This window comes from Conger conger, chromosome 6 (genome assembly GCF_963514075.1).
Source record: "Conger conger chromosome 6, fConCon1.1, whole genome shotgun sequence".
NCBI lineage: Eukaryota > Metazoa > Chordata > Actinopteri > Anguilliformes > Congridae > Conger > Conger conger.
This window is the reverse complement of record NC_083765.1, coordinates 28,056,690-28,128,778: the sequence shown is the minus strand read 5'-3', so window position 1 is coordinate 28,128,778 and position 72,089 is coordinate 28,056,690. Positions and strand designations below refer to the sequence as shown.

Genomic DNA, 72,089 nt, shown 5'->3' with positions numbered 1-72,089 from the left:
CAGAAAGCACAAGACACTCAGCTTGTTTGTGTCCTGTTCTTGGTAAAACTGGGCCTCTGACATACACAGCTGTATGCGGAGGGGGGAGCCACACCCAGACTTCTGAAACTCAGGCCCACACCTAATGACAATCTCAGGTGACACCCCTACACCGGGGGTCAGAGGTCAGGGTGGATTTCAATGGCAGGAAAAACGTATGATAGTAAGTCATGCGTACGCTGATGTAATATACTGCGTGCCTGCTTTTAACGGTGTGATATATTGCCTTGTAATCTGGGATTCTGGCACGTGATGCTGCTCCCTTCCTTTCCCGCAGGATATTGGCCATCTTGGAAGGAGCCGTCAGGGGCAGGTAGTTACTGTTGTTGAAGTCAAACAGTATCCAGGAGACTATGAATTATTTCCAAGAGACACCTCCCTTCATTGGCCTGCTGGAGAGATGTCGCACAAAGTTACTTATAAGATGTACCTCATTTGCTTATGTTTTAAAGTTTGTTTTTTTAAGTTTTGCTGGATGTTGTTGCTGGGAAACTGTAACAGAAGATTTTAAAGAATTAAGCTGACAGTTTGATCAAAGGTTTTATAATAACTTAAAAATGTAACTTGCTGATGTTACATTTTGCACAAATAAATAAATCAATACATTAATAAATCAACCACATTTTTTGGCAAGCCAATTGAGGTATTTTACATTTATGCCAATGGAACCTTCACCTTTTTTTTGTTGCATTTTTTATTGCCTTGGGTTAAACCTTTAGGTCTGCTAAGGGTACTATAAGTCCTATAAGGACTAATATGTTACTGTGATTCAGAGAAAGTCTGACTCATCTCCTCTTGGCTGAATGCAGTTAGCTAAAACCAAAGAGTGAACATAATCTGTGTTGTACACCTGTCAAATATCTTTACAGCACACCCAATATCAGAGCATTTATTTTACTGTGCTTCCCTATAATGGCTGTTTATTTATGTAATGTAAAAGATGAGAAACAGCTAGCACTTAGCCCAGTCATACAGTTTGTTTTGTGATTTAAACAGAGACTTGCAATGATTTACGATGGAGTTGCTCTCTAATCTGCCGATTTAAATATTTCTATTTATGGCACTGAAGCAATCAGGTGTAATGATTTACACCTGTTTTTAAATGTACAGTTTAAGCTTTCATGACAAACATTTGTCTCTGCCTAGCACCCTGGTACTTAGCAGTTGCCTTCCTTAAAATAACATGTACAGTGTTAATGTGAGTCCGTTTGCCACAATAAATACAGGTTATGCGCCATTTATGTTAACTGTCACTGTGGGACCTGGCTACTGTACCCTTGTGCAAAGTAGTGAGCTCAAGTAAACATCCAGCTGTATAAATATAATGTATAACATTACAAGACAATGCTAACATCTGGTGTTATCAGACAGTCGATCATGTAGGTAGGTATGTGAATGGAAAGAGGGGGTGTGACATTCTGAAATATGTCAAAGGATATTTTTCTTATCCTTTTTCTAGACTAAAGAAAACTTCAGATGCACATGTAATCCAGTCCATGTGAGGAGGCATCTGTCTGTATGTTTACACATATCATTTGGGATTTGGGTAGTTAAAGCATTTCATTTTTATAGATTCTATGAAGGAATTGTGCACTTCAAGAAATGTCTGACTTAGGAAGCATTTTTAGAGACATAAGCTCTCTATTTTTCTCTGCAGTAGAAAATATTAGCTTGCTTTAACTATTTGCTTGTCATGTGGGATGTTCTTCTTCCATTCACACATCTTGAAATGAGTCACAATTGTCTCATTGGCTATATGTTTGTGTTATTTAGCAAAAAAACAACAGCCGTGTTTTTTGCAGTGTAATTGAAACTTTGAGCACATCAAACAAAAAAGGCTCTCAATTTTTGGAATCGTGAATAGCACATCTTCCAAAACACTTATGTATAAGAGAAAGAATTCTCTGTCTTATAAAATATCTCTTCATACTGTGGGTAGAAATACAATAATGTATCTGGGCCAAGATATGTGTTCACTTGTAAAGCTCTCAAAATGAGATGTGACTACCATCAGCATTGTTTATACTGCGAGTCTGCGGTGCTTAATGGGGATGCATGAGTCTTGTATACCCAAGCACACGGGCACATTTTTCACAATCTCCAAAACCAACAATGCGCTGCTGCAGTAAAATGAGTCTCGTATGTGCAGAGATAAATCGTCGGACGCTGGAAAGGTGCTTCCTTAAAGCTGTGTTCTGTTTTTACGGCCTACTCCTCTCAGTTGTAAATGGGGAGCGTGCCAGTAATTCTTTCTGTATTTCTGTCCAAGAAAAATCCTTTATGGGGTCCAGAGTGGGCTAAAAATTGTCGTAATTTCTAGACAGATGGAAGTTATCAGACAGCATTGGAAATGGAGGGTCATAGCTCAGCCGTAACGATGCACAATACACCAAAACAGAAGATGCTGTAATGTTCTAGCATGGAGAGGTTGGCGGGGGGAGGGGCGGTCTTAGCATCGGAACATAGTATTCTCCTTATATGAACACAGTCCAGGTCCTGGAGGGTCTTTTCTGTGCAGGGGAAATGTTGGGAAATGGAATAAGTGATGATGCATAGGTCATGTGACCCAGACCCACTATTAGTGCAACGGAGCTGGACTTCAGGGGAGTGGGAGGTCAAGTGTAGGTGGTGCTCACATGCCAGGCCACAGCGTGTCATGTCTCTGACCTCCTCTTTACAGATGAAAAACAGCGGACAGCAGGTTTCAATTTTGCTCGGTGTATCAACTAGTGGGGGGGAGGTGGGGGAGCAAGATTTGTAGATCCTTCCTTTGCTGAGTCTTCAACCCATACCGGTGGTCTGCACCACAAGGAAGCATACTCAACTAGAGACAAAAGTTCATAAACCTTCAATGAGGTCAAAGTTCATGTTGGAAGGTTCATTTTCAGTGACACCAGCTGAGATTGGTGTCATGGGTGAGTTCAATGAGCAGGTGCCACACTTGGCCCTACTATGGACTTAACTTACAAAAGGTTTTGGTGCTTTTATATGTGGTTACTTCTGTAAAACTTCAACTCCAAAATCGACTGGATCAATCCGGTAATGACATTTAATGACATATAAGTCAGTTCCAAGTTTTGGATGAGAAAGTGAAGAAAACAATAGAAACCACAATATGGTCATAAAATAAAGAACTGCTCTTTTCAAAATATCTGTGTTCACTTGCGGATAAAAACCTGGCACTGTTATTAAAAAAGAAAACAAGCAAAACCCAAAGAGAAAATTCAATTTCCCACTAATTCCATGTGCATTCTACTCAGAAGGTTGGTGTTCCACAGACAAGTATGTCTTGGCCCTCAAGACCCAGAACACCTTAGGCTATGATATAAATAAACTGCTACACTCAACCTCTTGATCTGTTGGGTGGTAACATTGTGAAATTATTTTTTCAAGACCATAATAGCAGATTATATTCTCATTGTTTGCAACCGCTGTTGGTTTATTCTCCTTAAATGGTACCAGCTTCTTTGCAACAGAGTTTGAACCGCCTTCACTCACGGAGTTGTGGCTGTTGTTGTATTCCACTGCTTAGTATTTATATATGATTTTTATACTAACAGCAGACTGTTGAAAATAAAATGAAAAAACCATGCAATTACAGAGAGGGCTCTTCTTTTTAGTAAAAGATAATTTGTATTGATTTTAACATGCTTGGCAATTTGTAAGAAGAAACACTGCAGCATTGAAATTCATAGAAAGCTTTAGTGTCTGAAATTGTTGTTCAGACAAGCATCATAATGCCTTGCTATTGTGAGTCACCTTGTGTACGTAAATCCATCCCTTTATGTAGAATATATATATATATATATATATATATATATATATATATATGTGTGTGTGTGTGTGTGTACACTCAGTGTGCACTTTATTAGGTATTTAGTAGACTTTTTGGATGTCTATTGCTGTAGCTGTAGCTGGGCGACATGTCTCAGGCAGTAAGAGCAGTCGTCTGGCAGTTGGAGGGTTGCCGGTTCGATCCCCCACCCAAGCTGTGTCGAAGTGTCCTTGAGCAAGACACCTAACCCCCAAATGCTCCTGACGAGCTGGTCGGCGCCTTGCATGGCAGCCAATCGCCGTCGGTGTGTGAGTGTACGTATGAATGGGTGAATGGGAAGCATCAATTGTACAGCGCTTTGGATAAAGGCACTATATAAATGCCAACCATTTACCATTTGTAGCCTTTCCACTTAGTGTTATGATGTCTTGTGTGTTCAGAGATGCTTTCCTGCACACCACTGTTGTAATGTGTGGTTATTTGCGTTACTGTCACCTTCCTGTCAGCTTTGACCAGTCTGGCCCTTCTCCTCTGATGTCTCTCATTAACAAGGCGTTTCTGTCTGCAGAACTGCTGCTCACTGGTATTTTTTACTCCATTCTTTGCAAAATCTAGAGACTAGTATGTGTGAAAATCCCAGGAGATCAGCAGTTTCTGTCTGCCACCAACAATCATTCCACAGTCAAAGTCACTTGCATCACATTTTTCCCCATTCTGATGGTTGATGTGAACATTAGGTGAAGCTCCTGACCCATATCTACATGATTGTATGATGCAATGCACTGCTGCCCCAGGGATTGGCTGATTAAAATAAAATCAATCTGTACAATGTGACCATACTGTACTGTATGAAAAAGGCATGAAAAATGAACTTCACTTGGATTTAATTCAGTCATGGTATTACCAAGATCTTACTTACAAGAAAAATGTTCATATTAACAATTAATATCAACAAAAGAGTGTTGTTGCTCAACAAAAATTAAGATGAAAGCAAACTATTACAGCCAAACAAAACAAGGAAACTCAATATAAAATATGAATGAGTTGGAGTCAAACAAACAAAGGGCAGAACAATTCATCTTGCATGTGCTTTGCTGGACAGAAACTGTTAATTAGATTTGTAGATAACCTACAGGTCTCACAGTGACCAGTCTTTTGTTTTCACTGCAACCTGATTTGCAGCTTACGTATAAAACAATTTTTGTTTTTGGACCACCAACATTGACTCTGTTATCTTCCCATGTGAGGCCCTCATCTTTAGAGGTCTCCCTGCTATTGTGACCTGAAATGGCAAATATACAGATTACGTCAATCAAGCTATCATACTGCACCGTGTCTAAAGAGGCGCTACTCTACATTCTGGATCAAAGACTGAGAAGCAATTTAATACACAGTTTACATCTGGCATGTTATGACATTATTTATTCAGCTATTTTAGAATGATAAACAGTAAAATAATATGGATATGACTTGAAAGCACTCATAGATAGTGTAGCAGCATCATTCTAATATGGCTTAGGTACTCACAGTAGTGTTGAGTGCTCTGGACATTCAAACTTTAAAAGAGTAACCTGGCCTGATATGTTGAATCCACTCCAAACTGGTGAGCAACATGAATTGACCTGATTAAGAGAGGAAATGGAGTCACTCTGCGGTTTCCTTAACTCAGATATGACGGCAACAAACATTTTATGTTATTAGAAACCACCCTTGGACACATACAATGGCCACCAAAACACCTTAGCAACAGACACACTGCGTAGGGGTGAAAACACACACTAATTAGTGTAAGGACATGCCTTTTGTAATTATTTATTTGTTTTCATTACAGGTGGATGTACAAAAGCGTTTTTGGTGTATAAAGACAAATAGTTGCCCACTTGCCAATGTCCACATCCTGCTTTTCTTTGCTTTCGATTAATTTTTCATTAGCACTTAATGGTTTCCTTTCCCACAGCCTAAACAAATACCACCAGCAGAAAGGCCCACGCGTACTCCTCCAAAGATAAGTTCAGTCTTTTCAAGGCCCTAACCTGGGCCTAACTATTATTTTTTAAATTATTTTGAATGCATTATTTTTTACCTTGACAGAGTGCCTTTGTTTGAATATGTTTCAATGCCTAATGCTAGCTGCGTGGCACTGTGATGTTGTTGATGTTAGGCATTGTGTTGTCTCTTGTGACTGAGAGCTTAGGGGAAAAAGGGGCCAATCGATTCAGACCCAGGCTGCCCCAGTGCATCACTCGTCCATCCCTAAAGAGTGTACGGTAGCGGAGGTATGGAGTCAAGGATACGGTTTTATTGGTTTTGTTTATTGTGGTCCGAGTCTGAAGGAAAAGGGCTCGGAGAGGAAAAGGGTGAGGTCGGGCCTGCGGGTGGAGGGGGGAGCTGGCCCGGCTTGCCTTCCTGTGGCCTGGTAAAGATAACTCCCCTGCTGGGCGGGAGTGTAAAGGAAACCCCTTTCCTCTCTGCGAGGGAGAGATTGAGATTCCGTCTGCTCCCTCTCCCTAGCCTGAGAACAAGGCCGGGCTGGTGCAGAGGGAAACAGTTCAAACGTTCATGTTCTCCTACTGATAAGACCTGTGCGTGTGTGTGTGTGTGTGTGTGTGTGTGTGTGTATGCAAAAGCACGCAGGCATGCCCATTCATATGAGCATACAAACCCATGGGCACAAACATGGACGAACACGTGCTTACACACACATACTCAGTTTACATACATATATACATACATACAGTGGTACTCTTAAACAAGCTGTACATGCATGGATGTGTGTAGAGACAGACACATTTGCACAAATGTTCGCATTCATTTGTGTTTACTCACATTTAACATGCACAGAGGAATGGAAGATTGTGTATCTTAAGATCATAGTAATGTTTCGGGTCGCAGCCTACTTCAGGAAGCTTTTAAAATAAGTGAATGCCTCACTTACTTACTGTACTTTCGTTAATTAATGAAAGCTTCTTAATTAATTAAATGCTGCACCCTGTATGAAACTCCATTTCTTTTCATTGTAAACCATTTGGACAAACTAAACCGAATGCTGCCTAGAGGATCATACTACTCCCACTTCACCTAAAATTCAGCTTTCATCGGTATGACATATGGTAACCCCCCCCTCACAAAAAAATACTTACAGACCAGTAAGACCACCACAGATCTAAGATTAAGCTTGGCTGAAGAACATGGAGACGACTGCTGGAATGACTATACCAGACACTGCAGCTGGGCCTGTAAAGACAAGCTCTCCTACACATAAAGGAGATCATTGATCATGGCAGTGATTGATAGCAAGTGTGAGGAGAGAATCATGGCAAAGCCATCGTAGGCATTCGGTCAAACAGGTGCTCCAGGGACACAGATACTGGCGTAGTAACATCGTCCAATCAGCATCACTACTGGAACGATGTGGATAGGATGTTCAGTCTGTCTTCAGAGCGCTTACTCGTTTAATTCCCTGAGATTGAACGAGAGGGAGGAGAAGCAGATGCACAGATCGGCTGTGAAAATAAGCAAAGCTCTGTAGATGTTTATATGAACGCAGAGACAATGCGAGTTCCCAGACTAAATCAAACCCCGACACGTAAAGAGTAACGTGAAACCTGCAAAGCACTGCCAAGATGTATACATCCACATCATGCGGCCACTAATTGCCTCAAAGGAATTCACACTATCTGCAAAAATGTTCCTTCTTGGTGCTAGATATCAAGATATCACACATCAAATACATACACTCCTGAGACCCAGCCAAAAATAGGTTTACGTTTTTCATTTTCTGTTTTTGGCATAATACAAATTATAAAAGTGTCTTGGTTGACAAAAAAAATATTGCATTGAAAATAATTCCTTTGATTTAATTTTTATTGAAAGTCCCTTGAGCATAGGATAATGCTATATTATATTCTCTATAATATATTATATATTTATACCATTATATTCACCACAGGAGAATATAATGGTTATCGAGATTAAGACCAGAGACCTACGTCCCCTAGAGGACACAAAAATGAGTGGCCAAAAACCTTTTGGTCTCATCTGACCATAGTCCTCTCTTCCAGTCATAATTCCAATGAGTTTTGACAAACTCAAGATACTTGGTTTTGTTTATTGTGCTCAGTAAAGGCTGTCTTCTGAATTGACAGATCTTTGGCTACTCCCATGCTTATGGTTGACAGAGGGATTTTGCAGGCTTGTTCCCTCCTTTCTATACTCTAGTGAAACAGTAAGTGATGGAATGACACAATATGGTCATTTTAGACTGAGATTAACTAAATTAAAGTAAAATTCTGTTTCATAATATTTTGATATTCAGTTTGATTTTATTCAGAATAATTGTTAGGGGTGCCAATAATGGCACCTGTGGTTTTCAGAAAAGATTTGATTACAAAATAAAAACACTGAAACATGTAAATAGGTAAAGAGCAAATATATTGAAATAAAAGCATGTTTTCCTGTATGTTTGAATATAAAATATAGATCATTATCCATGTTGTTTATTATATGCAGCCTTTTTTTCAAAAGTTTTATTAAGGGTGCCAATAATTCTGGAGCCCCTGTATAAAGAGCCTTTTGGTGCAGACCCACCAACTGAATGAACTTGAGTACAAGTTCTAGAGCTAGTTCCAATCACAGAGAGCTGCTGATGTATTTATATGAACCCTTGTCGTTCCAGCCCCTTGTCTGGCTCACAGTTCTGTGTCAGAGTAACATTGATGACATGCTCTAGAGAGTATCTGATCATTTTGAGATCGTACTAACATGCTGAGTTGTTAATTGCACGTGGCTGTCGCCACACAGTCGTGGCAGCCAGTGAAAAATACCTGAATATTTTTGAAGTGTTTTTCCTGTCCTTAGCTTTGTTTGGATAGCATTAAGAGAAGGCTTGCTGGCTGCCAGCACTTTGAGTGTAATGTCGAACATATAGTAAACAGCTTTGTAAGCTAGTTTATGGGAGCGGTTCCACCTATTCTTTCACTCAATTAGCAATGAAAGTGTGGAGAGGTCTACTTTGCCCTGAATAATGGACATTGTTTATGTATGTGAGAGCACTTCAACAGTACATCACAGAAATATGTAGTTCATAAATTAAGGGCTTCTTTACTTAGCTTGGCATCACTTCTTACCGATATAAGATTTCTGAAGCAGTTAATAACCAACTACAAATTGGACTAAATTTGTAATTGGAAAGACAATTTTAGCACTACATTTCATTTAAATTTAAGTAACTGAAAATGTTATAAACTGAAATTTAATTTAAAACACTATGATTCCAGATCCCTAAATAATGACATGAATAAGTAAATAATGACCTAAACTGAAAGTTTTATTACCCGGTTACTCTGAAAGAAATAGGGGAAAGAGGGGAAATATGTTTATGAATCCACTGCTTACACTAGTGTATATGGCTGTAGTGTGTCAGTGTCTTATTATTATTATTATTATTATTATTATTATTATTCGCAGAAGCAGCAAAAACTATTTTTTCTGCATTTGTTTTCAATACCAGACCCACAGCAAATCAGTAATGTACACAATAAGGTCTTGCAAGCCCAGCCTTTTGCTTGGTTTATTCAGAATGGGTGAGTACATTTTATTTCCAGTCAGTTCTAAACACTGGCATGACATCATGCTATCCGCTAGCCAACAGAATTCCCACACTGTCTGGCTTCCAAATCTAGCACTTCACCAACCTACATTGCTTAACCTCCTGCTATGTGCCAACACCTTTAACTTATTTTAGACATCTATAGATTAACATTCGAGCAGCTGAGAGCTGAGTCACCCTTTGTAATTGGGTGGGGTGATTGGTGATTCACCAGATAAAAAAAATGTCTGACACAAGTTAAGCGTAAAACAATTGCATGCCAGACATTTTCAGCTCTAAAATACAATGGTGACTCTGGGCCCACATTGACCACCCATAATTTCAGATATCTCCATTTCAATCTCCAGAACATTGTTAGTTATTTTTATCTATCTTGGGTTCAGACTATAATCAAATTTTTTTGTCATTCTGTATTTTCTTAGGAGACTTTGCTTTGCTTCACCTAAAACTAATTTTGGTTTGGTCTGAGTAGACATACCCTCAGATTTGGAACTAAAGTAAGAAAACAAGAACAAAGACCCTGATTTATTCAGACATTTCAATTCTGTCTTATTTTTTATTCCACAGTTCCCTGAAAAATATAGATGGCAAATAAACCAAACCAAGCACAATTTTGATATGCCGCTAAAAAGTGTGCAAAGCTAGACATGGTTTTATTTCTCCCCTTGTGCTATTTCTGGTCCTAATACCCATTATTTGTGGGTGTCTTTCCTGGGCATCTGATGGATGAGTCACGAGACTCTGTCCATCTGTTGCCTTGCTCCACGTGTGCGTCCTGGTGGAGGAAACGGATTTGGAGCGTGTACGCTTCATCTGAAATGAACTGTCCCAAACAGGCAGAATAACTTGCTCCAGATGCCTCACAATGTGACCCAGCCAGTGGCACAGAGGGCTCTGTAGGTTAGGAGGTACAATGCATTAACCACCTCCTTTCCCTTACCAAGGCAGTGACCTTACTGCTTGAATCGTAGCCCAAACCAATGGCAATGCAACTTCTGCACTGAACCATGTTCACGTTCCTACATTGACACTAAGTGCTAAATGCCACATAAACACACACTTATTCCAATCGCTTATTGTTCTCCACTTTTTTCCTTTCCTTGCTCCTGACCCGGAAATCGATTGAGGTCCGCTATATAAGGACAGTCCAACCCTTAAATGTTCCTTCTTGGAGCTAGAAGTAGAAGTTAGAACAAGGAAACATCAGCGCATCCTTTGGTGTGGAAATAATTTCCTCATAACGGACCCATTAATAGGGTATTATCCCTTACTTATTGCCTATCCCAGACACTAAAACGAATGCAAATTGGACTAATAATTATAGAGAAAACAGCAAATGGCTACACAACTTCCCTGTATTTGGAAGGTGGTGCTAGTTCACAATGTTCCAAATGCATATTCACAATGTTCAGAATCTTAACATTAATTAAAAACTGATGCCGTCTATATAAAATGATAGTGTATGTGCATGAACAATTTTACAAGGAACACTTTTTGCTGAGCTGTATAACCCTACCTGGTTCATAGTCTCTCATTAGCAGCAGCTTCCCCACCACACTGTCACAGGGGAGCACCATTGCTATGTCCCTATATGCTGAACCACATCACATATGTGACTCGTACCAAAGTTTCTATGAAAATGGAAGGAATTTGACTTTATACACAAAAACCAAAGTTGATTTGGAATCAATTCCTTACTTATTCATCATAAAATTTGCACTGTCCGGAACATTGTGAGCTAACTTTGTGTTCAGAACATGGTGAGTCTACATTACATTAGTTACAGTATCAGAAGGCATTGTGTGTTCAGTAGCACGTTTTGCCAGAAAGTAGTAGTTAGTTAGCTAGCTAGTGAGTTTGCTAAGCTGGTTAAAATGACTGTCTGCATATAACTTGCTTAAAAATAAATAAATGTATTTTGCTTGCAGTGAAAACATTCTGTGTGTCGACTGAGTCAGGCAAGCGAAGCTTTGGCTGTGAATTGAAGTGATGAGGTGAGAGTTGTGCAAGTAGCTGAGCTGTGCACACTTGCAAGTAATAAACTCCCGTTCAGACCAGTCTGCTCTCACTTACCCCTCTCCCCCCGATACCAGTAGCTAGATACCAATGCATACAAAAAGGAGGGCCAAAGCTTCTAAGCAGGGGAAAAAATAAGTCCACAGCAACGCTCTTACAGTTTCTTGGTTTGTAGCTGCTCCAATTTTCGTTCAGGTCACACTGCACTGAAGTGCTGCAGGCATACCGTACGTACTGCTCTTTTAGGAGCTAATTCAGTTAGGTTCTCTGTCACAGAGATTGATGGATCTGATAGGAGCTTAGGAGGTAAGAGAATGGGACACTTGCCATTTCCCTATATACATTTTCTGTCATTTGTTCCGAGTTTTTTGCCACAGAAACTTGACCCATCCTAACAAACTTGGGCCACTGGCTTTTGGTCATGTTTAAGATAGGGTTACAGTGTCAGAGGCATAGGCGATTAGCCTGTATATCACTGAGAGTTCACCCGGAGTACAGTGCTGAGTGGACTATTCTCTCTCGCAACTAAACAGAATGGCTTGACATGTGATGCACTCCTAGAGTTACAATGTTTTTGGACCTAGCTACATTTTTTAAATCTTTTTGCAAATATTGGCTTTTAAGCATTGGACAAAAAAGTTTTATATCTGTGTTACAGAATGTCATAAATGTATTTACCAGTTAACAAATTGCCAGCTAATGGGTGGTTTGGCAACACCCATTGGAATTCTATTCAATTCTATTATTTTCTCTAATATTGTCTTTGGACTAATACACTCAATGTTTGTCATGACCCATGATATAATTTGAGTAATGTTTATTTTTGGAACAATGTCACAACCAGGACTTGATGACCTGATATGAAACAATCTGTAAGCAGGACCATTTGGACAACTTCTACAAAAAAACTAAATGAACGCTATGTTCTCTTTGAGTGGAAACAAACTATCAGCCATTTTGCATCACATGAACATGAACTCAATCATACAAGTCAATGTGCTTTCAGTTACCTTGATATTCCTCTACACAGAAGGTTGAGAAGTTCCAACAGGTATCCTCTCCACAGGAAATTATGCGACATTGCATTTGATACTGCAGTAAGCATAACTTGCTGGAAATCTTTTCCAAAATGTGTCTGTAATTTAGATATTGTAACAAAAATACTTTTTTCATAATAACAACAACCTCAAAATCAGGGAGTTCGGACCAGTATGTCTCACACATTTTTTTCAGGGAATGGGCATGTGCAAAATGTGAGTCAAATCACTCCATTCAGTTCCAGTGATTCTCCAACTCCTTAAGGGCTTGCTGGGATCTGACTTCATGCCTGGCCCAGTTAGGCCTCCATAGCAGCTGCAGGATCCTCCTCTCCTGTCCTCCACACTCCCCCATCCTGTCCCCACACACTTCCACCCCTTCACTTTAACTGCTATTTCAGAGTTTCTCCACTGGGAATATCACTGTACTCTTCTCTGCCTCATCTTTAGTTCTCTCTCTTTCTTGTTTCACCTTATTGTTTGGCGTGCCGTGCCTCTGGCTTCTTGCTATATGTGAGCCTTGGCTGAGTCTCAGGGGGCCCTTAATCATCACTCACTGACTGTCACATGTTCAGATCACAGCCCACTCCATCCAATCCCAGCCTGTGAGAGTAATTGTATTTTGCTGCATGGGAAATGTAGTGCTAGTACAAACATGCTGGCCAGTACCATGACTAAGCGCAACATTTCCATTTACTAGATGAATTTGATGATTGAGTCCAATATGAATATGCATTAGTTACATGCTGAACTACAAACATTTTATTAACCCCTATATTTACCTCCATATTCCGGTTTAGAAAGTCGAGTCGAGAAATATAATCTCTGTGAATTCAAGAGTACATAGAGCCTTCCATTAAAGCAGGCATTTTGTAAAACAAATCATGTTTTCCATTTTGGGTTACTGTGAAATATTGTCTGCCTGTACAAGAAGAGGGCAGATGTGTGTTCACATCTCTAATCCCATTCTGGACTACAAATAAGTTAGCAGTATATAATACAACTTTATATTTTATTTTAAAGGTACTTCACATGATACAAAAATATTGATCACAGTGTATTTTCTTGAAAAGATTGAAATTGCTATGAACAAGAATGTTGCAAACATTTAGTGGCAATAAATTATATAATCATTATCTGACAAATAAGAATAACAAAATAAAAAAAACATTAAAATTAAAAGGTTTGTGCCTTTTCATCTCTCCCCAATATTTAGGTCTTCAGAAAGTTTGTGGCGTGATGCCAGGGTCCATCTTAATATTTGCAATGGCTCCCAGAACTTGCCATGATAACGCACATATTCTGTGTCCATTGGGCTGTTCCCAACCTTGATGCTGGTCCATCATTTCACTGTCTTTGACCAGTTCACACTCCGTCCAGACCTTCAGTCCTGCCTTCGCCAGTACGTTGGTATGCAACGACACACTTCCTCGCTGAAGTAAAATCCAGCTTCGCACCTTCGCCTCCGTACTTCGCATGGTGGTCTGTAGCAACTGAAAAGAACAATAAGAGGGAGACCTTTAGCTTTTATATCCATATTCACAGGACTGTCACTTAAGATTTTAGATGGTGATCCTTTGGAATGGGTTGCTGCCTTGATTTTGCTTTTATTAGTACATTACTACATAAATTTAATGCGCTACCACCACATTATATTATTGGAATACCGTTCAGAGGAACTAGCATTAAAAAGTAATTGCGATACAGGTACAAATTTGCATGTAACGCAATAACTTTGTAATAGAAAAAGGGCTAGTGACTCACACATTGAAACTGTGATATGCTGAAGAGCACTGAACACGCATGGTGAACATGTTAGTGGGGCTACAACAGCAGAAGTAGAAAAAATATATATATATATACACTGATAAAGTGGTCACTGTGTGTATAGTATCTTACATGTTCTTTATAGAAATAAAATAGTTTTACCTGCAGGTGGCCTGGCGAAACCTCCTCCCTTTGAGGAAGCACTTGTTGGGCGACTCGGTGCACTCACAGATGCACTTGTTGGGGTTGAGCGGTTGGTGCCTGGGGCACACCTTGGCGCAGGTGCACTGGCAGGCATCCCTGTTGAACTCCTGATTGGGCCCGCAGGGGACGGGCGGCTCCTTGCACACGCACTGGCAGGAGTGTTTGTCCATCTCCTGGTTGGGTCCGCAGCTCGATGCCCGTAGCTGTCTTCTGCACACACACTGGCACGTCTCCTCATCCAGCTCTTTGTTTGGGCCGCAGATATCATCCTGCAGGGATTCTGGATACAAGCCAAACATGTCTTATTATTAAATGGCTAAATGGAGGCATAGAAGCATAGATATAGTACTCAAAAATCTGTAATTTGGGCTGATTCCGCTGCTGTTTGGTTTAAGATAGCCATTAACCAATACAGCAAAGGACAAACATGATAATACAAAAGCTTTACATTTTCTACATCCGCAAGTACCCAAGGTAGTCATGAAAATAGTTGTCAGAGGTAGTTGGCAACAAAAAGAAGAAGCCTTAATTGATATACAGCGATGAGCCAAAACATAATGACCACTCACAGATGAAGCAAATAATATTGATTATCATGTAACAATGGCGCATGTCAAGTTTTCAGATATATAAATGGAAGGCTTGTGGTGTCAAACTAATGTCTAAACATAGTTCTTTGCTAATTAGCCTACATTTGCTTATATAGGCTACATAAATTTTTATACGGTTTATGGTCGGAACCGACTCGTGAGCCTCATCAAAGAAATCGGCTCGGTCTTTGAAGATGCACTATTTCTGAAGTCCCTCACGCCATGTGATCTTCTAATAAAGCAATAAATGTAAATGTAATGTAAAGAGTGGTCAGACATAGAAATGAAGGTCTAAGCTAAGCACTTGTATGCCCTATTCATAGCAAACTTTGTTTACATGTTTTATGGAATTTATGTTCAACTCCACTTAAGCATTAATGAATCAGGCCTACCTGATTAATACGAACAGCTGAGAACACTTGTGAAGTGCGTTTGGATCTCACAAAAAAACGGACATCCGAAAACTTTGATGAATCCCACATTATTTGTGTGAATGCATTTCCAAAGGATTTAGGGTCCATTTTGTTCAGCCCATGTTTGATAAATGAGGCTCACTATTCAAGAATGGTTTGAGGAACATGACAGGATCAAGGTGTTGTCCTGGCCTCCAGATTCTTAACCCGATTGAGCATCTGTGGGATGTGCTGGAACATGGCAGCTCCACCTAGCAACGTACAGGACTTAAAATGATCTTCTGCTAATGTCTTGGAGCCAGATATCAAAGGGCACCTTCAGAGCTGTAGATTCCATGCTTTGGTGTCAGAGCTGTTTTGGCAGCACATGGAGGACCGCATATTTGGGAGGTGGTCATAATGATGGTCATAATGTTTTGGCTCATCAGTGTATCTGAAAAAAGGGCTATAAAGCCATAAAGAAGTATTTCTAGCACCTCATTCCTTACAAATCATGGGATTGGTTGAGGAGATGTTAAGTCAACTAATTTAATTTTTTAATTCTTCCATTTATTCACAAGCTATTGTAAAAGTAAATTCACTTATATACCATTTTATAAATTCACAATTATATGGAATGTATTAAACTTTTGGCTTTAAACATGAGGCTCATATAAAATATTTTACACTTATGGAGCATAAGTGTATCTCAATATTACAGATTCTGGTTAGGATTCTTAAATTTCCACTTATTTGTCATAAAATGTATAAAAATGATTTATAGTTAACTAGAAAAAAGATTTATTGTTCTTTCACACAAATTTTTTTCAAAGAAGAGACCTCAAGATGCAGCTCAAATAGATTTTCAACATCTTCCCAAATTATTTAGGATTCATGCATTTGGAGGGAATCTCGTTTTGTACTGAAATAAGATTCCGGAATGGTTGTTTGCAGCACTTTTCATGATGACAAGCATGATGATTGGATTTTAATTTATCAAGGAAAGCCTTATCCTTGGGTTTTGCATGTTTGTTACTGGCAGTTAGCTTTTCTCTGTGTCTTGGGCTCAAGAGCGCTGCTTTTTCAGCACCTGATGGTATGGAATACTTAACGGGCACTTTCAGGCTTCCTCCAAGAGCTTACGTAAGGGACAGCTCTCTTCGCACATCAGCTTGCAGTTGTTTGACTTTATGATAAACTTTTTGAAATAGAACATTCCAGTTCCGAATTCCTCACAATACATTTTCCCCTAGTGGTGCAAACAGATGTTTTTCCTTTCCATCCTGGCAGATAATTTAACTTGATAGCTAATTCTGTTAGTCTTTTCCACAGGCTATAAAACTTCACAGGAATTTGGCAAAAGAGTGGAACACGGATTCCTGCCATTGCAGTGTTTGTATTTTTTAAAAGCAATTTCAGGTTAAGATGGTGAAAAATGTGCACACTGCTGTTGTTTTTCAGAGTATCACCAGCCAAGTGAGACAATCCGCATAAATCACTAATGTTATCTGATTTTGATGAAAACAAACTTTTTTCTTGAATAGACTTTAAAAAAAAATAGAATAAAAAAATAAAATGAAATAAAATGAAACCCCATGTTCATTACTGTACTGAATTGCTGAGGTTTCCCATGACGACTGCTCAATAAACACTCATCACGCTGCATTGGCACACCACGTATATCGACCTTAACCTTTAATTGACTGCAACCATTACGACTATATCCACAAGGCAACAGTATTGCATTGCATAGACATGCCTTTTCCAATAGTGACACTGATACTAATACTGATACTCACAGACTAATGCACACAAGTCTCTCAGGTATTTAATAAAATGGACTGATTGAGTGTATACAGTATCTGTTTGGATTTTACATGTCAACTATGATTTTTCTGAGGTTCATCAACCCTGCTTTCACATGAGTGCCAGTGTCTTCTTTTCATTTGTAAAAACTGGCCCCTATCAGGGCTTTGGATGAAATTGCTATTTCATTCAATCAGGAGGGACACTCCTGCTCCCGCTCTCTTTCAGTTCACAATGACTCCTGCCAACAGAACTGGAATCTGGAAGTTGTGTGTGTGTGCGTGTGGGAGAATGAAATGTAGCCTGGCTCACATCCAGTGCTTTCAGAAGTACGGCCAAGATTGGGATGATACTATAGCTGGCACTGCCAGACTCAGTGCAGTCCCACCACAGTCTTCCTCTCTAGGGAGCATTCATTGGCCCTTAAACAGGCGTCTTTGGGGGTTTCTTTTGAATAACCAGTTTTTAACAAAGAAGAAAAATTCTCACGGTTTGGAATGCCTGATTATATTTCTGCTCTCCTCTACGATATGTTACTTGGGTGTAAACCTTTTTTACTTTTGAATTACTTTTGTTGAATCAAAACAGAATGCAATGTGTGAGTTGCACCAATTGAAATCAATTACGACCTCTCAATCCAGTAACAACAATTTGGAAACTAAGGAAAACAAACTTAAGTATGCTACAAACTTTCACAGCAACCATATTGTTTTGTCAGGTGAAGGTTTAGGTAGCACTTACCTGATCTGGAGTGTTGTGATGGCACTGCAATATCAGGCTGCTGCACACATCTGCATATGTGATTATTCCACACATGATTCTTTGGGCATGTTTTATTTGTCATGTTACATCTGGAAGGGAAATGAAAAATGAGCTTGGAGATGGCAGCAATGGGAACATGTTTTATATCTCTACTTATTTACCTTTTTACATTTTCAAATCTAAACAGATAAACACAACTTCATCATACAGTCAGCTCCAGAATGATTTGTACCCTTGATAAACAACACTGACAATAATCTGTTATGTTAAAATATATAGGGAAACTGTATACATTTATTTCAATACATTCACTCTCTTGTTTCAATGGGTTTTTTAAAATTAAGTAGTCTAATATTTTCTGAAAAACAAAAGTATTGCCACCCCTAAAAATTACTGTAAATAAAATCAAACCAAGTTGAATTGGCAATAAAATTTTACTTAATTTTGTTAGTCTCTGTCTAAAGGAATTATGTTGTGTCATTCCATCACTTCCTGTTTAATTGAGTATAGAAATGAGGTTACACACATGCAAAATTCCTTTGATGTCATCCATGAGCATGGGAAAAGCCAAAGAACTGTCAATTCAAAAGAAACGGATAGTAATTGACCATCACAAGTCTGGTAATGGGTATAAAAACATACAACAGTTAAACCTACCTCTGAGCACTGTAAGGACAATAATGAATGGACTATAAAACATGGAATGGCTGCAAACTTGCCAGAAAGAGGACAGTGCATATTGTTACCACGGATAGTGTGTAAGATGGTGAGGGAGGAAATAAAGAACCCCAAGGATCATGGTTGAACATTTGCAGAGATTGGTTGCATCTTGAGGTCAACAAGTCTTTAAAAGAACTATAAAATGGCACCGCCATACCCTTACTGGGCACAACAAACAACCAAGCATCTGGAGTTTGCCAAATGTCATTGGAATTATGACTGTAAGAGAGCATTATTTAAGTTCAGTAAGAGTTCAACAAAGTACCAGGAAGCTTATCAGAAAATCTGGTTGTCTCTGCTAGGAAGCGGACTTAGTCATAGTCAAATTATCAGCAGGAAAATGACTCCAGACATATGTCAAAATCCACACAAAAATGGTTATGTGAATCAACAACATGTGGTCTGAACTGAAAAGGGCAGTCCATAAGACAAAACCCTGACTCTTCTTCTTTGAGCAGCTACATTGGGGGCCCTCCAATGTGCCAAACAATGCAAAGAAGTCATGCAAAGGAAAAAAATATTTTTGACTGTTCTCCACATCTCAAGGCTGATCTCCTCACTCAGGCTACTTCAGAGTGGGGCTTCTTTATGGTCTGTGAAAGTTATTAAAGGCACAAAAACAAAGGCATTCTGCTGGCTTATCCCTGCTATATCTGTCAGTAAGGACTGCATTTTATGAGAGGTAAGGAGATTGATAATGCACAAAAAAGCTATCTGAAAGACTCTTTCTGTTCCTCCAGAAGCAATCATAACTGAAAAAAGACCCTTTCCAACCAAGCGCTTTTGGAGAACTTTGTGGCAAGCTACACCTGAACTTGAAAACAATTGCATTTGATAGTTGGGATATCCCAAACTATCTAACACAGGGCTGGCTGCCCAATGCTGTTCCTGGAGATCTCCCCTTCTGTAGGTCTTCGGTCCAACCCTAACAAAGCACACCTCATTCAGCACCTAAAGATCTCATTGAGCTGCTACTTGGCAGAACAAGGTGTTTCAAATTAGGGTGGAAATGATGTGATATTGAAAGTAGTCAAGATCACCTGTTTGTGTCTGTTAATAATTAGGATGGCAGATTCAGCTGTGGAAGGAGGATAAATGCTGTTCGACAGAGCTCCTCTGGCCCTCACTGGCTGGGAACCTCTGGCTTGGACTTTTGTGATTCTATGTTTATTTGTGATTTGGTTAAAGGCTTAGAGCCTTATTTTTCATCATCTTAGTTGTACTGTAGTTCTCATCGGTGTGGTTGAGCAGATTCTGGATCCAACCTCCTATTGCATGTTACTGATTTGCTGATGACCCTTGCCAAATTGCAACTCTAACTTGATGTTTCAGTGCAGTGGCTGTGGGGGTTCGCTCTATTAAGTTTACAAATTGGATGAATGTTATTGTAATGGTTTGGCTTAATTCTCAACCCAGCAATTGTTGCCAAATAGCATTAAGAAGCTGCCTGAAAAAATAATGAAATTTTATTACATTCAACACCCACAAGCTGGCAAACAGATAATTTAATATACATTTGAAAGCTACTTAAATAATCTCTAAAAACCCCTTAAGTAGTGGCCCTTTTCTTGATGCAAACTTAAAAATGACATACCCAAAATAAAATGGTTACTATTCTTGAACCCCTAGAGTACAGGCATAATCCTGGTTTCATCTGAAAGTTAACCCTTCGTGGATTGTTGTCCAAAAACAAAGCTACAGAAGCTCAAACATAGTGAAAGTGGAAGCTTTTTTTCCACACTTTTCTGTATTAGACTCGATACAGAATATTGTAGCTCTGGCTGGTGCACTTAGAAACACAATGGAGTCAAGTCACAATGGAGTCAAGTCACAACACTTGACAAATCCCCTTTCAAATTTGAGGACAATATCACCAAAAATGGACATTCTGCATAGTTTATTCTAATCTATGTCTAGGCAGTTTTCCAAAAAGGACATTTGGAGACTCCAAAAGGACACATGGAAACTAAATGATATTCTTATGAAGTGTAAAATACTGGAATTTGCATTCTAAACTATACAACACTTTTTAAAAAGTGTTTGCACTTCCCTCCGTCTGTCACCCTCCGCTATCTCTCTGTCCCAAACTCCCTCTTCTTGCAGCTATCCTCTGATAGGTTGAGAAGATCATAAAATCACTGAAAATTCCCTCTGTAGTGTTGTAAATGTTGTTTTCACAATCTTCCTCAGAAATATTCACTCAGACGAGAGATTCATTGGCACTGCTCCAAAGGAAGTGCAATATCTATATGTAGGCATTTTTTGTCAACCTCAAGAACTGTTGAGTTGCACAACAGAATCCGCGTGTGTTGAAAATGCTACAGTTTCGTTACGCAGTCGAAAAAATGCTGTGTAGTTTTATGCAAGTCTAACATTCTTTCTTCGTACGAATGTGGGTAACACATTTTCCCTGTAACTACTTTACAAATACTGGTCAGAAACAGTTGGACTTGGACTTTGTAGAGAGCCGATACAAAATGTTGACAATAGCATTCCTATGTACAAGTACTTTTGTAGAAGTATACAATGACAAAACGGACAACAATGATAATTCCTCCAGAGAAATTCTGAGTAAACAATGGACATTATATCAATGTTTCTCACATTTTTGGAATGAGAAACTATTATGCACTTGGTCCACTGGACACCCTCCACACTTATTTTACCACCCACAAGTTACAAAATAAGGAAAAAAAGTAATGGCATGTTAAAATAGGTTATACAGATACAACCATGAGTTTTAACACTGTCAAAAGGTATATCCTGTTACCATAGTGATTGAAAATTGCGCCCTGAAAAAAAATACTGGGACTTAATTGATGCTAGTACTATAGAATAATATGCACCTTTGGATAAGAGCTTGGATTCAGGTGGTGACAATGTTGAGGAGAAAAGTTTTGAAATTCCTGTGCTTCAATTTTCAGTTGATCTGCATTTACCCTAACCCTGCCACCCCACCTTCCCGCCATCCCCTGAATGTATTTAGCAGGGCCCGTGATCTTGAGGTACCCTGTTGAACCACCTGAAAATGTGTCTCCAGTTAAGACCCCTCTCAGTAAACCTATCCTGAGGAAAAACCTGTCAGAAGTTCACAGTTGTGGAACACTTGAAGAAATGGGAATGGTTTCCTCCAAGAAGTGAAAGAATGGGTCTACCTGTTATGTTTATGATTTATGAAGGCCTCGTTTCCACTGGTGTGATTTAAGTGGCTTATGGCAGCACCAGTGATGACCTCACCCTACCCACTACTACCCGGTGTCAACACCGGTATAATGGGTCCGGATCAAATCTCAAGCAGGCCTTGCTGCAGGGTTGGACAGTATCTGCTATCTCCAGGTGTCAGCGTATGAGGCACACCCGGAGGCATGCAGCGGAATTCATGGGTTAGATTACCCCCATCATCGTTAACAGTCCCCCAGAGTGGGTTGTTGGGGAGTCACATGACCCAGACCAACTTATCAAACCCAGACATCCTGTGGACTTACCTTGCCTACCCTGCTCACCCCCTCCCCCTGTGTTTTTTGGCAGCCTGCTCCGAAGGGTTATGATCCTAAATGTCTTCAAATGTGGAGCTTTGATGATGTACGACACAGTTACTGCATTTGGTTTAGGAAGGCTATTTTACAAAGAGTGAATGCAGAAGGAAAAAGCTGGCCCTAACAATGCTGGGGAGGGTTCCTGGTTCCTTCCAAAAATGAAATCACTCGAGAGATCTGCAAGCTTTCTCAATGCAACGATTGTAACGGAAAGCCAGGAAGAGGAAAAGCCTCGGAGTTTTGATGCTTCAAAAAGGATTTTTTTTTTTTTTTTTTGTGAAACATGCATAAGATAAGGACTAAAGTGTTTTGTACTGGAATAATTTCATAGTTTCTGTTTCAAACGTAGACCCTTCAAATGTGCATTAAAAAATGTAGACGTTCACAGCTTATATTGCCATAATTAACATTATAACCAAAATTGTTCTTGTGTTGTTTGTTTTGAAAATTTCGAAAAATGGAAACAGATTTGACCTATCCTAACTGCAAAAAAAAAAAAAATCAATAATGGCTCAGTGGTAAACTTCAGCTTTGCAGTCAATGTGTTTCCAATTATCATATTCTACACGGCCTAAAAAGACAGCATTCCTGTACCGTTGACATGTCCAGCAATGTGTGTGGAAGACATGTTACCTGATGACTAACATGTGCACTTGCACCTTGCGTAATGAAAAACAGCTGTAGCTGTTTGGACTGGCAAGGTGTCCACATGATAGCACGGTAACCTCATGAGATCTGCTGATTTACAGTTCTGCACACTGTATGTTGAACAAACAATCTGAAAAATATAATGTGTTTCTTGGAATCGGACAGGAATGTGAGTTAAGAATTCCATGCATATGAGGACATTACCAGTGGGGGAATTGTCTCTACTTATATCAAATGGCCCTGCACTTACACAACACATGGATGTGAGTGCTTTTTAAATGTAAATGTGATTATTTTAACATAGCCTTCTTGGTCATTGTATCAGAGATCTACACTCTGCTGCAAGCTGCCAAGTGCAGTCTGGGGAATACAGCATCAGATTTTATTTTATTATTCCGTAAAAATGAATATAAATATTCTCAAAAAGCCAAATTTATACAAACTACTAATACCCCGCCTGTCACCCTCCGCTATCTCTCTGTCCCAAACTCCCTCTTCTTGCAGCTATCCTCTGATAGGTTGAGAAGATCATAAAATCACTGAAAATTCCCTCTGTAGTGTTGTAAATGTTGTTTTCACAATCTTTCTCAGAAATATTCACTCAGACGAGAGATTCATTGGAACTGCTCCAAAGGAAGTGCACTATCTATATGTAGGAATTTTTTGTCAACCTCAAGAACTGTTGAGTTGCGCAACAGAATCCACGTGTGTTGAAAATGCTACAGTTTCGTTACGCAGTCGAAAAAATGCTGTGTAGTTTTATACAAGTCTAACATTCTTTCTTCGTACGAATGTGGGTAACACATTTTCCCTGTAACTACGTTACAAATACTGGTCAGAAACAGTTGTACTTGGTGTTCGAACACATCGTGTTCGAGAGAGCTGATACAAAATGTTGACAATAGCATTCATGTACAAGTACTTTTGTAGAAGTATACAATGACAAAACGGACCACAATGATAATTCCTCCAGAGAAATTCTGAGTAAACAATGGACATTATATCAATGTTTCCCACATTTTTGGAATGAAAAACTATTATGCACTTGGTCCGCTGGACACCCTCCACACTTATTTTACCACCCACAAGTTACAAAATAAGGAAAAAAGTAATGGCATGTTAAAATAGGTTATACAGATACAACCATGAGTTTTAACGCTGTCAAAAGGTATATCCTGTTACCATAGTGATTGAAAATTGTGGCCTGAAAAAAAATACTGGGACTTAATTGATAATGTGTCTCCAGTTAAGACCCCTCTCAGTAAACCTATCCTGAGGAAAAACCTGTCAGAAGTTCACAGTTGTGGAATACTTGAAGAAATGGGAATGTTTCCTCCAAGGAGCGAAAGAATGAGTCTACCTGTTATGTTTATATAAATATTCTTAAAAAGCCAAATTTATACAAACTACGAATATGCTCTGCAAGTCTACCAAACTATCAGTAGCGAACAAAATTGCTCAAATTATGCCTGGACTTACCTGAGAGATAGAAGCTGTGTTGTTATTATTGCGATTATTATTATAATTATTATTTGTTTTTTTAAGAAGTGGTTAGTCTGTGGAGGGGCTATGTAATTGGGAATGAGACTTGACTAGCTTCCATGGGCAAAATACAACCTTCCACAGACATTCAAAGAAAATGTCATCGAGATCCCCAAGATAATCACATGTTCAGGAATAACAATCCAGGAATAACAACCCTCTATTCCACTACGATAGAGATGCATTACCCCAACTCTCTGAGTCAACAAAACCTGCTGCCAGGCTTTCATAATGGACTGAATCATAATAAGACTGAATGATCCAAAATGTGAGTTTGAATGGTTTGCATGCAGCTTTACTGTGTTATTTTAATCAGCTGTGTGTTTAGGTTGAGCAATTCAAACAGTAAGGTATTATCACCACTCTTTGGCTCTGTAACTTTGTGCGGATTTCCTTTCTTTGATTGCTGGCCTCAGACCTGTTCAAGAATTGCCGAGCCATTCACTGCAAGATTGTACACTCAAAACTTTCTGAGTACAAATCAAGATGATGTTAAACCGAGGAGGAAACTAGCCAGGGTTACTCACGGCAGGTTTCCTGCCTGCTGTGGTTACTGCTACCATCTAAAATGCAAATGAATGATGCCGGCTGTTTCGCCAGGCCCTGTTTCTTCACAAAAGCGGGTGTTAATTAAAACAAGCCACGTCTTTGGCAGATCAGGAAAGTGGTGTCATGCTGTATGCTGGAAGCAGTGAGGGCACTGGCTCATGGGGTAGGACCATTATGATATCTTGGCAAAATGCCAGCATCTTATTGGCCACTCCCAAAAAGGCCAAGATGAGGGCTGGCCAAACCATTAGGTGGCTCATACAAGACCAAATGCCCTGGGTAGCTTGGAACAGTCTTTGCAATAGGAAACAAGGGGAAGACATCTACAACAAACCAAGGTTGTTAATCAAGTGACACAGTAGGGTCAGTTGCGATCAAGATCATTCAAGAGAAGGAATTAGGTCAGAGGTTTTCCTTAAAGTCTGGGCTTGTCTAACTTGGATATACGTTCCTACATATTGCAGTATACCGTCCACCTTTGCACTGAATGCAATGCAAGAAATCATTGTGCAAGGCACAAGAAGATATATTATTTTCTAACTGAAATAGAACATCTGCTTTTTCTTACGTGAGGCCTGGCTATGTCCCAACCCAAGAAGCATGCTTCCTCTTATTTCTGTAATTGCAAATCACATTGACATACACTCTTGAAGAACGAAGTACATGATACTAAATTATTAATAATTAGCCTTTCCAGGTAATGCAGCTCCCAATACGCAGCTGAGCCCAAAAGGGCTTGCAGGACAAATCGAGACTAAATTAGCGTGATCCATCTCTGCTTCACATTCTCACATTACCTCAAACAGAGCATAAAACATTGAGGTGAGCAATTCCAAGTGTGATTTTCCTTAACAAGGAGCCTCCAAAGGTTACACGATATGACAGTATATCACCTTATATAGGAAGGAGCCTAAGACAAGCAATACAAAATAGAAAGACACGACAAGACCAAAGCCCTGTAATTGAGAAAAAGGGAAAATATGCTTAGATTTGGAACACAACACAAATATATCTACATGATATAACTGAGCTATACTTCTACATTACTAACCATCACTTGACCAAAGACCTTTCGGTGTTGCATCATGGAATTTTATGGAAAAAACCTCTGCTATGCACAGGCAGCAAACTTGTTTACATGTAGCAAAGCCATTGCTTGTCTGGCTGGACTCATTCTGACCAGAACTGGGACATCATCACCCACATCAAGAGCACAGAGAATGTGGACATTGACAGTGCTACAACTCATGTTTTTCATTGAATGACTCATTTATTTTGCATTTTTAGCATGCTAGCGATCTGTCATGATCTGGTGGGAGAAAGAAAGTCCTAACCATTCCATTTTCAATGTGAAGTAAACATTTCGACTATCCAAGCTAGAATTGAATGCTGGGGGGAAATAGGGGTTTAGGAAGGCTCCAAATGGCATGCAGGCGAGCCCAAATATGCAAAACATCTCACCCCAAAGGGAAACAAGAACCAAAAGCAGAAAAACACTTTAACTTTCGCAAAAGCTAAACCCAAAAACAGCATCTTTTATGGCTCAATCATACTGAAATGGCAAGGGTGTGAAACTTTAAGACGTGGTTTAATTTAATTATCCTATCTGCTGGTGAATTCTAGCCTGCACCACCAATGCAAAAGCCAGAACATAATGAATAACAGCTTGAGCTTACGCAAGTGAAATTGAATAGTGCAGGACAGTAGTAATGTGTCATGAACAGATAACATCGTCCTTGGAACTTGCCCCATATAGCTGTTGATGTAGGGCTCATGACAATTAGGTTAAAATAAAAACGGAAAAGTTCTGCTTTCCCAAGTCGGCTGCTGGGTCTGGCTGCCAAATCCTCTTACCCTGTTCCTGGAGATCTACCGGAGGCCTTCACCCCGTGTTCACAGGTTCACTGCGGTCCAGTCAGGGACACTGGTTATTATTTCCCCACCATGTTCTGATTAGCTGAACAGCATAAACAATGCTATTCTAAGCTGCATGGGGTGCTCAGTGCGCATGTGGCATTCAGCTGTGTCTGAGGCCAAGCTACAGAGGTGACGTAACCTCAGCACACACACGCATGCTGTCCGTGAAATGGACTTGCAGCGCCAAACCCGTGCAAACTGGTGCCACAACATAAACACCACTCTTTTATCTGTGTTCTCATAAAATATATAGTGCTTTTTGGGTCCAAAAAACTATTTAACATCACAATGAGGCATTGCTCCTTAACAACCGCAGTGCAGTGACTCCACATTGAACAAAATGTGGAAAGTTAAGAAGAATCCACGCAGGACCTTCCTCTACTACTGTATCTTACAACAGGACATTGACATGTAGTTCTTGGGAGGATAATCAGAATTCTTACTATATTGCCTATAGCAACACAAAAAACCTACTCCTGGGGTGCACAAGGACTTTTTTGGATTTCATCTTTCTTCTGCTTCAAGTAATTCATCGGGCCAATGATTTATTTGAGCTGACATTTTTTCATCAAGTCATGGAGTCACAAACCACAGCTGAAGACTACTCTTGTATCCTTGCCAAAAACATTAACTTTTTACTAGATCATTCTGATACTGAAACAATCCAGCAAGAAAAACACCAGGTCTTCCAGCTCTTAGTTGTGTATCCCTGGAATATTCCATTGAGGAGACAAGTAAAAACAGCATCTTTGTATGCAGTAGTAGAAATGCAATGATTATAAATGGTCACACACATGCGCATACATAGGAACCCTGAGAGACTGCACAGTTGGAAAGGCTGCAAATTGTAATTGTCAGAACCCCACGCTTGATATTTCCCACACAATACTTTCACACTCTCTCTCTCGGACGGTTAAATGAGGCAGGGGTATTCCAGTTCCCTTGGGTTGAAGCCTCAGGTTTTTTTTATAGACTGCATTTCAACTGGAAAATGCTTTACACCTGGAACACCAACTGACTGACTTTGCATGCTAACAACATCTTCAGATTATCAGTCTAAAAGTCAGGCATGTTCCCATGACCCTCGAGACTAGTGTGGCAATGCCACCATTACATTCCTGCAGTAATGCATCTGCACAGCTCTCAAGGGCCTAAAATGCTTTCCAGGGAAAGAGTGAATTCTCCCTTACAGGTTTTGGTGAATGCTTTAATGAGCAGCATGAGCAATAATGGTTTTAAAAAAACAAAACTCCAAGCACTTACTCTGGTAGTGCCCGTCTTATGATCGAGTGCACCTGCCGGTAAACGTCTGGCTTCGATAGGCACCGGCACAAGGTGTGGTTGGCAAAACTGACAGTGACAGGCTTTGTTCCCTGTGTAACTGGTATGGTGATTTCAAAAAGCTGGAAGCAAGAAAAAGAAAAGAGACCATCAAAACATGAAAATTGAGCCCTCCCCTGTTGAATAACTCGGCTAGCGTATCACCCAAACATGTGGCCTCTACAAACAAACAGACATTAAAATTTCTCCCCTAATGTTTGTTGTAGCGTGTTGTTTACAATCATTAGCGTGACTGTGGTTACCAACTAAAAACTCTGATAAGACTGGCTGAGAATGAAGGCTGTGTAATTCCAAGCCAATATTCTCTGAACTTGAATCTGCACGTTGTATCACTTTGCTGATCCAATCATTTTTGTCAGTTCAGTCCAAAGATTTAAATCACTGGGGAAAACCACTACCTAACCTGGGTAAATGAACCTGCCAACATTGCAAGGCTCCATGTGTGAAAGGGGCTAAAGACACGAGAGGAGTATAATTACATTTTAATGTTGATATATTCTTATATCGAGATTTAGGAGTTGGTCAGAAAATACCGAATTCCTTATTCAAACTACCTCTGCTTTGTTCATTCTTTTTTCTCTCTAATGAAGAAAGTTGTGTGCAAACTCCTGATTCACTCTACTGACAAAGTTGTTAGCACCAAAACACCACGTTGGCTTGTAACCACCAAAGTCCCGCATAGTGCATACCTTGGCAGTACAACGGGTCAATGACTGAAAGCACTTGACACATGCTCTTAACTCCCCTCAGTAATTGCAATCACCACATCTCCCCAGATAAGGAGTGCTGAAACCTGACCAAGGAACACTCACAACTATCATCTGACCTGGGAAGTCATCTTCTAAAAATTTGAATTACTTGAAAACTGACATCCCCCTCAGAGTCAGATTTTTGTTTTAATCATTCTCCCATCAAAAATTGACAAACTCATTTGTCCATTTGTCAGCATCCGACTATTACTGACCTGGAAATAGTTTTCATAGTAATCCATTCACCTGCAAATAGGCTTAAGACATTCTCTTCTTCACAGAATCTTTTTTTAAACCATTATCCCATCAAAAAGACAAAACATCATTAGTCCATTTGTCTGTGTCCAACTATCACTGGCCTGGGAATAGTCATATCCTTGTCATCACCTGACCTGAGAACAGGTTTGAATTCCCCCTTTACAGGATCAGTTTTGTTTTATAATTCTCCATCAAAAGAGAAAAAACTCAATTGCCCATTTGGCCGGACAGGACTGCAGTACTCCATCAGAAGAACATAGACATCACCTGCAACAATCACTAGACTGCAATCACACATATAATATATAATAAAGACAGACTGCTCTATTAATAATTGTATATGTACATACAGCAATACAGACTTTCAAAACAAGATCTCATATTAACAATTCAGATTATGTCCTATATGCTTCAAATTATACCTCTGAAGCTCCAGTCTTGGGGTTCTTTTCTGATTTGTTTAGACAAGGGGGACAAACCCGTAGAGTAACAAATGTGCTGAAACTTTGCTAAGACTCACCAGTACAATGTCAAGTTGCAATTGTAGTACAAATTATCTTCCAGTCATGTGTCTACGTATGCGATAGGATCATGAATATATTAGATCATACATTAGATGAGACACTAGATTATGCTTGCCTGCAATGAGTGGGAGATTAAGACAAGTCTATCTGCAAATAGTCTGTCCACATTGTTCACCTTTCTCCCCTCTTCACAGTGTGATTTTGGCTGATTTATTTTCAACCTGATTTCTCCCAAAAAGTGCAACTGAGGCCATCCTTACTTAAAGTACGCAAAGAAGAGGATGGACAAACTTGACGACCTGTGTGACAATAAAACACATAGCAAGCATCCAGACATTACCATTACATCAGACCAGACTTGTCTTCCAGCCAGAGTTATATAATCTTTCAGCCTTGCAATAAATATTGCTGATATATTACGATTTCAGAAGAAAGAACTGGACATCTCTCATTTGCAGGGAGGTCATTAATAGCTTTTTGACAGGGGTCAAAAGTTGGCAGTGTAACTCACCGTCTTGCTGATATAGGAGGTGCTGATGTTTCTGCACTGAAGCTCCTCGCTGTTGCAGCAGCCTCCACATCTGTAGACAGACACGCAGGGTGGTTTATAGAAGACGTTTGTAGCCGCCCCAAACTCTCTCCCCACATCTAAACACACTTCCCGAGGCATGCACAGGGTCTTTCTCCACTCTGACTCAATACCTGTTGAATGCACGGCAAGAGACCAGACAGGAAGGAGAGACGCATTAAAATGACAGTAATCACAATAAGCAATTTATTCAAATGTTATTATGTACACCCCTAAACACATAATGGTACACTCCTGGTAAGTAGTACATTCAAAGCTAATAGTTTTTGCGACTAAGATTAAATGGGCTCTCCCAAGGTGCTGACAAAATATTTTTTATTTTATTTTATTTATTTATTTTATTTTATTTATTTTAGAAAATGTAGTAATAGTATTTGTCCTTAAAACAAACTACTAACATGTATATGTAACCCCATGCAATGACCAGCTGCAAGGACAGAAAGTGACATACTTTTTAAAATCTCAAAGTTGAAATACGCCGCAGCAAACGCTGGGGGCTCCTCGGAGCGTGGCTCAGCAGGAAATCGTTCTCTGCTGCCGAATCGCGACCCCCGCTTTGAACGACACTTCAGCATAGTCCAAGAGTTTGGGTAGACAATTTTCATCAGCTCATCCACACTCGCTGCAGAACGCAACTGCTGCTCTAGGTCTGCCTCTGGCTGTTCCTGTGAAAACAGAAGCATGCTGCATTAGCCTCACAGTACACACACTTTCAGATTCAAAAGTCCACTTTCATATGTTATGAAATGCATGTCTTTTAGATTAAGATAAGAAAAGGCAAATTCATACACATTCACTTTCAAGATCTCCGCTTTGTTACCAAATGCTATGGGCGTGCAAAACAAGGGAAAGAAAATCTTTTCTTCATTTATTAAATCTGAATAAAGTTGAATGCTGTTCACTTTTCGTGTTTCCATCGAAGTTCCTAGAATGCACAGAAGCACGGCTGGATCCACATGGTACTTTTGGGGGACACTGTGAGGAGAGAAAACACCCCGCGCAGCCTACACTGCTTCCTGCGTCCTCTTCACTCCCAGCTCTCCCTCTCCTACTGCCAATTAAAGAAAATGCTTATTCAGTAAGCCGAGCTGTTGGTCCGGAGTGGGAGCTGACATGAAACAAAGTCTGGACTCGGCAGTCCTATGGGACTCTGATAGGAGTGAGTGTGAAAACAAGAGCGCTGTCTCCATACGGGGGATGGGGGGTCGGTCGTGGTGCCGACGAAAAGCGATACTCTTGTCTGGAAAATTCCAGGAAACAAGCCCAGTTACCTTCATGACTGATCACCCCCTCCGATAAAAACTCCTGGGATCTCTCTCCAAGGTGTCAAAAAGTGGGGGGGAAAAGGCCCCGAAATTGATTCTTCCAGTTTATCTAGGCAATCCATCATAGTTTATTACATGTGAATGGTCTCCTCGACCATAAAAGATTATTAAAGATCAAAAATAATCTCACCTTGCCCTGGCAGTCCTGTTCAGGCCAAAAAATATTGCTGTTAAATGGCCCTAAATGGTCTTTATCAAACCTTGATATATATAGATATATGAGCATGTAGGTAATCTTAGGGAGTAATTCATTCCTCTGTCAGTCAGCCAAAAAAAAGAAAAGATTTAGCAATTGAGTAATGAAAATATGGAGGTGTAGGCACTGTTCCCAAGAGATGAGGGGGAATGTATGGTATGAGAATTGTCAAAAACTCTCTGTGGGGTGTATATGCATTTGAACCTCTTGCTCTTACTGCAACGATGTGCTGTACCATTTTGATAAATTCTGAATCATAACAACAGAGACTTTTTTGCCAAAGCAAAAGTTTCCATTGCCACACCCAGAGAGGACCTGTGAGCAGTATACCACCGCTTAGTCACTGGCCCTGCTCAGTCCAGTAGTCTCTACACCTGCTGGGTCAGTCCACCAACCACTCACTGCGCAGATACGCTGATTTACTGCAGAACGGAAAGCTGCACGAGAAAGGCAATGGGGTCATATGTCCTCTTGCCAGGTGTACTATCTTTCAACAATGGGACAGACCTAAAACTATTACTGAGAACTTAAAAAGCTCCCCCAAGACTATTAACAATAAAATTAAACCAGGCCGCATTATGGAAATGACAGCAAATAAGTCTCCTGACAATTGATCGTGCTTTTATCCGTGATAAGCTCAATGTCTGAATTTAAGTCATCTGAGGTATAATTTATGTGTATCATTATAGAATCCAATCAGAAGATTTAAAACATTGGCAAGGAAGAGAGACAGAGAACCAAAGGAGAGACACTTAGCCTTTTAGAGCACAAAAATCAATAACATAATCAATGATCAATGACCAAGGTCATGGTATTTGTTTAGTACCAATCAATGGTTGTGTTATTATTTGTGCGTGTGCTAAAAGGTTTTCCACATGCAAAAGGCCCTTGAGTACAGTCGCTTGTATGGGAGAGAGAGAGAGAGAGAGAGAGAGAGCAACTCTGTCATATCTATAGTACTTTAAGAGACAGATGAGGTGGTTACAGTGAAGAGATAACTAACCCACACTGGCTTAAATCATCACAGATTCCTCAGCTGACATCTGCGAAGCATTTTTAGCATCCAGAAAATTAATTCAGACATAATACTCTAACGCGAGTGCCTCGGCACCTAGTCAGCGATCTGCAGCCGTGGCAAAACGTCAGGTACTATTATGTCACTAATCGCTTTACTCAACCTGCCTATGGAAAAATACAAAAAAATTGAATTATTCATTACAAATGAAATAAAGTAAAGTATTATCATATTATCATATCCTGAAAGAAGGCAAGTCAAGAATTAAATATGTCTTATTGGAACTTTGTTATGGCATACAGACAGACGTGACCTCAGTAGATCATGACATTAAGTCCAATTAATTGCCTAGTTTACCAGGAAGCAATTCTAGTCTAGAGGTGCAACCATCTTTACTGCATAAGTTTTCCTGGGGATTCCCAGGTTTGTGGTGCTTAAAATGGGCTTGTCTACAAGACCAATATTTTTCTCATTGAAGCTTTTAGATGGAGGAAGAAACCAATCCTAGAGGGAAGTCAACATTCCTTCCCACAGAATTTGCTTTATTTGTTCAGGAAACCTGAATACTACAGAACAGACCCCGCAACACTATTGTGTTGAGTTTCTTCCATGTCTTTGTTTATAAGGATTCCTGAGATAACATCCATTGGCAGTTTCCTACCAGGAACAATAGAAACTGCGGTGCATAAACACGCTCACACATCGCTTGCTCCGCAGGCCCTTGGGTGCACAGACATTTTTAATTGTTTTAACACAATCTGCTATTTTCTGGAGTCCTTGACGAAGTAAATCACTTTTGAATCTCAAAACAATTTTGCGTCACATCCTGCTCTAATAAATCCAAAATAGCAGCTATTGTTATTTTAGGACTGACAAGACAAGACTTCCCACAGATGGGCAAATTCCACATCAAATTCCCGAATGTAAAAAAAAATCATGAAGGTGAAGTGAACAGCTTTTAATTGCTTTATTTGTCATTTGACGTGAACATCTATATTTATAGCAATTACCAATGGCTATACTTAACAGTACAAACTACACAGTTCAGAAACAAAGCCTGTTCTAGACATTGAGGTCAGTCATGCCCTTACCATTTTGCTGTGTCTGTTAATTACACAATAGCACCAATTGGTAGCGATCATTGTATCATCATAATAATCAAAAGCTGATAAGGCTCCAATGTGGTGAGAGGTTCACTGCTTTAAGGTGCATCCAGTGGTGGACTTGACCTCTATGTCAGTTTTGTTGTTAGTAAATCTATTTTTAGGAAGCAGGAAATGGGAAATGACTGGACTGGATATAGTATTGGGAAGTATTGTGTAACTATGTAAGAAATCTCACTTACTTACTAATACAATGCAAGGTAGTCATTACTGTACATTGTTTACAAGCATTTTTTCATATTTTTAAAAAACTTGAAACTTAGAAAGTGTTGAACAAAGATCATGAATGTTCTAAGGGAATTAAACCATAAAGTAATGGCCTTTTTGTGGAGCAACTGACTTTGTGTTTTGTCTTGTCTTTGTCATACTGCGTAACACTCCGGGACCTCATTATCCCATCTATACACCTGCTAGTACAATTGACTTCAATGCTGAGACCTGGATTCTGGAGGCCAGCGGAGGGGGTAGCACCAGGCTGCGCTAATAAATCGACCGTTCCTTTTATGGACCATGACCTTGCTGGCTGTAAACTTCAATCTATTCTGTACCTGGACATGAAACATGGTTGGTACTTCCTCAGAGGAAATCCATAGGGTTCCAGTGTCAGGAGGCTCAGCCTTAGCACCAGATCATAGGCTTCCCACATGTCTGTGGAACCCGCTGGCTGATACGCTCTCAACCCTCAACTATTCCTTAACTGTACCTGGGTGCTATCGTGATCTACAGTCTGTACCTGTGTTCCATAGTCCATGCCTGGTGCTATCACGATCTACAGTCTGTGCCTGTGATCCATAGTTCATGCCTGGGTGCTATCGTGATCTACAGTCTGTACCTGTGTTCCATAGTCCATGCCTGGTGCTATCACGATCTACAGTCTGTGCCTGTGATCCATAGTTCATGCCTGGGTGCTATCGTGATCTACAGTCTGTACCTGTGTTCCATAGTCCATGCCTGGTGCTATCACAATCTACAGTCTGTGCCTGTGATCCATAGTTCATGCCTGGGTGCTATGATGATCTACAGTCTGTGCCTGTGTTCCATAGTCCATGCCTAGTGCTATCACGATCTACAGTCTGTGCCTGTGATCCATAGTTCATGCCTGGGTGCTATGATGATCTACAGTCTGTAGCTATGTTCCATAGTCCATGCCTAGTGCTATCACGATCTACAGTCTGTGCCTGTGATCCATAGTTCATGCCTGGGTGCTATGATGATCTACAGTCTGTAGCTATGTTCCATAGTCCATGGCTGGGTGCTATGATGATCTACAGTCTGTAGCTGTGATCTATTGTGCATATCTGTGTGCTATTATGATCTACAGTTTGTACCTATGACCTGTAGTACATGCCTCGGTAGTATCATGATTTAAATCACATTAAACCTACAGTCGAGGTCACCAACCCTGTTCCTGGAGATCTACCGTCCTGAAAATTTTCGCTTCAATCCTAACTTGGCACATCTGATTCTACTAATTGGCAGATCAAAAAAGATCTCTAGCTGTTGAATGAGATGTGCTTTGTTAGGGTTGGAGTGGAAACCTACAGTTTCGGTAGATCTCCAGGAAAATGGTAGGTGACCACTCATCCACAGTCTGTACCGGTGATCTGTTATCTATGCCTCGGTGCTATGATGACCCACAGTCTGTACCGGTGATCTGTTATTTATGCCTCGGTGCTATGATGACCCACAGTCTGTACCAGTGATCTGCTGTTCATGGCTGGGTGTGAGCATGATACACATACATAGTTCATTCATGTGTGTACACATGTACACTGAGCACTTTATAAGGTGTTAATTAGACTTTTTTTATTCTTTACTTATTGGTCCTTGTTGTAACCTATCCTCTTAATAGCTTTGATGTGTTGTGTGTTCAGAGATGCTCTTCTGCATACCACTGTTATAATGTGTGGTTATTTGTGTTACTGTTACCTTCCTGTCAACTTTGACCAGTCGGGCCCTTCTCCTCTGACCTCTCTTTTTAACAATGCGATTTTGCCTGCAGAACTGCAGCTCGCTGGATGTTTTTGTTTTTTTTGCACCATTCTCTGTTGTGCGTGAAAACCCTAGGAGATCAGCAGTATCTGAGATACTCAAACCGCCCTGTCTGGCAGCAGCAATCATTCTTCACTCACTTACATTTCTTCCCCATTCTGACATTTTGTCTGAAAATGATGCAATTCAACGTACAGGCATCTGTGCATGGGGGCCTTCTCCAGTGACGCAGTAAAATGATTTACATGGAAAAGCTCACCAAAAAGCAATGGCCAGCAATGGCCAATAAAGACCAGCAATGCATGAACATCATAGGCATAAAAGCATCACACTATATTCTTATTTCAAATATGCACTCCTTCCACATTTCAAACTATGCTGTATTTGCTATAAAGTATATGCTATGTGGGTTTTTTCACCACACTTTAATGTTTCCATTTAGCTCTGACAAATATATTCCATCTGCATAGTCCTGCATCCAAAAACATCGAATTGTTTCAACAGATTTCTAACAGAAATATGAGCTTCTTTCCTTTATAATCAGTTGTAACAATTTGCATCAAAACAGCAGAGCTGTTCCAAATTCGGATACAGTATTTCATATATAATTTTATTTTCAAATGTCAGATCGTGGAAGATCAAAGCCACCCAGAGTGACCATCCATCAGCCAGATTTTATTTTAAAAGGCATCACTTTCTGGCCGCAGTAGTTTCAAAATCCAGAGCGATTAAAAGATTTAAGATAAAATGTACTTTATCTTTGGAGCATGACTGAATCAAAAGTCATGCAAAACAAAAACATGGGGAAATGAGACTTGCGTAAAATAATGGAAAAAAACAAAAGGTTGAAAGGCGCAGGGGTGTGCAAGTGAGAGTGAGGACGAAGCCAGATACTGCAGAGCCTTTACAGTCTATGAGTTACGTCTGTACTCGCAAGCAACACCATCTGTTTCATGCATTGCTTTCATTATTTACGAATCCAAAGTTATATAACAGTGACAGTGATAAGCGCACATAAAGGACGGATGGGCTCGTTTTAAGTTATCTGTCTGATTGAGACGACTGCTGGTCTGATCTGTTGTTCATGGATCTGCATCACCAGATATTCACGGATGCCTTGGAACCTGCTCTAGTTACAGAACGCGCACTGCCAAGATATAAACTGTATCCTGTTGCATGTGAAAAATGACGGATAAAAAACTCAAAAGGATGAACCATATCTGAGGCCAGTTGGACAAACTTTGGATCAGGGGATTTGTTTTCAAAGGGCCATTTCTGTTGAATCTACCCACAGTGAAATTTGTCTTCATCTTTGAACAACAATTTCCACAAAGTGATACTTTTTCTGCCGTTTTCTACCTGCCTGCAAATAATTGTAGCAAAACTCACATCACACAAACTAAATTGCAGTTAGATTGATGATCAATGTTTTTTGTTGGGCTTGAGATCAATAATAGTAAACCAATAAAAATCTATTATTATGGGTTAGCGATTAATCCCATTCCAGTTGTAAGAAATTTTTTTCCAGTCACTGCACTGACTGTTAAATCAATCATGATCCACGAAGCACAAAAAAAAGTCTGAAAAAGATCTACAGATGTCAATGCCAGTTGAATGTAGATACAGGATTTCCAAGCATATCAACAGATATTGTCAAGCAAAATACCACCCGCTTTTTAGATCTTCAACTGCACAATGATAAAACTGTAATGGAAAAAAATAATTCCCCTTTGTCCCCAATTTGTTATTGCTCATTGTGGTTATCAGTGCATCCCTGCCTGACCAGCACACATGCAAGATGGACTGCAGCCAAGATGAAAGTCTCCCTGAAATGCACTAGCATGCACGTCAGTGACACGCCGTACATACTTCATGTGACGCTGTCCCACAGTTTAACCACTTGGGTAGGGCGTGGAGGCATTGTTGGGTGGAGCTTATGCTGACGCAACCCAATTAAATCTGGCTTCTCTTAACCTGTACGCTTCGCTCATTCTGCTACGGACTCCCCGTCAGACCTGGGTAAAATACGGTCCAATACTTTTCTGTGCTCTGTGATCTTGCCTGGTGCAATTGAGCCAACCAAGAGAACTAGAAGGTGGAGTTTCATACCTTCAATATATCAGACAAGCTCAGGAAAATGTAGAAAGATATTTGAATCTGAAACAATGATGTGTTTAACCCAGGTCTGCTCCCCATCATAGTCCTGGCTCAAACCCATGACTGTTGAGCCCAGCCTGGGGTTAAAAAATGATACAATTTATCAGTGACTTGTGCTTTACAATAATCCAGTTGTCACAATGCATTGCCAATATGTCAAAATATTACCCATTAAAGCAAGGGTAGAGAAGTCCATCAACATTAAAGATGTGCTTTATCTTGATTGTATTTGCATATTGCAAATGCATGGTTGGTGTAGATTACTGTGGCCCAATAAGGCAATTAAGTGTGTTTCTCTACTTTTCCACCAGGATGTCAGAGCTAATGTAGCATATATTCTGAGCTCTGTGCCAAGGCATTTGCTTTGCCAACACCACATCACAGAACATCGGGCCCTCTCAACTAATCCTGACCTCCTGCGGCTGGGATATTCAGCTCTGGGTCTGAAAGGTTGCAGTAATAATAATCAGGTATTCCAGTCGTCTTTATGCCAGAAATGCTATCAGAGCTCAGGGGGGTTAAACATGTTCCTCCATGATGGTTGTGGTGTCTGACTGGCATGAATGCCACCAGGGGCCTAAACAACAGGGCTGAGGATTTGACAGGTCCCTACTCAAAGACATGTGAATGAATGTCATGCTGCACTGCTTCAAGATCTCCTCTGAAGCCAGGTTTGAAGCCAGGGCTCGATTCACAAGAGTGACAAGGACATATTCCCCACTGCTTTTGGATGAACCCGCTCCAGCCTCCGATTTCACTGACAAATTTTAGGCAAGACATTTCAGACATTTTTTCCGTGCTATTTCTGCAACATATGCTACTCATTTTAAAGTCATTGTTGGAAAACTGTTTCTGTAGAAGGATAGCAATCACAACAGACATCGGCGGCACTGCTTCAATTATGTGTGACTTTCAGAACACGTGATACCTGTCCGTGATCCAGGGAGAACAATACATAGTGAAAGGGTGAAAGTGCTTAATATGTATTTGTCCCATACTGACTTCATACTGTATCACAGAAACTTCATATCTTAAAAAATGCGAAATAAAACAAAGGAACAGCTCAGGACACCACTATGGTGCCTTCAGTTTCCGGGAAATTCATAACATTTATTTTAACTGAGTCAACTTTTTACGACCACAGCATATAGCCCAGGGCATCTTAGTGAATCTTAAAATACACATATCCCTGTGACTCCCATCACTTCATCAGTTTCTCTTTATATAAAATCAAATCACATGTGCTTGTTGTTTGGATCAATTATATGGAAAACACACTACCTCACAATGACGTGCGCACCACCTACTCACACTGCTCTTGTCTGCACACAATTAGCCTTATTTTTCCATTTGTTCCGCCATCTTTAAAATATGCTTTGGTCTTTTCTGGATCAGTCAGCCCAGCAGCAGACTAAGGGACTCCTGGCAATGATCTAAAAAGCAATACAAGTCAGAACAGTTCTTCCATTTTCTCCATATTAGCGATTTCATGCTAGTGAAGGGAAAATGAGCTATAGACACAAGATTATGTCGGCTACAGAGCAAGTACGATCACAACCACCCTAAGAGATTGTTGTGTCATTGGCCACTTAATGGATTAATGAAAGGGTATATTAAATAATGTTGGTGTAGAGATATTAATTACTCCTTCTGAGTCTGCAAGTAGACAGGAGCACTGAACCAGCATCATTTGACAGAGCTTAAGTAGTAAAATAGCAAAAGGGAATACAAGGGGGAATTGGGGGTTATGAGTTGATGTACACTAATTTGAGGAATTTAAAAGCTGACTGATAGCCAATAATGAGTCAGCAAGATACAAAATACTAATACTAAAGCCCTTATTTTCATTTGTTGTAACAACAACATGTGTATCCTGCCTCTCATGAGTAATACATTTTTGAGGTTAAATGAAATGGTGAAACACCTGATCCATTTCCCTTGTCTGGAGAATTCATTGGAAATCCAAATACCAAAAATACTCATCAGCAGAGGAGGATTACAATAGCTAAATCCCGGCCGTTTGTGTGTGAGAAGAGAAGACATGAGCACAAGGTTTTAAACACAGAGAACCAACTCTCCACCAAGTCACAATGCAGACCTCCACCAATGAAGACAAGATATGTGGCTATGCTACAATTTGCAGTGGCTTCATAAATTTGACCATGTCAGATTCTGCCAGTCTGAACCATATACATGCTTAAAGTGTACTTCTGCAGCGGGTTACATTGCAAATGACTCCTCGTTCTAAACAAATCTCACAATAGGGCTTACAATGGCTTATGGGCTGCTAAAGCACCTCTGAAGAGTTTATAAACGGAAAGGTCTTTGTGAAAAGACCACCCACCTCTTCTGATTGTTTGCTCATTGCCTTTATCACTGAGAAGGAAGTTGATTAACAGAAGCCTATGCAGTGCTAAAGAAGAATGACAGCTTTCTTTGTCTAAAGCACTACTACAATGGATTAACACTTGTTAGAATATCCCCTGAGAGACACATGGCATATTTTACATCTAAATTACATTCATTATGCAGTACAGTATGAAGATCACGGTAGCTGATAGACCAATATTCTGTAATGCAAAGAGCACAATCTTGCACCACGAAAGCTGCTTCTTTCTTAAAAGGGAGGCAGAAGAGCTGTTATCTCTCACTCACAAATTCATCAATGGTCACTTTCACTAAGAGATCACTTATTATAAGGTGTCTGACCTCCACGGGAAGGCTAGAGGGATAGGGGCAGGTCAAGACAAGTCTTGTATATTTAGGCTACACGAGACCTACTTGTACGATAATGGGTTTTTCTGTGATCCCTCGCCTGCTGTTATATGATGCGGTTCGCGTAAGCTCCGAACCCTGGTCCAGTCATTCCAACTGCTGCTCGCCAGTTCTGAGGTCTGTGGAACAGATGTGCCTTTTCTGCACTTCTGCAACCTCTATAACTCCCAATATCAAGATTACAAAGCATTTATGATCACAATCATAGCCACACACTTTTCCACATATTCCCTACACAATTAATAGGGCATTTTGTTGCCTTTGTGGTACTGCATGGTTTTTTGTTCATTGTGAAGCCAACCCCATGGTACCAAATGCCTACTGAATATAAAAAAACTTCTGTATTTCAATTTTAATATTACACTACATTCTTTGGTGATGAATCCATGCAACTTGTTCCGAAAGAGACAGATTGCAATATCACTGTTGGCTAAAACAGATTTCTGAAACTCTTTAGTCCACCACAAAGAAACAATGTCAGTAAGTCAGCAAAGCACTTCACAAGCCAGATGTTTCAAGCAATCATAGCTTTAGTGCTGCTTGCAGGGGCAAACATAATGCAATTCGCTCTTCATTTATGCAACTTCTGCTGTACTCAAGCTCACTGTGATTACCCCTAGTACATAACCTTAATATAGCAGATCTGATGGCGTTTGTAGAAGCAATGTGAACAAGGGCTGGTTCATCCTGCCTCTTCTAGTATTTCCTGGAACTTGAGTTGACTAAGGTATCAAACACTATTTGTTTTGATGAGCTGCAGGAACCTACTTCTCAGTCTTCCTGGAATGCTTCAAGCAGTCAACAAATGGATGAGGACATGATGTCCAAAATAGAAATTTGAAGCAAAGGGGTGGCCAGCAGGTTTATGCAACACATTTAAAAATCACGAAGCACTGGACTGTCTCATTCTTGGAGAAATTATTCTTATCTTTCAATTTGTCTATGAGTGACTGTTCTGGCTTGTGCCTGGGTTTGGCCAGCACCGACTCCCCTCATGACCCCCTGGCTGTGGCGTTGCCAGTCCATCAGTCATGACCCCCTGGCAGCCACAAGGGAGGCCGTCTCAGCAGATGCCGAGGCCCCGTCTGAGGGGGAGCCATTCCGTTGCACATTCCTTGGCTTGTAACAATCGGGAGGTTCACTGTCTCTTTTTTTTTGGTTTTCTAAATGGACGTCACATGGACTAACCTCCAAACTGGAGTGGAAATTCCAGTGTGACAGTGTGAACTGAAACACGGACTGAAGGTTTTCATGTTTTTTCTTTAACCCTGCATCACCTTATGGCTCTACATGAAGTTCAACAGACTGCATCCATTAGCTGCTTTAACTGGTGCCCCGAGTCATCATATCTCAAGCAGAAATGGGATCATCATATATCGAGCAGAAATAGGATACGAGCAATGCATCATACGGTGAGTTACTGTAGAAACGAGTGAGTTCTGGGAAGCCATCATGGGACACAACTTCTAGTGCTCTGATATTATCATATGATGAATGCATAATATGAAATTACATTCACTTCAATCGCTATGTGTTGCCTTTTCCAGTATCGTTCTCATTCATATTATGGATGGCTGAAATTCATCCATGAGTACAAACGGAGAGCTGGGGTGCTTATTTTCCATCACCTTGATGTCAAACATGCTGAATGTAATGGCAGTCAAATGTCATACTTGAATCTTTACTTGTAAAATAAAAAAACGCTATACGTATATTAGCCACACAAAATTATTCACTTTTTTGGATGATCAGGTGAAAACAATCAATCTCAGTAGAATTTGAACCACTGCATGCTTCAGTGCTCGCGCCCTTTTAGCTATGTTTTTCTTTTCATTAACACATACTTACACTACCAAAAGCTCCTTTGGGAATCCCTTCAAATAAAGTATACGGCCACAGAGCAATTAACGCTTCAGAGAAAAGAAATGATGTCTCCCCACTGCCGAGTTGTGACACTCGCCGACGCCACAGTCTCTCAGTGACTAGCACGGCTGGGGTGAAATAAACCCATATCCCCATGCCGATCACAAATTTGCAAGCGGTGCTCATGGCTGCTCACGAGGCTGTCTGCAAGCCTCTGGCTCCATGCCTGGTGCAACCCACTTACTGTTACACAAGTTAAAGGTCGCTAAGGCTTTTTCCCTGGTAAATGATTGGCACTCATTTTCAGTCTATTTAATTGAAAATTCATTTTCTGATCAATATGTATTTAACCTGAATTGCAGAAAACGTTTAGTGGAACATAGATGGTGAACTCTGAGGTACAATGCATCCAGTCAAACACTGTGTTTCACTGGGCATTGTTTGTATGGGCTTTGTGCCCATTCCCACTGAAAATGCAAGTTTTAACAATCTCAGGACTACAATGTTGTAGTTACATTACATTACATTAACGGCATTTGGCAGACGCTCTTATCCAGAGCGACGTACAGTTGATTAGACTAAGCAGGGGACAATCCTCCCCAAGAGCAACGCAGCGATGCAGGGTTAAGGGTCTTGCTCAAGGGCCCAACGGCTGTGCGGCTCCACAGGCCGATTCAAAGACAGAAAAAATCCAAAACTTGTACAATGCAGTTTTGAGGAATATGACATGAAATACACATATGGCTTGAAACTTAGACACTAATGCTTTATAAGGCCACATGTGCTTTGGGTTTGAGAGTAATTATTGCACACATATTGCACACGCAGAATTAAAAACAAAATACAAATTTAAGAGCTCTGGTTGTTTGAAGCATGTCCCACCTATGCTGCTGAAAGGTCAAACAAATTAATCATAATTACATTACTACAGTATGATAACTCCAGGGACTAAAACAGCCTGAAATAACAGGATTATGAAGACTGCATTTGGACATGCTGCAGAAGGAGTAATAGAGAAACTTCTCTCTCTTTCTGTCTGTCACACACACAAACACGAGAGGTATTCTTGCTTTTGTCAACCTGTCAGTAATGTATTACATATGGGGCCATTTAAAGTCATTATAAATTCCATAACATTTAACTATTGTTCACATATTAGATGCTTGGCATAGAATCAGGTCCAAAATATTGGGGGGAGATTCAAGCAAAGCTGTGTGTCAGGGCTTCAGAGATTGTGTCCACGGTATAAGCGGGGGGATACATGCATTAGAGTGAATAATATTATTTCCATTACCCAATGCATAATTTAGAGCATATTCAATGTAACTTGTCAACAGCAATTAAATGCTATTTCCACTGATGAGAACTTGTTATGTTTCTTTCCACAGTGGAGGGTCAGGTAAGGGTAAGCAATCCATCTAACAGCCTGTGGAGACCTGATAGATGATGGATTTACAGCGTTAGGCCACACTTACTACAGTGTAACTGTGGAATGAGAGGGAGCAGTCTGGGACGTCTTGAGTTCCATTTCCAAGAGTGGGACTTCATTGCCAGGTGCACAGATGGCATCAGTATGTCCACACAAACAACCGCTGTAGTCTGACAATATTGTGATATTCAGTTTCACAATTGCGTAATTAAGTTGGGAAAAGAGCTCGTAATCAAGGGCAATTTTAGGGGTTTTGATGTGGGTGATGTCAGCTAATACACAGGAACAAGCATTGTTAGTGCAATAAGTACAATTTGAACGCATCAATTGGTAAATGTATACAGTGTATAAATAACAAATTCGTAGTGAATGCAGATGCTCATTTATCATTGCGCAGACGGAATTGTATGAAACTATACACTGAATGGAAAGAGACTAGTGACAAAAATATTGTATCATGTCCAAGAAGTTCAGTACCTGGAATGACTCAATGTGCATTACAGGTCCTATACTATCATCTGAAACAATAATACATGGATCCAAGTAGTCTATGTTATCTTGCAAATAGGTGGTCCTGAGGATGAGGTTACTTCAGCATTTCAACAACAGTGAATGCTGCTTCACACAGCTTTTAACTTGGTGTTCCAAATGCTTGGTTTTGATTGCCTCCTTCCCCCTTCCAACGGCAGGAACCTTAACAATTCAAGGCATTTCCATAATCCGTCTGCATGTACCTGAACATCCATCCATCCATCCATCCATTATCTGAACCCGCTTATCCTGATCAGGGTCGCAGGGGGGCTGGAGCCTATCCCAGCATACATTGGGCGAAAGGCAGGAATACACCCTGGACAGGTCGCCAGTCTATCTCAGGGCACACACACCATTCACTCACACACTCATACCTACGAGCAATTTAGACTCTCCAATCAGCCTAACGTGCATGTCTTTGGACTGTGGGAGGAAACCGGAGTACCCGGAGGAAACCCACGCAGACACGGGGAGAACATGCAAACTCCGCACAGAGAGGCCCCGGCCGACGGGGATTCGAACCCAGGACCTCCTTGCTGTGAGGCGGCAGTGCTACCCACTGCACCATCCGTGCCGCCTGTACCTGAACATATATTTCAATAATACAGGTACAGTTGCGCCAATATATTTCCAAAACAAACTTGCAATAGATGTACTCAAATGAGGGATGTGGGAATATCAGTCCTGTTTCAAAGCTCGGTCCGTCAAAGGAATGAGTACTCCATCTGCCCACCACACGTTTACAGTAGATTTGTGTGGGAGCTTCTGGGGACTTAAGAATGTGTTTAACTACTTGCTACCGAAATACTCACATTTAAACGCATATAAACAGTTTATATTTCAATTGTAAACTATTTTAATTATACATACAAAACGCCTATACTCGTATTTCCTACATAGCCTTTACTAATGGTGCGAGGGGCTGTCCGAGTTTAAAAATTTAAAAATTTAAAAAAGAGAGAAAAATACTGTGCAAACGTGTTCATTTCACAGGAATGACACCACATTTTGTAAATGAAACGCCGCTACTAAAGGGAGTTACATGAAGTGAATGAAGACCACTGGTCCAGTGGTATTTTATAGCTACTAAATTAAATAAAACGCATATAAACATGAACGCATTAAAGTACTATGACGCTTGAAGATTATCCAATTAGAATAAAAAGGGAACGTGTACAAAAAAGACTCTAATTGAGTGTCTTAGACGATCAAAAGCCACGTGTTAGAGATTACCTCTTGTCTTTTCCTAATGCGTCTTCAAAACAGCGCACCCGCACTCACATTCGAGCTATGACCCAGTGACACCTGCCTCCTCCTCCTTCGATCCCGTTCCCTCAATATGTTCCCCCGTGTTAGCTTTATCTGTGTCGTGCACGCCTTTGCTTCAGATGTTATAGCAGGTACATCGGGGACAACTTTATCTAAGTCCAGTCTCAGGCAGAAAATTTTATATGAGCACAACATGAACATAAACACATTTTGCATAAATAGGGGTTCTTATGGTGCTTTGTATGGTGTGCCGTAACATCCAAGTGACCTAGGAAATAAAATCCCTTGGCTTTTGAGGGAAAAAAACAGTGATGATGTATTTGCAGTCTCAAAAGTTACAGTAGCCTATGTTGCATGTGAAATACTTTTATATTTTCATGCTCAAATAAAGCACATAGAAAAATGAAATACATACCTTGATATCTCCTTCATCTTGATCATACTCATAATAATCATGGACTGATTCAACAGCGACGTTTGTGTAAAGGCATACGGTATAGACCAGAAAAAGAGATAATCCCCAATGGTTCATTTTATACAGTCTCAGAAATCCGAGGCAAATTAGGCTGGCAATAATTCCTCCTTCAATTTTTGACGCTTCTTGGGTTATTCGCAGTTTCTCAAGCGTAGTTCTCCGGACAAATTAAAATTCAAGAAGGTATCCCGAGTTTTTCTCTCAAGAGTAGACGCTCATTAAAGAATTCGGATCTTGTAGTAATAATCGTGACCTCGGCGTATTCGTTTGTGAAATGAGACGTTCAGAAGTAGAGCGTTTCACGTGTTTGCTGGAACGAGACTTCCAAAACAGCGCTAGACATCCAGTCGGCAAAAACTTCAGATGGCGTGAAAGTGCACAGAGCGGAGAATGGCATGTTTAATGCAATTTCACGGTGTCCCTGGCCTGCCTTCTCCTCCCCCTTTTTGGGTCTGGTCTGAGCAGGATTGCTGCTACTTACTATTTATACAAAGCAGGAGGTTTGCGGCGAAAGAAATATGAGTTCGGACACGTGCGCCTTCTCCAGGAGATGTTTTTTACACAAATCTCTTGCTGTTATACAAACATGGAACGTAATTGGGTCTGAGCTGTGTATTCGCATAGTTACGGTCGTGCACAATTGGATACATATGTGACATCTGCTCGTAAAGTTTGAACATTCTAAAAGCATACATCGGGGTAGGCTTTGGTTTACTTAATTATTTAAAGGCATATTAAAGGTAGGCTACTGCTTAATGTGCTCAGGACAATTGATTGTCGCTGAAACCTAAGCTACTAAACCTAAACATCCCATACTTTTATAGTAATTTCAGTTTGTATTTTGGGGGTTGTTTTACTGAGAACAACTTCTTGACATCATTCTTGGCATGCATATTCCATTCTTTCAGCATACTGTTATGGCATTGAAACATTTCCATTCTGCTCCTGCAGTGGTTTGCAGTCACCTGCCTTCTTGACAGACCTTATAATTATTCATTAAAGTTTAGCAAGTAGTTTCAACCTCATGTATCAAAGGCCATTGGACCATTGTTCTTCTTACCCTATCATCCAACACCCTGCAACTGAGGCACAACTGACTTATTACATGCACACTTTTATCCACATGGAATGAGCAAACCAGTTTACTGTGGCTTATTAACTTCTCAAGAGTGTTTACACCCCATACAACAGAAACCTGTGAGCAGGACTGACAGTATACGTGATAATGGATGGAGCAGTTGATGATTTACATGAATAATGATTAATCAGAACAGCGGAGACAAAGTATTAAAGAGATTATGTTTTATTGTATTTTTTCAAAGGAACATCAGTGCACTTGGCTATTGGATAGGCCTGGTCATGCTTGGGTTGTTCAATAAATGGACTCATATGCTTCAGTAGGTTTCATTCAGTCTGTCCTCTGGTGACATTGGGTTTGGAGGGTGCAACAGGGTTGGGCTGGTTTAATCTTCTGATTTAAGTTTCATTATTTTAAATATCCTACCACGGGTCTGGAATACATGAAAATACATGAATGAAACTATTGGGTGTGCTCTAATTCTCTACAATACTCAGTTCTCACTAATCACTGCTTATTAACCAGTAAAGTTGTTTTACGTCTGAAAATGCTGCCAAAATAAAAGTAAATATATATGTGCCTGAAATAGGACACCCTTTGACATTAATCTTGCCTTGCTTTGGTAATTGAAAACATACGTTGATAGTGTCTTGTTAAAATTGTTAGAGACTATAAAATTCTCTCCTGGAGTGTTACATGTGTTTGTATGTTTGAAGGTAGTTCCGCAGTAATAAGGATATGTCATCTTTACAGCCCCTTCACGTGAATTATTTTATATTATACATCTAGAAATACTGGGTACCCCTAAATTACACCCTTATTTCCTCAGTTAATAGCATTGGTGACGCATTTGAATGAATGATACTGCCATGCATCTTACAAAATCTTTTTTTTATGTATTTAATTCACTTCTGAGCTCATGGTAACAAAATGTAAGAATCAGACTAATAAACTCTTGCTAAAAGTAATTGCTCATCATTATGGGCAAAGCAGTTTCAGTATTCAATTGAATCATAGCTTTACATCAGAAAATTGCAGTACAGGATAATCAGAATTAATGGCACAAGAGCATCACTCCCTACAGGGATTGTGAAATATGGCTGTCTAATCCAAATCCAGCCCTGGTTTTCTTTTCTCCCAGGTAAATTACCTGAACAGTTAGTGCTACTGATGGGCCAGATGGTCTTCACACCTGGCTCCCATGTAAAGGGAGGGTTTGAAAACTAACAGTTCTCAGCCCTCAAGGACCATGATTTGATAATCCCTGCACTACTAGTTTTTTGGTCTGGTAATTAGGCATAGCGCGACAAAAGATTTATTGAACCTGTCTCACAGGCAAGGACATGCTCTTTATCTAGATCTTTGTTGGTGGTCTTTGGACTACTGGTTGTGAGCACGGGTGTCACTTTCTGATGAACATTGGGGGAGGGCAGAAGGCAGCACCCTGAGATGTTTCTTTTTTTGGGGGTGGGGGGTTATGCAAGACAGTGGATTTAACATGCAACAATACTGCAGTGACGTCATTGAGATAAAGGAGACAACAATTTAATATTGTGGAAAAGCAACGTATTAGGCCACAATGCGTAGCCTATGTTATCAATAACAAATTTCCTGACTGGATCACTGGGTTATAGGAGTTCCCTAGCTGTCTAGCTACAGCGGGTAGCAAGCATTGCTCCGGCCAAAAACTTTTTAACCATAGTTTAACCATAAGTTTAACCATACTAGCTACCTAATCTTAGAATAAAACCCATCTGTTACAGCCTTGAATTTTGCTCAAAATACCCAAAAGATACAGGGTGCAAGATGCAGTCAATATCCAATCCAGCAGGCTATCTACAACATCCAGCAGTAGCCACCATCATGATGAAAAACGCATGTAGCAAGCTGGCTCAGCGGTCCATTAGAATATGAAAAGCCCACATCTACCCACATCTTCTTTCTCGACTCACTCATTTGAAGGGCATCAGCTCTAAAACATGATGGGACTGACAGTGGTTGAACAGGGAATGCTATTGATACATCTCTAAGGTTACTAGCAGCAGTAGCCTGCTGTAGTTAGTGGTCACAAAGAAGTTTGAATCGGTTTGGCCATTGCTTAAAAAAACAAAAACTTTGACAACTTGGCTGCCCTTTCTTCTGGTCCGTTTTGGACAATGACATACACAGTCATGTTTCCCTGCAATCTTTGCATATTATCATCAAAGAAAACTGCATTTAGAGGAAGTATGCTAGCTAATTTCATGAAATTAGTTTGCAATAACTGCATTCTCTGTTCGGAGAGCTACTGTAATTTTTGAAGCGGATATGTTTGTCGAATTGATGGTGTAGGCCTAGCCTATGCGTGCCTATCATGGTTAATGAATTCTTACATTTCACCCACTGTGTTGCCTTTGGTTGTGAAAGTTGGGAAGTAAAAGTGATTACAGGTTGGCTTTAATATTTCTGTAGTCTGGGGGAGAAGGGGCAGGACGCTGTTGATCTGGCCCAGTCTCAATATTGGGGCCCAACACTGGGTGAACAGATAAGGCTTTCTCAGATATTGGGGGAACACGTCCCCTGCGTCCCCCATGTACATGACGTCTATGTCTGTGAGACTCAAAATGGCCAATAAGTGTCCTTAAAAATGTAAATAATCAGCATTAAATAATGTGACCTCTTTTTCTTCTGCTTCGATCAGGAAAATGCCTTATGAAAACAATTTAGGAAACGGCTACACTGACAGTGATTTTAAAAATGCCTACACACATAATTCAAGCATTTAATCCGAATAAGCTCAACTGAAAAAAGTGTGACAGTGCTCCTCTTAGAAGTGCAGAATATACAGTATGCTTGACCAAACTATCTATAACACAACAATATTGTATTTTCAGCAAGCTTGGGACACCAGCAGGAAGGCACAATTCAGAGCTCAGTGGCATTCTAGAACATGCCACCAAATCAGACTTCCGCCTGTAGAAGGGAACGCCCATGCTAACAGATGTGCCGACCTGATCTTGTTAACTGCCACCTCACAGAAAGGCGTTGTGGCTTAATGCGTCATAAGTCAACCATCTGAAGCCTATCAGGATGTGTGGGCAGTTGTTTTTTTCTGTTTATTTTGTTTCAGAGGATACCCTTCTGAAAAATAATTTCGGAACAAGCATATTTCCGAGAATTACTCACCACTTTGAAGTGGTACATCTTCAAACCCAGTGGCTCTTCCGTTTGCAAGGAGTGTATGCACCAGGCAAGTCCAATCAAAAGCATAATTTGCAAACATAATAAAAAGTATATAGCACAAATTTTGTAACCGCATTTGGTAAATTAGGATCCCACAAAGTTTGTCAGTATGGTTTACTCACAGAGAAAGACACAAAGGGCAATGTGCTCATCCATGAAGCAGTTTAAGGCTTAACTCAAATTATGGCAGGTGACTGGCCTCTTCCTGCCAGAGGAGGTTGCGTTCCCATCTTAGCAAACTCCAGAAACAAACGAGGAGGCTGGAGTGTCACGTGTTGTTAAACATAAGTGCTTGAGTCAATCCGGATACTAAAGGAAGTGGTCGCAGAGGAATGCGCATGAGGGTTCTTGTATGATCCTAAACCAGTGAAGCCAGACCCCCGCTCCCTTGTCTGGGGATGTGTGCACAGCTTGGTCACTCTGGCAGGAATTGCCCTGATGGAACTGCACCACAATGAAAGTGCCATGCAAGTCGGCCGACAACCTCTTTGTTTCAGAACTGGTGGCCCCTGTTAAAGATGGAATTTGAGGCATCCCCCCTGCTTTGAAAACATCTTGGGTCATCCTGGTTTCACTCTGGATAAAGGAGAGGGTGAATGGAGATTTAGGATGGGGGTGGGTGGGTTATTCTTGTGTTGCATGCTAAAGAATAGAATCGTAACATTTATGAAAGCAAGTAATATAAACGAGACTCAACTTGAAATTGAAATTGTATTTTGGAGATGGAGACAGAAGGTTGACTGAAGTGAAATTGGTTCAGCAAAAAACCATTGGCAGATCTTGAGATGTGACCAAGCCATCATGTGTACACACACAGAAATGAGTTTCCTGTCCCATATTAATGTCTCAACATATGATTCAATGACTCCTTTTTTGAAGAGATATGATATGATAGCAAGATATGATATGATACTTATGTGAAATTCCTTTGAATATTTCTAGAATAAAGAACCTAATCCATATATCCCTGCCATTCTGCCAGTTATCATAAGGCAGAGCATCAACACTAGTTTATTTTTGGCAAGTGATTATGTTCACTTACAGGAGCAAAAGAACCAAAGGCGATATCATCATTCACATTTTCTACAAATATATATATATATAGGCAAACCAGATTCTGCATTTCTGCATTTAAACACATGTTTGTTTCAACTTTGAGAAGCTGTGGCCTTGAGCATCCTTGATGCCTCTGTCCTCTTTAACACTGTGATAGTAAAACCATGTCTTCCTAAAAAGACAAATGTTGAGGCACAAGGATCTGCTCACACGGCATCCCCACCTTCCACTCCTTGCCCTAGAGTACGCCGGTTTCTGTTTGGTGCGCTCAGCAGACCAAATGTTTTGCTTCGCAGTATTTCAATGAGGGGACTCAGGAGAGTGGGTAAACCCAGCAGGGATCATGACAGATTTTCTCATTGTCTTTTACACCCAATGCTCACAATGCTGCATGGCGTTTTTAGTTGTTCAGTGGGAGTGTTGCAGTATGCTAATCTGCTGAGGAGGAAAACGTGTGCGAAGCATAAGATAAGAGTTCTGAGACTGCCTTTGTCAGAACTCTGAAACCATGAGCAGTTATTTATACAAACACGCAAACACAAACTGTGTGTGGGCTGGGATCATGCTCAAAGGCTCTGTCCGACCAAGAGTATTCTCATTTAGAGAGCCTTGTCTGGCCCTTTATATTAAAAGTAATAATAATAAATATAAAAATAGTCAAAATATAATACTCACTAAAATACACTGTAATTCAATAAAAAGGGACAATACAGCATAATTGAAACCGCAAAAACTTGCTTAGATTAGAAAATCTTAATAATTTATCACAGCACTCAAGTGAGTTAAGTTATGTAGAATTATTTTTGGAAAACATTATTTTTGCAAAGTATTTTGTATATATTGGCCTATATTCAAATTATATTCATTCAGTTTTGGACCACATATTACACACTATACTGAGAATGTCTTTATTATTATTAATCAAAAGGGTTGTTTATTTTTCCAGTCTGGGGAAAAAAGGTTAACCTTCAGTTGAAACTTTTCTCAAGCAGACATTAATATACTGTATATTGAGACATATTGTCAGTGTGAAATCCTTACTGTGCAGGGTCTATGTAAAATCAGTACTGACTACGTGCACTCTAAAGCCTCACTCTGCCGACGGGAAGCATTCATTCTTTCTCGCCTAAATTACTAATGACACAAAATGGGATGCCAGTAAAACACTTTTTTCTCTTATGCGCTTAAAATAAACAATAATTGAGAAATACTGAAGACTGGAATGTCAGTGTGATCTCAGCACAGTCAAAACATATAGGGAGTGGCGAATGTGACAAAATGTCTTTGTAACTTTGTAACTGTTTGGCACCTTTCACTGTCAGTCCAGTGAAAAAGTACATGAATCTGAAAAGTACTTGACATTTGGTTTGCCATTTCACTGAAATGAAATGGGAGACATTTCACTGAAAGCATCAAAACAGTAGATTCATAGGTTGCTGGCAGACCTGACCCACACGCCATTGCTACCAGCCTGCTTCCTCCAATGCCACAGACAGGTGAAGTGTCCCATTCCCAGCACTGCAGAAGATTGATGGATTCCTCTGCTGCCTGGTCTCTGTTGCCTGCTAATAACTCATTCAAGGAAGTTTATGTTAGGAGTCCTGAAGGAGACTCCCAGTTTACCAAAAACACAACCATTACACAAAACATATTGGCTCCCTTCTGACAGTCACTTTAGATTTTGCTATGTGTACAGTATCTTAACATTTTAGCAAACTGACATTACAAAACTTTATGTATGTATTCGCTTGGAAAAACAATGCTAAAATAAATAAGAAATAATTTGATCATTGATTGCCGATTTATGATTTAAAGCAGTTCACCAATCCTTTAATTTTCTCTATTTAAATATCTTTAACATTGGAACTAACATTGACTAACATTGGTCTGTCACAATTCCTCCATGAAGGTTTTCAACTATGGGATAGGTAAATCGTGTAATAATGCATTTTACTGAAACAATTCCAATTCTAAAATGTTGCTTTTTTCAGATATAATTTATAACGTGGATTAATCCAAATATATTATTATCCATGGGAGAGCAGACCGCATATGCATAATATTGAATTTGCAAATTTGCCCAAACAAGTATGTGCCATGGAAAGATGCTCATGAGAAATCAGTTTGAAACAACAAGCTTTTCAGGGGAAGGGGCGCAAACACATTCAGTGATCTGTATAACTTCACAAAGAATGTTGCAACTTTTAACTTTTGGCTTTTTGCTAAATAAATATTATGTTCCATGCTTGACAGAGTAATTGTTAATTCTCAGACTTAAGTCGTGTCTCCTAAATGATTTGTGAAGACTGCGGTCCTTGCGGTAATGAGGCAGAAAATGCCATGTTGTGTATATAACTTTAAGGAATTATGTATTATTAATAGAAAGGGCTTAGAAGTGCACACATGGTTTCTTGCAGGTCATTCCTTTAAATGTTATACTTCAGCTTAAGATCCTTGACAACTGACCTGCCCCGGGGCATGTTTGATTACGCAGCCTTAAAGGGGTCATTATCCAGTAGAACACGCTCCCATAGCCTTCGCTTTTGTTTACGTTATCAGGGTGCATGGTATGGAAGGCTTTGTGTTTGGCAGCCAGGTGAAATCCATCAGATCTTTCTTAACATGCAGATCAAGAGAGGGCAAATAAAATGGTATCTTATGCTGTGCTTTCCTGCCATTTAAGGGGAATTCTAACATGAGTTCATACATTTTGGCTCTAAAGAGGGTTAGTATTCAGCAGAGCTGCCATGATGGGGGACAGGGGGGAGGGAGCCCTCAGCAGAGTATTGCAGACTTCATCAACGGCAGAAATGCTGTTCCATGTGCTTGCACATTAGCTCGTTATTTTTGCAGCCTCTGGACTGGGTTTGTAGCTGAAGTGTACAGCTACCCTGTTTGGGTGAGTACCTGGTTGTATTGTACTACATACGCAACAGGAGAGGTGGAATGATATCAGGCTTCCTTAACTTAGTTTGACAAGTAAATTATAGCTACTGTCTAAGAGTCCCTACTTCTGCTTCCGCATTAGCTAAGCATTTTGTTTGGGGCCAAATGATGATTATCATTTGGTTTTGCAATGATATACATTGGTTCAAGGAGGCTCAGCCTTTTTACATGGAGTACTCTGGAAATGTTTCTGTTTTTGTCGATCCATAAAAGGTATAAAGCATGAAAATACGCACTGGGCTTAGATGCAGAGACTGAACTGCTGTCTCAGTACCAGGCAGCGGGAACATGATACAAGGTGTAACAGCAGGGGTTACATTCAACCTTGACTATGGGGGAGATGAGGCAGACTGACCTGAGTTACTGCAAACAATGTGTGTGAGGTTAGAGTGAGGCCACGAGCCGATTTAGTCCATCGATTTACCAGAGTGATTAGAATGCTGTAAAACCGCCATGTTCAAGAATTTCTGTACACGCACAGTAGTATTTCTTTCGACAAAAACATCTCCTCAAAAGCCTTGTAAATTCCTTAAATATCTTAAGGACATTGCACAATTCGGATACTTGGAAATGTAGCTTGATACTCTGCATGTATGCAGCCTCAAGAGCACTTATTTAGGTTGAGACCAGGTTTGTGAGCGCAGCCGCTCAATGTTTTCATGGCATTGTTACACTGAGTGCAAGCTCTGAGTAAATAGATTTTACGATGACACGTTGCTTCTCGAAGGATAAACTGGCCTAGAAGGACATGTAATTTATGCCTTTCTGGGTCAAAAGCTATTGTGAGCATGTCCCACGATAACAAGCTAAATCAACAGTGAGGGCCCGGCACCAAGGAGCCGGCTCATAAAGGTGGATTCGAATTACGAAAAGACCGCTATTTGTGTCACCAGCTTAAAAAGATCTCTCCCAATTGGGGAGACATCCATGACACCTCAGTTGCTGGATTTCCAGGCCTTCAGGAAATTCCTTGTGGCTAACCTTTCGGGGTCAGGGAATAATGTGGACAGTTTCTGCAGCACTGAAGTGTGACCTCAGCTTACTTTTTACCCAAACAAACCCACCTATATGATGCACCCCTGCCAGCCACACACACACAGGTCAGAACTTTAACTTACTACCTTTCGGTACTCCACAACTGTTTTTGGTGTACAGATTTAGGCTAAATTTTGTATGTTTTGTTTCAATTTGATTCTATGATCATTTTGCAATCATTTTATATTAATATATGTTGATGAACTATATAACTGGAATTGTGATAGATGCATAGACTGGTTACACAAGGAAAGTGAGAATGACATTACATAGGAGGAATCGATCCATTAAATAAAGTGCATCCTGCTGGTTTTGTATGAAATCTGATATTAAAATCTTGTTAGAAAACTTTAGCTATAATGATAAAAAGTAAAAGACATGTCCTCAATATACTCTGGGGTGGTTGGGCAACAGGGATGTCGGAATATGAAATGACTTTTTCATTGCAAAGTGCACCACAGGGCCGGCGTGCCAATAAAATGTCAGCCAGGAGACTTTCTTGGCACAGTTTCTTGTATTTAGATACCAACTTAATACTGTTTGTCCACCACCATCCTGTCCAGAATGCAATTGAGCCGAAGAATGGCAAATTAAACAACAGCTGTGTAAGCAACACTAACCAGTCGAAGCTCCACAGATTGATGGCTTCCTATGGTCAAAAGATGGACACATTTATTTAAACTGAATTAAGTGGCGAACCTGGATTGTCAGTCACACAATAAAGGCCAAAGTATAGACCATTAAGATGGACTATCTATTCCAGGGTTCCATATTGTCAAACCGCATACTTTGAGTCATAAAATGTAAGCCAACAATGCTTTCAGGACTCACACAATGAAAAGAACTGAAGGGTTCTACTTACCCTGTACATCACGCAAAAATATACAAGAGAAGAAAAATACTTGTTTGTTACAGAAAGGGCAGGTGCGTTTGCAATAAAGGTAACAGACTGGACATTCATATTTTATCTTTTAAACAGCTTGAAGTGTCGCAAGGATGAGCAGAATTCCAGGACTCCTCTTTTTGCGAGTGCCATAGGTTCTATAATGACCACATTGAGTCAGTATGTTTTCTCTGTGATCTAAAAGATGGCATCCTTGCCAGTACAGTGATTGCATTGGGACTGGAGCCTGTCCACTTGGAGTCAGGCATTCAGCAGGAGCAGGGGCATGGCTGCTGACAGTGTGGTACCACTTCAGCACTGTTGTGTATATTGTAGGAGTTGTGGATTAACTATGTTTTATTAACCATCTATTACATTTCTTAGGCTCTTGTTCTCGCTCTCTGCTTGTTTAATATTTTGCTATACAGCTCAGCGCTGAAAAATACTAAATTCAAATATGGATGGAGATTTAGTCCAGGACTAACTCAATTTAGTCCAGGACTAACTCAATTTAGTCCAGGACTAACTAAATTTAGGCCAGGACTAACCTCAATCAGTGTCTGTGAAACTGAACCTCATTCAAGCCTGCTGTGTTCTCAAATCGGCGTGAAGAAATGAAAAGAGCTGGTAGTGAGAGTGAAGATGGCAGCGCAGAGCGATAGCCCACAGTGTTTGTCCTCGGTCTTATCACAGAGGAGGTGAGAGGGAAATTGGGCGTCCGGGCTGTACAGACAGAGGGCAAGATGGCAGGTCAGGCCCTGCAGCCACTGCCCCTCTGCGCTGCCAGCGAGACTCTCTCTGTTCAGAGGTTAACGAGGAGATGGATACCCCCGGTGAGAAAAATACACCAAGACTGCTGCAGTTGCTGTTTCTCGGGTCTTTTTCAGGCCAGTGCTGTTAATGCTTTGGTTGGCATGTAGGTCAAGCAGCAGAGTCAGGGACTTCTAATATTTGCTTATTTGTGGGAGATCATAAATCAATGATATGGTAAATGGTTGAGAAACGAAAATGTACCTCTTGCTTTGGTTCATTAGCCAGCATTAGGGGCAAAGTGCTGTTCCGATAAATTGAATAGGTCCCTCGGTCTAGTGCACATTCAGGTGAGGCTATTAGTGGAGAATGGAACTTAGTGGAGGCTGTCACTGCCATGGAGTTTTACACTGCTATGGTTCAGTGGTATCGTCTTGTGGGAAACATCACATCATTAGTCTACTGGCACCTCTCACAGTCCTCCTACACAGAGATGCCACACATTATGAATGAAGTCCAATAAAGTAGGAACCAGAAAAGGAAGGAATGTGTAATAGAAACAAAAAAAGGATTGAGTTCCCAGGGGACATATGTGGGTGAGGCACTTGCCCTTGCCCAGTCAGATTAAATCTGTCTCCTGTGCCAGTGCCAAACATGGCTGGGAGTTACAGCCATCATATCACCCAGGGAGGAAGGGTTTCAGTTAAATGCCTAGACATTCACACTTTCCCAATTGTACATTGTCTTTGGGCAACTATACACCTCACTTGCCTCAAGTGCATTAACAAAAAAGTGTTTCAGTGTTTTATGTTTATAATGTCATAGATTTACAGATAAATATTTTTTTAATATATATATTGCTACAAAATGATTGGCATAAGAATACACCACGATAGCATACTCTTTCTCTGGATTGCCAGGTATATGATGCCATAGAGTGAAATAGTTTGCTTCTATAGAAAGCTGTTAGCTGACGTTAGTCCTGTTCCCAAAGCCTCCTCAATGGGTCAAGTATCAGGGAGACCTCCTGAACATCTGCTACTTTAACATGATAATGAAATGACATGCCATAAGTGTCTTCTGGAGAGTTTTGGTAGGACTGCTACTGTCAATTTGGTGCAATAACTTGCTTGCTCTAGCTACCAGTGTTTGATTTGCACCAGATTAAATTCTTTGCATGAAGAACTTTGTTGCAAACTCCATATGGGACTTGAGGTGGGACCATGGTGGGACCATGGTTTTCATTCTAAATTATTACTTACTTATTTTTCTTCTGCTTTGATAATATGTCATATGTTATGTCACTCTGAACGTTGTCACGTTCTGGGCCAAAAAACAGAGTGAATACTTTCTGTGCTTGCTGCATTTGGACAACTTGTGTATGCATGTTGTTTTCAGGAGTTTTTACGACTTAGGTCAGATGATAGAAAGCAACACTGACTCACAGAAAACAGGACAGCATCACATTAAGGGATGTATTAAGGAACAGACGTTTCTAATATGACTGTTATGGGCTGCAATTTATGCCTGCCAGAAGTATGGAGCAACAGAACCAGTAGTTTACTTCAACGCAGCAGTGCAGGGCCCTTATGAATGTGAAATCGGCACTTCAGACTTGTCATGTACTGAAAGAGTTATGTAGGCCATTTCCCAGGAAGGTTTGCCAAGTCTGTCATGTTAATCCCTTGGGAGAAACAAACCCCTCTGTTCTAAAACCCTGCTTGAGTAATGAGGAATGCCTTCCTCAGTGTTCAAGATGAGAGAAACCAAGTTTCTTAGGAATCCTCTGTCCACACGCTTACATTATGCATGCTCACAACCCACCCCGCATCTTTAAAGTGCAAATGAACCGTTTCTGGGGTCTTTCTCTGTGGCATCACATTTGCAAATAAGCCATGCAGCCAAGTGTGTAAAACCCATGCGACAAGATTAGTGAAATAACTGCTAGGCAGAGTTTCATCATTGCTGGAATCACTTGGTGTGACGGGCTGGCCCACTCATGCAAGCAATCATCGGATGCACGCAGTTAAACCCGGAAACTTGGCTTTCAGGCATAACAAACTCAGAGACGGGTGAATCTGCTCGCTGTGTGAAGCCTACTCTGGAGACTGCTGTGCTTCACTGCTGTTCGTAGTTGAAAGGCCAATGCTATGCTATTTACAGTTTTACAGTACAGTACTTATTGTATTTGGAAAGTGATGGAGTTCATTACCACCAACTGCCAGAAAATATGACTATTAACCACCCCCCCCCCCCCCCCACACTCAGACATACACACACCCTCAAACACACCCACAAACATACACACACCCACGCACATGCAAATAAATATACATGCATGTAAGCACAAACACACACACAGACACACACACACTCCTACACTCCTATTTATTGTCATTTCAGTGAAAACTGAAAACCCCCCGGAACACAACTTGGCTCATGTAATTATCTCTTAGTCATCAGAACCACAAACTCTGAGAGCCCAGTGTGGAACCAGAAGATGAATGTGAATGCTTTGGCCTCTCACATTGTTATTAGAAGGATCTGTCTGTAACGGAATCTGTATGATGTTAATTTTAATGATGTGTGATGTTCTTTAGCACTGAAATTAAACCAAAATAAAAAGTTTATTTAAGGGCAGAAATGTCATTACATTCTTGGTATTGGGTGGATATGTTGGAAATGTTTCTGTACAAGTTAATTAAGAGGCAATTTTTCAATAATATGATCTGTTTATGAATCACGTAAATATTCTGAAACAAAGTCAGTCTAATTAAATCATGAGTTACTGAAGCCGTATGATCAAGTTACACCTGTATTTGTGAATAATTGTGAGAAAAATCTTGGCTGGTCATCAAGGCAAGCAAGTAAGCCAGGAGGATGACAGAAAAACAGCTCCTTTGCTTAATTTAAGTCTACAGAGAAAATAGCTAGCTGATGACAGATAACCTTCAACAAATCCGTTATAATCTCCTGTGAAAAATGTGTCAGAATAATTGAAGATTCCAAGGAAAGTTTCAGAGTACTTCGTGTGATTGCGTTTGTTTATTTTTTAGAGTTGTCCTTTCAGAATGAAATCAGACGAATGGTGTATGAATTAATTATATGTACATTAAATGTTCCGGTGGAATGCTTAAATAAAGGCCTTTTAAAATAAAAGGCAGAATATTTCATGTACTCCCTAATGTCTGTATCCAGGATAATATTTACATTGTCTTTGGCTATTCAGTTTAATCATAACTTACAAAAATTTTCACATTATTTTACCCTGATGTTACAGCACTAAGGATCTCATGCTAGATGTAAAATTACACCCATACTACTGGATACAAGCATGAGAACACTATTGGCTCTTTGTCAGGTCATAAAATTAATAGATCAACTGGACAAGAACTCTTTTCTCAAGTCTAAGATTCCCAATGGCAGGTTATTTTGATACTGGCAGTCGGTTTGAAGGGTCATGCATAACATGGACTACATACACTCCAAGAAACTGCCAGCGCCATCTACTGTACAGGGTAAATATAAAAGCTTTTTTTCAGTCTGTCTAATCCAGACATAGAGTGTTTCTGGTTTTCATTCCAACTTCTGGCTTCAATCACTTATTTAGCCCTAACATTGCTATCTGACATTTTAACATTTCTTGATAGGACAATATGCCTTGTGTCCCTATATGAAAGTGTTTACTTCTTACTAATTTATGAGTGAACTGGTGTTGGCGTATGCAGCCATTTAGCTCATTTAGCCAGGCTAATTGATGAAAACAAAAACGTGCATACACACCAGCCTTCCAGGGCCGGACTTGCCCTCCCCTGCTCTAAACAGTTAAAGGCTGGGTGCTTGCAAACATTGGTTTTGGTGGGCTGGCAGGAGCGGAAGACAGGGTGGCAGGCAGCGGGCTCAGAAGTGGCTTGGGAATGAGGAAAGCCACCGCTTTGATTGGAGAGGGCTAAAGAAAACAAGAATGGGGAGTTAGAGAAGAGCTATTGCTGAAGAAAGAGAGACAAGAGGCACTGAAGGCAGTCAAATATGACCCTGCTATGTTTCCTAAAGCAGCATAATTACAACAGGGACCGATAGTCTGGTCATGTATGAGAAAGGCAAGAATCCTACTTAATATCTATGGAAAACAAGACAATTACGAGTTAAACCCAAATATTGATGGACGACCGGCCATTCCTTAATTACATTTTTAATTTTAGATTTTGAAGGGTTCGGTTGCCTATTCAGCTTTGTACTAAAATATGTCTGAATGCTTAATGTCTTAACCCTTAGCATACATACATTATATATAGATATACTAGTTCTGAGATAATAATGGATATTTATTCCTCCTTAAATATTCTTGAAATGGTCATTAGCTCTTGGATCACACCATTCAGTGGAGGTGCCTCCTGGGTGATCTTTAAAAATGATAAAAATCTTATTTATTTTAAAATAAATCATATCAGGAAAGGGCTGTCAGGTAATGATGGTAACTTCAACAATTTAACCCCCTGATGAACTTTCCCAGAAAGAACTGAATGCCATTACAAAGACTACTTTGTGGGAGCAAATTCCTCATAGAATCCTCAGCCATTTGTAATCGCCATATTTTGTGAAAGAACAGCTTAATTTTTCCTCGAACATGGAATGCAGGCCTATTAATGTGCTGTCATAATGACAGCGAACCTTGGTCTAGTGAAGAATTTCAAAATCTTTAGGGCTTTGCTGCTCTAAAATTACTCCTATATGACAGAGGTCAGCTGAAAATGAAAAAGAACAGGCCAGGCAGGAGTATGAATGGATTGTTTTTCTTACTGAAGGATAGTTAATGCAAAAGTCACAGTATCAATAGTTAACTGACAATCTGGTAAATGGTAAATGGTTGGCATTTATATAGCACCTTTATCCAAAGCGCTGTACAATTGATGCTTCTCATTCACCCATTCATACACACACTCATACACCAACGGCGATTGGCTGCCATGCAAGGCGCCGACCAGCTGACCAATCTGAATATTATAGTCTTCTACTGCTCATTAAAAATGCTGTCACTCTTGCAACACTTGAGTGTTTGTTTTTATTTAGTTTTTATTTTTCAATATTTTTTATAGAGAATATTGTGTCCCCTCTCTGTGACAGACTTTAATTTTAAGGTACAGAACGTTTTTCTGCAGTCACAATGAACTGCACTACAGTGTACTTTCATTGAATTTAATTCAATTCAATATTGTAAAACACAATGCACATAAAAGAAGAGTTTAATGAAACCGCATGTCCATCTCCCACATGGGGGGAAAATGTGTGGTAACTACCTATCCAATACAATGTGATTGATTTTTCAATCGTATCAGTCACCTTTTATTTCCAATCCTGTCGGTCACATATTTTTACTCCAGCCCTCTCGGTCAATTAAAACAAATACAAACTGTAGCATGCTCAAAGATGTTGGGTGTGTTAGATTATTAGCTCTCAGAGCTTCCAGTGCTCTTAACTTCCAGATGACCAAAGCGCACTTGCAGTGCTAATAAACAAACACGCCCATCTTAAGTGACTGAGATGTTGGCTGCTTGCTTCTGCTTTGGGAGGCAGGTTAAACACGCCTTTCTATTTAAAGTTTGCTCTAGTAACCTTACTATTTTCTATGCTAGATAGAATCTAAATCTACATTTTTCTGTTAAATTATTTTGTTCTTTTTCACGGGGTAATGGCCCTGGGTCCCCCTACAAAAATCGAATGCTGTAATTGTACACACACACACACACACACACACACACACACACACACCCCATTGTCAAAATTAAACTACGCCCTTGTTTACATACCCTATTTAGGAAAAGCAACATTTTTGTTGTTGCCCACCCAAATAATCCAAATGCCCACCCAAAGATGACATCCTAGTAACACCTCTGCTGTAACCATAATCCGTTTCAAACGTTTAATTATTATATGAAAAGAAGAGAGCATGGACAGGAACAACAAATACCAGTGTACATCAAAGAAAAGTGTATTCCAGAATATATTGGTTCCTGAGTACATAAACACTTGTACTGCTGTAATATAGCTCTTGACCCCTTTTGTGACCTTAAAATGAAATCTTGAGAATTCTAAGCACAGCAAAATGTATACAAAAGCTAATTGAAGTCTATGTTGTTTCCCTGCTCAAGTGACAGGCTGTGTTTTAATCCTTTGGTAATTAATTGTTCTCAGTCTTTCTTACAAAGGTTCAGAGTATCTGAATTCCAAACTGCACTTTTTGTAATCATTTTATTGAAACAAAAACTGTGGGACTTTTACATTATTGCCTGAAACATAGAAATTGCAACAATTAGAATCAAATTGTGGCTAATTAGCCTATTAACAAATGTGCAAAAGTGTACATTTCAACCAAATTGCAACATGCTACCATGGAAGAAATGGCACCACAGTCAGCTGCATGCTCGTGAAGCACGTGGCACCTTTAGTTTCTAACTGAATTGGCGCAAACAAGGCATGATTCATTTGTACTTCATTTGCTGAGTGATTTACATCTTTGAACAGTAACCACACAGGTTGTGCAACAGCGGTTAAATTCATTGTGGCTTGTGTTATTTAAAGCATGTTATATTTCTCATAAATCAATACAAAAGTACAGACCATTATATTTTGGTATGTCAGGCCTCTTTTTTATGAGGGGGGACCCAGAGTTGACATTACAGACCACCGAGAGAGGACAGAAACAGGCTCAAAATCGAGATGCTTGACTCACTCTCAGCCAAAACTTCACTCCCGCTCCGACGATCTGTCAGCACTCATTTTCATCACATCCCTGCTGTTAAATTCTCATACATATATACACAGGTGAATATCCACAGACATAGATATATAGAGCTGTTTTTCACTGGGGAAAAATCAAACACAATTTGTTCAGCTTTGCCACACATTACTTTCCACCAGATTCCACTCTCAAGGAGTTTGACAGTTCATGTCCAGTCTGTTAGTGCTTTATAGCTAGTAAGATACTGATGATGATGATGATGATGATGATGATGATGATGATGATGATGATCTGTTGCACTGCCAAGTGACTTTCTAGTTTGAATCAGTGCTTTGCTAGAGAAATTGTGTTTTGATTGATCTAAGCACCATGCGTCAGTGATTGACAGCATCCCCTGGCCATTCTTTCTCTTCATAAGAAAGATGAGACTTGATATGATACAGTAAGAAAAAATGTATGATTGTCATGTGAATAATTCAGTTACATTCAAAGTTTACAATCATAGCTATTGTAGTAAATTATGTATTTCAGTAAATGATATCTGCTTATATACCGTTGATGTATTATTGATTACCCTTAGATATGATAAAGTTTTGCAGACACAGATTAAGGCCTAGACTAAATTATATTTTGAATGGAGATGCTCCATATAAAACTCAAATGTGTAAATGAAAGGCCTTTTAATTACATTTTTGTTCATTTTGATAATAAACATGCTGCATATTCTTTTTCAGATTGATTTGTAAAGAGTGCTGTGCAATGCTGTGGCTGCATGCATTTGCCCTCTAAATAATGATCTGAGTGTCTCACATGTTGTGCAGTCTACTTTAACTATGGCCTGCTTAAGTTTACAGGGGCCAGTTCTGGGGCTGCAGTTGATTATATCCCAGTTAAACATAATAAAAAAGACACATAAACTTCATTAACAGACACGGCTAGAGTCTGTAAATTTAAACACTTCCTATGGACTCATGTGCTGCCTGTTCACAAGTTTACCATGTTCCTTAGGTTGACACTAGACCTGTTAAGGGCTCCTGTGCTTCCATACTTGACCATCGCCTAGGATTTAAATAAGATATGATAAGATGATAGACTGGATTGTCCTGAATTTAATTTATCAAAATAAACAAGTAAAAAAAACTACATTTCCCTGCACACCTTGGCATTGACCTGCCCATCAAAATATGGCTGTGGGTCATGAGTCACATAGGGATAAAGAACATGCCCAGCTTATTTACCTCAAGGCAGTAGGAGTGGGAGGTGGAATGTATGAATATATTAAGATCCCACAGTCCTGAAACACGTGTTTCTCTCTTTCTCTCTCCCTCCCTCTTCTCCAATTCAATTAATTCGGATGGTGCTCTATTGAAAGGTCAACCAGAGTAGTGTTCATAATTCATGTTTAAACATACTATGAAATTTAAAATGTGTTGATCAGCAAAATTATGTAACATTAAAATGTGTATAATCATAACGATAAGTATAACATGTCTCTCTTTCTCTTTCTCTTTCTCTTTCTATCTTTGTTCTCTCTCTTTCTCTCTCCCTCTTCCTCTCCCTCTGCCTTCCTGGAGGGTTTGATAAAGACGTTCTTTGTGGTGTTTGTTTTTTGCAGCAAGCCTTAAATAGCCTCCTGTGTGATTGTTGGTCTTCCTGAGAGTACACAAGGCTTAAATCCCCTTTCACTCGAGAGGCATCAAGAAGCCCTTGAAACTGGAGCCAGAGCAGGGTTAAGGGGTTGGAGAGGGAATTGGACCACCTCGGACTGGGTCGGACAAGACCCAGCTTAGCTCCCCTCCCAGGGGAGCCCCGTCAACCCCCTCACCTTTCTTTTGAGAAAAAAGAGCCTTCGTTCAGCTTCATTCCACCCAGACAGCTAGACAAACTGATCTTCTCCTCCTTTTAGCATCTCTCTCTCTCACACACACTCTCTAGCTTTCTTTCTTTCACTCCTTCTCCTCTCATTCTCTTTTTTCATTTTTTCCTTGTAGCCCACATCTGGATGCTTGACCTCAGGAGTATTGCTGCTTTACCACCATATCTATCACAGCTTTTCTTGGCAAGGCTCTCTGGCTAACAAAAAAGGTTCATGTACATTCTTTGCCTTGGAAAATGGTTGATAAATACATGATTTCAAACTCTGTGAGCTTGCCAAGACTAAGGGGCACAGCAGTTCCCTGTCCCTATGGAGGATGTTGCAAATGAAGTCTGCGATCATAGCCCAAGGCATATTAATTTTGCTATGCTATACAATACAGCAAAGGTATGTGTTGTGTAATCCCTGTGGCATGGAAAGACCCACCAGAGGGGTCAGACAAAGATTCATGTCACTTCAAATCGGTATCAACTACGATCCTTTATCTTATCTTGTCACAGTACCATAATTGATTTACATTTACATGATGATTGGCATTCTGTGGATGAAGGCTGCAAGCACTTCACAAAAATCGTTCTTTCTGTAGATAGTCTGCAAACCATGAAGATCCAGTAAGTAAGGCTGTTTCACCCAAAATGTGTCATCTGTTTTGGAGAGTATTCCATTGGTTTAGTCATGAGGAACCCAACTTTTTTAGATGAGATACTCATCAGATAATGGAATTTGGGGTTTGTTTTTCAATAAAATGAAAAGAGTCAAGGCTTTCGTCAAGGTTTTCCTGTTTACAGATGTGGAACAAATGACGAAAACGAAATGCCTTCCAAGTGAAATTGCTGCCATAACCCCAAAGGATCCCAACTATGTTCTTGTACGTATTTGAAATACGTTTGTACATTTTCTACATATTTCAAGAAAATTGGTTCTTTGTTAAACAAGTAACAAATCACTCGAGGATTCATTGCAAGGTCTTGTTTTTCTTTTCCAAATATCAAATGCTAAATAACTTGGATGACAAGGAAAATTGTCAGTATGTAATGTAACATGTTTTTTGTGATATCTGAACTCACCAAAGAAGAAGAACATTTCTTTTTTGTGTATTATTATTAAGCCTTGCTTAGTCATATTGTTAGTCACAGTTGGTGGAATCACAGCCAATATGTCAGTTTTTTCTACTGTATATTTTGGAATTCAACACTAGGACACTGTTTTTTTAGATAATAATACCCAAAAGCTTGAATGAGGATCTACTCTAATACCTTCAAGGGTCAGTCTTTGGAAGCAGTTCCTTTGCCCATTTTTCTCTTTGTTAAGCAGAACATTAAATGGTGGATGATTGGATACAGTGAATATAAAATTTCTCGTTTTATATGTGATTGCTTTACATTATGCTTACATTACATGTATGGGAATTTGTGGCAGTTGACTAAATTAGGACAATGAGGTGATTGTTCATGCTCTATTTGCCAATTTAGCATTTGAATCCATGGTAGTGATTTTTGCTGACTTAATAACAGTCTGTAATATTTGGTAAAAGATTCATACATCTTCCCACACAACATTACTACCTTGTGTGCCTTTTTCCACACATCATTAAAGAAGGCTTTTGGCAAATTACTGTCAGCAAAATAATTATTCCAATTATTTTCAGAATCAATACACCTCCCATTGACATGGTTCCAAATAATTCACTGTGTATTATATATAACCTGCTTTTTACTCCAGGCACCAGTTTCTAAGGATATACAGAGATTTGGTTGAGCAGTAAAAAAAAATTAAAAGTATTGTTTGTGTTCTATAGTGTTGAATAGTCTGGGAGTACAGGGGGTCAGGGTGGAGGAGTTGCAGTTCCCCTTCAGGGCAGCCATAAAGGTGATGTCATCATAAACATATTTTCCATAAGGGCACAGAGGGAATGGCATTGTCAGAACAGCTGCTGGAGCTTTTCTGAAACAGGGCAGATCAGCAAGGGTCTTATGCATGTGCAATAAACAGGTATTGGAGAGCATGCTCATGACACCACAGACTGCCCTGCTTCCATCCTCAAAGAAGTTAACTCTAAACAATCTCATTGTAGAATCCTTTGCTGATATAGGCATCCAGCTACATGCAAAAACTGAAAATGCAACATTGATTTTTAGCATTAAATGCCATTTTAGGCAACATAAAAAAAGACATGTTAGATTCCAATTTCATACAGGATACATCATGTCAGCTAGCTTTGGTGGCATACAATCCTATGCTGATATTCATTTTGCATAAGGGAACAGACTTAAACATGTGATTGAATACTCTAGTGTTACTGTGGAACAGCCATAACTCATTCATATTCAATTTACCCAACCTTCCAAGATTCCATTATTCACTTTCAAAAAGATATCTGGCAGATGCTTATTTATTTTTTTTGAAGCGATACCAACCACTTCCACTTCATAGCACAGTTTATGAAATAAATTATGCAATAGAAATTCTCATTTAGAACATCTTGATATTGTTGGGGCTCATTTTACAGGTACAGTATTTCTCCTTTTATAATAGTAGGATTTAGCAGTTTGCATCTGCTTTTGTGAAAACAGTCATTGACTGGTACAAGGAGGAAATACATTTTGAAACAATTAGTGCAGTATTATGTAAAATGCCATATTTATTCTTTTAGGCTCTCTCTTGTAATAAAACAAACAAAAAAATCTTAGAGGACAAGTGGCTCCATTAATGTAATGGAATGTGGATTGGGTCCAGATTGGAAGAGGCTCAGAATTGCTTTGTCCCAAAGTTCCTTGACTTTATAACTTGACAGGTTTCCATTATTGTGGCATAATCCATATTAGAGTGGAGGGAAATTTCGCAAAATACAAAGTAAGCTTTCATTAGGACCCTAAATCTTAACTTAGCTTTAATCTAACTTAGTGTCTTCCAGATGGTGGCATAAATTGTTAAACAAATCAAAGCCTTCTAAACCTGTTGTCTTAATGTTGTCCTCATGTCATCTGGTGTTATTGCGATTTTAAAACCTGCAAATGTTGCAATCTTGCATTTTGTTACAATGTGTTGGCTTCATGCAATACATTGGAATTTATTTCAAATAGTTTCTTAGGCAAATTGTAATACTGTTGCATTGTCATGCTATGGTGAAATATCTGGCAGTAAGCCAGACAGTATTTTTTATTCAGACAGAATAAGTGCTGTTTAAAGGTAATGGACCCAAACAGCACTGATTTTTATAATACCAAATGAATAGAAAACAAGATGTTTGAAGTTCACAAACATGGATTTACTGCATACACTAGACAGAGCACAAAGCATAAAATAAGATTTACAGAGGTAGGGCCGAGCTTTTGAAAATCTACATTTCAGAAGTAAATTAGGCTGATAGTGTCCTTTCTTTGGCATTTTCCATTCAGATGCTGTATGTGCTATTTTATATTTAAACCTTCAATGATGAAATAACAGAATACCTTTCAGACTCATGGTGTTTGAGAAGCATATGCAATTACTTTTGAACTGTGCTAAGTTGAGACTTAGTTGATGATAGTGTAAATAAATTACTAGCTCTGTTGAATAATATCAGAGCAAAGCACCAAAAGACAGCCACTTGTTTTGCATTTTAGCAACAAATACATTTCTACATGACACATATACTACTTTACCTGTACATATTACTTGCAATGATCAAATTGCCTGCAAATATGGTTCCTTTTCTTTTACCCTAAATGTCTCCATGATGCCTGAATCAATCATTCTGCTCTGGTGTGTTTCACATTATGTCAGTTTCCCAGTCCATTTCAAACTTTCAGAATACCATTCCAGGAAACACCATATAAAAGGTACTTCTCAATTCCTGGCTCACATGAGTGAATGACTGCAAGGCCAATAAATACCTGTCAATCGGCAGCCAACCCTCAAACAGTCTCTTTTCTCTACAGCACAGAATGAGAACATATTGGCCTCTGTGGCAGTGTTAAACCTGCACGCACCTGAAAGACTCCATATAGCTTGCACGGTCATAGCAAAGTAACCCTTATGCTGAAATGAAAGGGCATTGTAGCTTTATGGATAATGAACAGCCTGTCCATCTGTGACAAATGCATGTTTCTTTTTAAAAGACGCATTGGGATTTATGTCTTTGCCCTACATGACGTTTGGACCGTGCCTGTGCGAACCCCCATGTTGCTTCAGGGGCAGCTCGGATGCAGGGTCCCAGTGACCATGCCTGGAGCGCTCAGGAATGTCGCTGGAATTCGGCTGTTTTTCTTAGTGGGAATTTCTCAGATGGTAGGGCATGAATCCCATTCTCCACCAGCCGCTCGGAGCCTTCCCCTGGGATCCTCAGGGGGATCCGGACCTCACGTTGGGCCGAACGCAAGGCCGTTTCCCCATCCCAGGACACACAGGGTCCTTCATTCTTTTTTCTCTTAAAATACACACACAGACACAGCGAAAGATGGGTTCCTGTTTCTCTCAGACCAAATTCTTCCACAGTCGGCGGGGCGCGTCACTCCTGCTTCCTCTATGCATGGAGGTCATTGTTCGGTGAGGGTAACTCAGACCTGACTCACCTCAATACGGATGTGTTGCCTTTTATTCTTTTCTTTCCAGTTATTACTCAGATTTTCTTGTTTAGCTTTTTTTCTTGCTACATCCCATGATGGATATTATGTTTGTCAGTGCTCAACAGGCTTGAAAAGAGACATGTGTGGTATTTGAATCTATGCTTGCTTTACACAGAAGGTCACTAGGAAGAAAATAGCAGGCGTATTGCCATTACGTTATTCCGATGTTATGTTATTTGGTAACATCAGCGGCCTCAGTAGGGCACACGTTTTAGCTTTAATTTACTATGTTTGTCATTGTATGACAAATCATTTCTGGACATGTCTCCTCTTATTAATCAACAATGAGGAGAAAGTACAATAATGGATCTGGAATGTCATGGTTTTAAAATATTTCTCAGATAATGTGGAGATAGATGGAGATATTTCTTCATAGTGCATTGATTGTACTCTAACTGTGCCAGTTTGGACTGGGGCCAGGGGTTCAGTGAGGGTAATGTATAATTAGATGCACTGTTGCCCGGGGAGGTTTATAGTTGTCAGAGATTCCTCCCCTTTATTACATAACATTGACTCCTATGATTAATTAGGAGCATGTGATTCGCCTACAATGGCTGTAGGAGCTACAAACTGCTCAACTGTAATAACCACACAGCTCGGATGGCCATAACAAGCAGCAGCTGACCATGCAGGTTCCAGAGGGCACAGATGGTAATATGTAGCGTGTTTCAGCACTGCGATGGATAATTGCAATTGGGCCTTCAAAGTTCTCAGGACCCCAGGCTCTCCAAAGCAGCCAGTTTGGATCATTGTTGAACAGTCTGGAGGACATGAAATCTGATAAATGAAGCAAAAACACCTTGTATAGTTTATTTGGCCTTATCTGCATATCTTCCATGGACAGGCAAACTCCTACGAGCTTGATTCTGCACCCGTTGAGACGCGGAGAACGCGTGAGTCATTCCAGTCTCTTGTATGGTATTCTTCTCACTCTGAAATCTCATGTGGGGAAAATGTTGTGAAGCACATGTCCAAGCCAATCACATTGGCTCGGGATGCAAGGGAGATTCCAGAAACGTCAAAACCCATTCCAGAAGATCGATTCCAAGTGCAGTTTTCTTTGGAGCCAACTGTTTTTCTATTTTATTTTTTTAAATGTTGCCATAATTCAGCTGGTAAGGCCTAACATCCATTGGCAGTCCTCAGGGAAGGAAGACGCACGAAAGTTTGCGATGTAGCCTGCGGCACCGACATCGTAATGGCTACAGTGGCCAACGTGTCACATGTTTGCAGACTGTTAAACACACTGGAGGCCTGTCCCTTGGGCAGGAAAGGTTAGCGGAAGTTTCAGCAGGGCTGGAACAGATGGAGACTGTCACAGATTCCCCCATGACAGAT

The 72,089-nt window shown here is 40.0% G+C and overlaps 1 protein-coding gene across 3 annotated transcripts; it reads right to left on the bottom strand.

The window, feature by feature from the left end:
• Positions 1–13,470: 13,470 nt before the first annotated feature.
• Positions 13,471–47,032, bottom strand: vegfc (vascular endothelial growth factor c). 3 transcript variants are annotated; one of them, XM_061244923.1, is made up of 7 exons: positions 46,500–47,032; positions 30,821–31,034; positions 30,292–30,482; positions 28,172–28,311; positions 17,976–18,085; positions 14,405–14,726; positions 13,471–13,968 (listed from the first exon to the last, which is right to left on the bottom strand). In XM_061244923.1, the coding sequence occupies exons 1-7, from the start codon at positions 46,614–46,616 to the stop codon at positions 13,860–13,862; spliced, it is 1,203 nt and encodes a 400-aa protein (XP_061100907.1). In that variant the 5' UTR covers positions 46,617–47,032; the 3' UTR covers positions 13,471–13,859. The 3 variants fall into 3 exon arrangements, with proteins under 3 accessions (XP_061100907.1, XP_061100909.1, XP_061100908.1); XM_061244925.1 differs by lacking the exon at positions 46,500–47,032 and adding an exon at positions 46,049–46,468; XM_061244924.1 differs by lacking the exon at positions 46,500–47,032 and adding an exon at positions 31,272–31,420.
• Positions 47,033–72,089: the final 25,057 nt, after the last annotated feature.

Excerpts from the sequence above, each read along its gene's own strand:
- vegfc (XM_061244923.1), bottom strand. The coding sequence starts at position 46,616 with ATGAACCATTGGGGATTATCTCTTTTTCTGGTCTATACCGTATGCCTT. Across the intron at positions 18,086-28,171 it reads ATAAGACGGGCACTACCAGA|ATGTAACATGACAAATAAAA; the intron begins GTAAGTGCTTGG and ends TTTCCCTTCCAG. Across the intron at positions 13,969-14,404 it reads TTTCGCCAGGCCACCTGCAG|TTGCTACAGACCACCATGCG; the intron begins GTAAAACTATTT and ends TGTTCTTTTCAG.